This window comes from Rissa tridactyla, chromosome 2, assembly GCF_028500815.1.
Source record: "Rissa tridactyla isolate bRisTri1 chromosome 2, bRisTri1.patW.cur.20221130, whole genome shotgun sequence".
Lineage (NCBI taxonomy): Eukaryota > Metazoa > Chordata > Aves > Charadriiformes > Laridae > Rissa > Rissa tridactyla.
In genome coordinates, this window is record NC_071467.1 from 93,360,516 (window position 1) to 93,432,604 (window position 72,089).

Below are 72,089 nucleotides of genomic sequence, written 5' to 3' on the forward strand. Positions count from 1 at the left end.
TAGACCCCTGCCTTGGTACTCTATCCCAGCCTCCATTTTCTTTAATTGGTTCAGCAATAAGATACCTAATGAAGCTGGTGCCTGAATCATCATTTGACTCTGAGACAAAATGGCTTGGGTCTCCCTCTGCAGAACCAGTGCTCCAGGCTCTTTGCAGTCTCAAGCAGGCATTGACACCAGTATGTGTCCCCTGCACACTGTGCCTTGCTTCCACCAGGATGTTTTGCAGCAGGATAAATTGGTCTCACCACCTACTCCGATGCAAGTACTCATTCTTCCCAGCACTTAAGAGGGAGTCTCCAAGTCCAGCAGAGCCTCCCTCCTGGAGGTGTGGCACTGCGGGAAGGAAAGCCAGCCTGGGTATTGCTCTTAGAACGAATGGGAAGAGATGGCTGCTTTTGCTATTTCGTCGAAAGAGCCTGGTCCCCGAGCAGCACTGATTCCAGCGATATTTAAGTGGAATCAAGGTGACATAAAGAGAATTATTATATTAATACTTACGTATATTCCTTCCCCTTCCACCAACTTTACCTCCTCAATATCAGCAATTAGCACGTCTGACGAGAGATGCGGCAAGGAAACAATTTCAGGTTGAGCGCATCACGTACTGACTCACTGCCATGAAGCTCTACACTTCAACAGAATTCCTGGTGAACGACAATGAAATATTCATCAGCTCATATTTGTAAATGGCCCAGCAACATACCGAGTAAATGACCTCCGACGAAGCGCCTCGCATTAAAATGGAACAGCAGCCAGCTGAAGCAAGGGAGCTACAAACTACGCATGTTTTGTCAGCACAGACAAGCAGCAAACACAAACAGAAAGGAGTCTAGTTGGACTCATCATCCTGACAGTGAGAAACAAATGAGGAGCCAGCCTGTTCACTTCAGAGGGACCCACTGGTGGTGCTGCCCGTGGCAGGAGCGAGTGGGGCAACCTGGGCTAAATTTTACTCCCTGCCCTCTGTCACAATCAGAAAATGAACCAGTCGAGGCAGGAGGGTGAGCTGGTTTGTTCTCCCCACATGTTGTCCCTGGTTATTCACACCAGTCACCACCCAGCCCCTGCACCCACACTGCAAAGCACCGCACCACTAGTCCTTGGCCGAGGGGCTTGGTTCCTAAAATGGCAAACACAAGCCTGCACCCTCCAGAGCAGATGGGGAGCCCAGCCCTCCCAATAGGCACCCGGTGCTGGCCGGGAGCATCCCCGCAGTTTGCATTTCTTGCCTTGCCTGCATGTTTTGACGTGAGCCCCTGCAGAGAGCGAGCCAGGTTTGTGAGGGGGGCAGGCTGTGGGAATGGGGGGTGTCATCAAGTGCTCCTCTTTGTCTGGAGTGGTGTTACCCAGTGCTTATTTAGGGAGCAGAAGGGTGGATTTTCTGTCCTGCTTTCAGCTCTCATCATTATTCAGGATATGTGATTTCCAGGGAGGTTGCCAGCACTGCACTGCACCGCTTGTGATAGTTAATCCTCGTACGGGAAAGCTCCACAATGGAAATTGTGAGGTGAATGCAAAATAAATTAGGAAAACCTAGCAAGGCATCGTCAGCCTCCACAAAATGCAGAGGCACCCACAGGCCTGGCCTCCCCCAGACCTTTTCCAAGGAGCTTTCTTGAAATCCAGCTTAAAAAAACCCCATCTGTTGTTGCCCCGGGGCCTCACAGAAAGGTGAGCTCCTACTGCCAGAGCCAGGTGGGCGATGCAGACCTTTTTTTAATCATTTATTTATTAATTAAACGCCCTGTGATAAGGCAGATCTAGATGCAGGTCCACAGCTCTGCAGGCGAGGAGCATCCACCGCAGCCAGGAACTTGAACAAACAGCACCATCAGGTGGCTCGCCTGGAAAATAGATGCGCGGAGTCACCCGGGCCATCTCCAGCCGGACCTGGCCATCCCTCTGCTCTCTTCTTCCACCCTTGCAAGCAAACAGAAGGGCCCACAGCCCCTCCCCGGGAAAATCCGAGTCCAAAATTGGAAGGAAAAGTTTCAGTGGCAGCAAGGCACAGCCAAGCAAAGCCTTAAGGAAAAACTTCCGACGCGCATATCTTTATCCCTGGTGTGCACATCTTCTAGGTCTCATCCTTTCCATTGCTGACAGCTATTTGTATCTCAGCTTTAAGTACATAGTTTAACTGCCCCGTTAACAGGCTACCTGCTCTGGCGTCCAGAGTGCTGGTCTGAGCAGAGTACAAGACTTGATTCCTCCCCCAGCCTCCAAATTTTCGGGACACTGGCAAATTGTTGGCACCTTGAAAACTATCCCCAGTGTACAAACCTGCTTTGAGCCATTGCTGGCATCCACCTCCCCCTGCCTGCATAGGGAAGAAGGAGGTTGCCTCGTTCAGCCTCAAGCAGGTGCTCTTTCACCAAAGACTGCCTTTGAAATAGCTTGGCTCCTTCAGCATCTTTTTTGCCTTCTCTCGCCGTTCACATACTTGGTTAGTACAAATTGAGAGCAGAAGCATTTACCACTAATGACCCAGAGCCTCTTCCATCCCCCGAGAGGATACAGTCCCAACACATGCAGTGTTTAGAAGCTAGATGAGCATAAAGATAACGGATGGGAATTCAGCTCCCAGACTGCAGACCTCGGGCATGTCACAGCCTCTGCCCTCAGTCTCATGCCTGTCATCCTCACCTATCCTCCTAAAGACAGGAGAGCACTGGATGAGACAGCCTGAAGGAAAACAAAATACTGTTTCACCCACAGTGCTGCAGTGACTGCAGCCATACCCGCACTATTTGCATGTCTACTAAGGGAGGGACCTATCCCATCAGTCTCAGTTGCTTTTCTCATACCTAGATTTTAAATGATTTTTCTTCATGGTCTCCACTCCAGTGAATAATTAAGTATTTCTAATAGTCTCCTAGCGGAACTTCGGTCATTTAACTAGAAATGCATATAAATAAGTCTTTTTATATATATATTTAGTTGTTTGCGTTTTTACTTGTTTCTACATATTTATTTATAGAAGATAAATATTATATGTCTTACATTATATAAGATATAGAAATAAATATGCAAATAAACACACATGCAGTCATGTTCACAAATTTAAAGGACAGCTATTCAAACTTGTGGTTACTCGGTTCCTTCAAGAAACACCACAGCTCAGATTTTCAGCCTTGAGTGCCCACAGTTACATCTTACAGCAGCAACCCTGAAAAATCAGGGCCTTCCATAGTTACTTTTGTGCTTATGCATATGGAAGAGTCGATTTACATATCTAATTTCTGTCCTCTAATTTTCAAAAATTTGTGGCCTGAACAGGAAATCCTGTGTTTCCAGCTATACTGCCCCAAGGGGCACTTCTGTACGAAGCGCATCATCCAGTCACCTTGAAGGGATGTTAAAGCACTGCAGGTTGTTGACAGCCCATCTCAAAAACCTCTGCCTTCTGTAATAAAGAGACCTTCCAATTCCCAGATATGCTCAATGCAATAAAATTTCTGAACATCCCACATAAAGGCGATAACAGAGCACCTAACACAAAAGATGAAAAAAAAAAAAGGCGGAAATGAGATTATATTTCCCATCATGGCATCTGCATTAAGCTTGATAGCTGCTTATTTCTACTACAATTGTGACAGAGTCATTTTGAATTTCGTTTTCTTTCTGCACCTTGCTCTGAAGCTGAGATATTTTGGGAAAAACAATGCACAAAACGGCACTTAAATGCACATGGCAATGTCTCACCAGTTGCTACTAATGATGTCAGAGGAGGTCAGGTGGGCACAGAAGTATGAATTCTCCCTACATTTGTACATTTTTCGAGTGACTAAACAGCACCCAGGAGAACCGAAGTTTTCCTAGGACAGCAGGAACACAGAAAACTAAGAAGGAGGAATGTCTTTTTTCCTGCCACCTTAATTCTCTTTGCTTTCAAGCCTTTCCTCAGCCCTTGCCTGTTATTTTTCTGTAACAGGAGAACGCAGTGCTAAGGAAAGTCAGCTTACAGCAGCGTTGGTTCATGGGAAAGCCTGCAGAAGCCACCTCCAGGCACTTCTGTAAGTACATTTTTTTTTTCTATGCTGGGCTGTCAGTTGTGCTGCTCTATTCTAAGCGTAGAGCCATGGAGCAAGATGCTTGGGGTGGATTTGTTGGCAGATCAGTAGGGACTCATAATATTCCTGCCAAATTCATTTTCTCATGTGACCTGAGCTTGACTTGGAACATGGATTTCCTACAGAGACAAGTCTGAGCAGTGCCAGGAATTTGAAGGCCAGGTGGTCTGCAAAGCTTCTCCCCAGGCTCTGTGATCCTATTTCCTCACGTCATTCTTTCCAGCCAGCCCAGAGCTCAGGCTGGGGTGCTCGCAGCAAACCGAGTCCTCAAAACCAATGCAATTGCTCGTTCCCACCATTGCCAATCCTCTGGAAGAGATTGTGACAGAAGTGGGAGGAAAAATGAGCACGTTTCTGCTAGGAAACAGATTCAGACAGTCTTTGACCAAGACTGCTAGTGAAACTTTTCTCTGCCAGAGGAAACTCTAAAAAAATCTCACTTTTTCATCTCAGCAACATCCAAATTGGGCTTAGCTAGTCCAAACTGTCATGTCCTTGCTAACTCAGAAAGCCTGTATTTGCCTACCTGGAAGGGAAAGCTATCACACAAAGGCAGATAGGCTTTTCTGAAGAAAGCTATCCATAGCCACACTGGTCTCGTGGGACAAGAAGGTCCATAGATTAATTTTAGATCTCTGACAATCTGCATACTAGAAATACCTTGTGGCTCAGATCCATACTGACTTCTATTAAGGAAACAGAAGCTAGAGTCAGCTGGAAACTCTCCCAGATGATGCTCTGTGAATATCCATTGAGAAAAAGCAGCCTACCCTAATATATTACTTGCCCCATCCCTAAGAAACTCTAATTAAGGAATGAAAGTTTGGCTTGTGAAGAGGCACAACGGCATTGTAATGTGATAACAGGCCAGGACCTGGACCAAAGGTGATGCTTTTCTCACTGTTTTGTCTCAGCAGCAACCAGGAGTATTGCACAGATTCCAGTTGTCTGCCCCTGGACTTCTTAGTCTTCTCATACCACTAAGGAAGGACCCCTGTTGTCCCACCCCTGACACAGAGCAGGGAGTAGCAGTCTCATCCTAAAACGGCTCCTGTCGTTCTCTCTAGAAACGTTAGAGAAGTGGCAATGGTCCTTCACACATATAATCCCATATCTATAATTGCTGCCTTGTTGGCAAATCCCCATCACAGATTGCACTCAGCTCTATCCCACCCTCACATCAGATGCAATCCACACCAACCTGTGCCTGCTGGAGCGCCTGGCTGAGGTAGCAGGGTGGAGAAGAGCTCACTGCACTAGCACCCTTGGGAGACTGAGCAGAGAACTCAGATTCCACCAAGTCTGAACCCCCCGCCACAGCTGAAGCCACCCCTCTACCAGCTTTGTCCCCTGAGGAAGGAATGGATGCAGTACATCCTTCCCCTCTCACCTAGGAAGGAGAAGCCTGTACCAGGCTCCGCTCCCTCCTGTCAGACTTAGATTCGGTTGCAGCAACCGAGCTCTCCCTGCACAATTACAGTAACACTCGACACAGTGGAAGCAATGTCTTCCATCAAAGCAGCATTTGAAACAACAACACAAGCCACTGAGAAAGCAATCTCCCTGCGTTCTCCTCGTTGGCTTTGTGCTGATGGCAAGTGGACACTCAGGAACCCTGTGTTTCTACAGTCTAAGAATAGCGGGATAAACTCAGGAATAGCTTCACCGGGAGCAACTGCGAACTCCCTTAGCAGACCCGCTTCTGCTGGAAGAACATAGCTGGGAGAACGTCAGCAGCAGCTACGAAATTCATTTGCATCAGACTCAGAACTTTTTGGCAGTAGGCTGACCAGTCTGAAATTCACTCCTAAAAATCCATCAGAATCCAGTTTAAACTTAGACTTCCTTCAGCTGTAGGTTCTTTTGCCTCTTTTTTTTCCATGCATCCAAACAAACCCAATCTCACCACCCGTCAGTCAGAAAGCAGAGGAGAAATATAGGCTAGGGGACACTCAGGTACCAAGAGGGAGCAAATGGCAAAGTACGTCAATGAAACTCAAAATTCTTGCCTAATTTAAGCCCTGCTTTCTTGCCTAGAAGGGCTGAGGTGCTTGTTCACAATGTCTGTTGCTGGTAAGAGGCCTCCACTTTCAATTGCTCTTCCTTTTACAGTGCTTTCAGCAAACAGACACTTTAAAAATGTTCTCATAATCACATGCTGGCAGGTACATAAAGATTTCATGTCAGGCCTGTGTGGAAGTCAACTGGATCATTTTAGGTGAGAAAGACTATCAGTGCTAGGTGATCCAGAAGCACAAGGGCAGCTATTTTGGACATTCATCCTTGCTTCTGGATGATTATTCAATCCAAAACCCTGCTGAGTTGCCAAGTTCCCCAACAATACTTGCGCAACTATGAAATTTCACACCATTCCACTGTGTGCATTTGGCTATAGATAGTTGATATCTACAGATATCACTTCCTGCCCTGTTGAGTCACCTGTAAACAGAATTTGCCTGTAGGGCCAGAAACTCTGTTCCTTACATGAAACATTAACTAGTCCTTTGCTGAGTCTGCTCAGTCACAAGGTCCCAGGGTGTATTATGAAAGGCGCGCCTGGACACCCCCCAGTGTTTCCCAGGCAGCAAACTGAGCTTTTTTCTACAGAGAGAGTCACTTCCCCATGAACAGAGGAAACTCCATTAGCCAGGATGGAGAAACACCCATTTCCACCAGAGTTACAAAAGCCAACAGCACGCCTCAGTTCAACAGTCCTGGTGTGCAGTCCCTGACTGCCTAACCAGCACCAACCTGCATCAATCCAAAGTTGCACAACGCCGCAATGTTGGCAAAAAAAATTCAGTCCATCCAGGAGGGCTACAAGGTTTTAACAGAGGTCACTGATCCAACTGTGATCCCGATTCAACACCCATTTAAACATATCGCCTGGCCGAAGAGCTGCTCACAAGCGTAGCCATGAAGTAACACAGGAGAGATTGACTCCTGGCATAATGAGACCTGCCATGTTCATGCTAAGCTAGAGCCTGTCTCCTTAGCTAATGAAAGGTTGCTCAACAAAGCAGTTCCTCACCATATTGCTGCCACTGCCATGCACTAAGAGGCAGTCCACTGAAGGGACAGCACAGCAGCATGAAACACCCTTTCTCACCCCTTTGAAGCTTGAGGTTTCAAAGCTTCTCCCATTCTGAGCTTCGTCTGAACAAAAATAGGCCACTCCCACAGCAGCTCAGGGTCTGTTAGCCTAGGAGAAGTTCCCGTACAAAGTCCCCACTTTGAACTCCAGCCTCGCAAGAAGTAAAAATGCTCCTCAACCTATACAGGCTATTCTAGAAGGGGAGCTAACTGCAGCACTTTCTTCCTGGTGCTGAGAACACTGCCCTGCTGGTATGCGCATTCCCACCATATATTAGCAGTGTTTCCATAAGAAGCTTTGGACTCAGTAAAGTGGTATTTTCTGAGAAGAACAACATTCACTAGAAAATTCCCACCCACCTCAAAACCCGACTGCCACAGTAATAACTCCACACAGCTACTGAGACTGGTTGGTGGAACCGAGGAGGAGAGATCCAGAAGCAGATGAATGCTTTTCTCTGCACCAAAGCTGGTTTTCTCACTTCCAACCCTACTATGGTTTGAAAGACCACATGACTCCAAGGCCAGAATTTCTTTTCAGCCTTACACTCTTGCATATTTACATCATGACCACGCAACGCAAGCCACAAATAAATGTACGCATGTATCATTGCCTCTGCTCTAAGTGGTGCTAAAACTACTTTCCTCCTTCCCATTCCCTTATTCAAAAGTGCACACTGTGGATGAGTTGACAAATGCAGCAACACTTGTCCAAAAATAACACCCCAAACTCTCAGTCATTCCCTCCGTACATGGATACGTCACCTTAGTCACATCACAAGTATGGCTATCCTTTTCAGAGAGCACCAGAAAAAAAATTCATCCCACATTTTCTTCCTGCATGCAAACAAATGGCAGAGGCATAGTATATAAAAATCACCTTCCTGCTCCAAACCTACCACAATCAAATGTTTTCGGTGTCTCTGATGCTTTTTTCCCCCCTATGGAAAGAAGGTGCCAAAGAGAAGAGGGCCGTAGAGGAGACAGCCTAGTTATTCCTTTGGGGCTGGGCACAGAGTTTGTGTCACTACAGAAGAATCCGTGGCACAGCAGTACAACTGAGGGCAATAAAAACATATAGTGATAAACAAAAGCTGGAAACCAGACAACTGATCTTGCCTGCGGTACCAATTGTCAAACACCATACTTATGTTTCACATGCTTCTTCTGCTACCAGTAGAAGTCAACAAGCACAAAACACAGAATCTTTCCATCTTGTCTTCTAGCACTTTATAAATTAGTTAAATGGAATTTTAACAAATAATATATGTTTTTATATGAAGATGCTATATAATCACAACACAGAAATTGCATACAAGTCTTTGAAATATTGGATGTTATGAATGAAAGGATTCAAATGTTAAATCTAGAAATATTTATAGAATGGTTTGGGGGACATTTAAAAGTCACCTAGTCCAACTCCCTTGCAATAAGCAGGGACATCTTCAACTAGATCAGGTTGCTCAGAGCCTCATTCAACCTGACCTTCAATGTTTCCAGGGATGGTGCACCTACCATCTCTCTGGGCAACCTGTTTCAGTGTTTCACCATGATAAAAAATTTCTTCCTTTTTATCTATCCTCCTTTAGTTTAAAACCGTTACCCCTTGTCCTATTGCAACAGGCCCTACTGAAAAGTCTGTCCCCATCTTTCTTATAAGCCCCCTTTAAGTATTGAAAGAAGGCCAAATAAAGTCTCCCTCGGAGCCTTCTCTTCTCCAGGCTGAACAACCCCAAGTCTCTCAGCCTGTCCTCATAGGAGAGGTGCTCCAGCCCTCTGATGATTTTTTGTGACCCTCCTCTAGACCCGAGGAGCATGCTTGCTTCATGACAGCAGCTTAATTTTGCCATTTCTCCATGACTGTCCACCATTTTCCCCCCAAGAAAAGACTAGTTTGTAACCAGAAGGAAGCTGTACAAGGCTTCACTTCCGCACAAATCTATTACAGCTGCATGGCCTAAGGTGTGTATGTTGGTGCAAATGCACACCCTCGCACTTGGTGAACCAGGAACCTTTAGTCTGTCCCACAGGCTGCAGACTCCAGTTGGAGTCCTGAAAAGTTGTAACAACATACAAAGTCAGACAGTTTTCTGAATGTTTAATATAAGTGATAAAAAGGAGAAAATCTTTCCTTTTCTCCATACCACTGACTACTCCCTTTTCCTGAAAGTTTTAATTTTTTTTTTAAAAAAAAAAGGCAATTAAAATTAGCAAGGTAGCTAACATAGCAGTCTGCTACTATTTAAGGTGTCAAAGTAATTAAAACCTGACCTGTATAAAACCATATAGGCATAGAAACAGCACCAGTGTTTCACGAGGAGCAGGTACTCCTGAGCAGCCCTCCAACCCCAGCCAGCCACAACCAGGGCTTGTGCTGAGAGCGTGCCAGGGCTCAGCAAAGGTCAGCTTTGTGGCGCTTGGAGAAAGCATGAAACAGCAGCCCCATCTGCAAGTCCTGCTCGCGTCAGATTTTGTCACTTTGCATCAGTCTCAGCCCCAGCTCTCGGTTTGGTCCCGGAGCACATGCGGGAGAAGGGGCGATTGCAGGAGCTGGGTGCCCACCAAGCAGGTGCTGCGTTGGCAGCCAGTGGGGCTGGTGGGTCCCAGAAACTTTTTCCCACCCCGTGGAAAGGAGAAGCCTTGGGAGCTCCAGGGCCTGGCTGGTCTCTGCTCCTGCAGGGCTTGCGCTGTGTGCCAGCCCCGTTAGGCACACCGCTGACAGAGCGGTGCTTCAAACACCCCCAGCACCACAGAAATCTCTGAAAACAAAATTCACCTTCTCTCAGGTGCAGCTGGAAAGGGGGAGGTGGTGGCACATTAGCTTGTATTGCATTTCTAGGCCTTGTTGGTTTTTAACCAAAATATTAAATATGCTATTACAAGCACAACTGGAAAAGCAGACCTTTATGAAGAGTGAAGGTATCTCCTGTGATAAGTCTTATCCATTTGCTGATAAATTTTCACTCACTGTCTTTCACTAGCAGGAGACCCTCACTGAGAAATACGAAGCAGAAAGCCTTTGTTCGGAGAGAATTGCAAGAAAAAGAAGATCAATCAGTGAAACTTTTAATGTGAAGCTTTCTCTGTGGAAATGTTTCACTGTATGATACAGGCATACACAAAGATGCCAAAGGCAAGAAAAAAGATTTTGGCTTGAAAGAAAGAACTTAAACTTTGGTTAGGACTCACCTTATGCTGGACTTGCACAGGAGGAGGCGGGGGGGGAAATCTTTAAATAAAAGAAACTCTTAAGAGGAAACCCTATTGCTGAGATCAGGTGAAGCATTATTCAGGTTTTCGTTTGAAAAAGTTTTGCAAACACAACTACTTGGCTAGGAGCACAGGAAAAACAACATACCCATAATGATTTTGGCAAAAGTCATAGAGTAGGTCCAGTCATACGAATGTGAGCAAGAGGCCCCGCTAGAGTGCTGGGCCTCATGACTAGCTAAGCCTCTGCAGGGAACCCAGAGAGTAATTAAAACAATTCAAGGGCAAGGATGCTGCGTGAGCACAAAACAGAGCATGAAAAACACGCAGCTTTGTTGCTCTGGTATGCAGGCTGCACCTCAGATATGAAACTACTTGCGTTAATTGGAGGTAGGTAGAAGAATCAAGGCTAAAGTAGAGTAATTTGCTTTAGCAAGTGCATGAGATTTAAAAAAAAAATGGAATTGCCAGTATGAACTAGATAATGTAGGGTAGTTTTGGGATGTAGTCTTAGGAAGCTGCCTGTGCCTCAGCGGCCGTATCAGCAATACCCGATAAGGCCAACACTATCTGAGTAAAGGTGTTGGAAACATCAAGTTTGAGTACAGATGTAGCAGTATTGAGAGCAATAAGGGGACGGGGGTGGGGGGAAGGTGAATCGCAAGGTTTGCAAAGAGTTGGGGTAAAAAGAAGGGAGGTGGTAAAGGCAGGGGAAAAGGGATGGGTCCTCCAACAGGAAAAAAAAAAAAAAAAAAAAAAAGAGGGAAACAAGACATAAAATCAGGTAAAGTAAAGAGAGGGTGGGATCTTCTGACAGTAGGTGTGCAGGCACCTACAAACAACACTGAAGCTACCTGACCACCCAACCCCACCAGGACACTAAAGGGAACCTCTACAGACAACCCATGCAACTCTCCATCAGGTCCATATCTGAAAGACTCAGTGGGGGCAAGTAAAGAGGGACAGGTTTGCAACTCCGGCACCAAGTAGTGTGGTTGGGAAGGATGACAGAATTATAAAGAAATAGCTGGGTGTGATTTAGAAGATTTGAGTATGAGAATTAGTTTTATATTTGGTTGAAACTGTGCAAAATAATACAACAGTAAATTAATTTACAGTTGTAAAATTGTAAAAAAAAAATAGTGTATCTATTAATAGTATAGCTATAATTAGGCTACTTAATAGTATGTTGTTTAATCAATAGAAGTTTCTGTCTATTAAATCAGTTGTGACTCAATATTGACTGCAATCTAAAAAGGGAGAATTGGACCCTGAAGTAGCAAGGATCAGCAGCAAAAAAACCCCAAACAAACAAACACATCTTTATTGCTATACTTTCTCCAAGAAGCTGGTACTGGCTATTGGTTATAGGTTTGAGAGGCTAGTGGTATAAGCTACTTGGGGGATGTGCGTGTGTGTGATTTGCTGATACAGCTATATCAGCAGTCTTATATCAGCCAACCCAAGAAGTTACAGACACTGATGTAAGATTAAACTGCTTACTAGTCTGATATCTTTGTATCTTTTACTCTTCCCAATTATATTACAGATATAATAATCTTCTTGATAAGGAACACGAGGCTTTTCCACTCTTTAATACTGCAGAAGCATCCAAAGAAGGTGAAGAGTGCTCTAGATATATGGAATCACTGCCCCTCTTTAAGTAACTAGCTTTCTTTACAGTCATTTTTGAGCTGCTTATCTCCGTGGTCAAAGCCTTCAATCAGACAGATAAAGAAACATACTTGTTGGCCAGCTAAGCAACCTGCCAAAACAGAATTCCCACTGCCAGTGCTGATACCGCTTCGTTTAGATGTAGTTTCTCATCCCACAGGCTTCGGCTGTTTGAAGGGAAAGCAGTTCTCAGAACAGATGGAGTTGGTAATAAAGCTCTTTCTAGGAGATACAAGGATTACACAGGGAATGAAATGGCGAAACAGTGTCTGAAGTACACGTTGTAAACTTGAACCACTCCAAGTAAAATTTGCTTCCCACTGAGAACATGGTGGGACAAAGTGAAAGTGACAGTGCAGCTTTCCAAAACATTAGCTATTGTGGCTGTTTCCCCTCAGAACATCACCTACCCAAAAACTACTCAAGATACACGTTCCAACCCCGTATCCACAAAAAAAGAAAAAAATAATTAAAAAAAATATCTTGTGACTTGTCATTTTGAGTCAGTGTCAGGAGCACTGCCAAATAAAAGGATGAAGTAGCTGTCTCAAAAGAGAGCCTATGCACCATCCGAGGAAATGATGCAGCACTTGCCTGTGCATAGGAGAGCTCCTGAGCTCATCTACAAAGTCTTATTTGGTTTCTGCTAGATCTACCCCAGCCATCCTGCTTTCAGAGAAGCAGGAAGACTTGTATCCCAAAAGCCCAGTGTTGTTCCATCTTCCTGGGCTGTCTGCTTGTGCTTAAACAAATCTCAGCAAGGCAAGGCCCAGACTCCTGGATATCTGCAGAGCAGCTACCACAAGGCTTCTGCAAGGACAAAAGACTGATTTGAGTCAGCACTTTGAAGGCCATGAGCACCAGCAACGCTGTTCCAACAGTACGAGGTGGACAGAGGGAAGGGAAGGTAAAGAACAAGCCCATTGTCCAGGTAAACCATTCTAGTCCAAACCAAGGCTCCATTTAATTCAGTTACCTGTTCCCAGCAGTATGAACAAGCAGGCACGCAGGGAAGAGTAAGAGCAGGGCAAGCATGTATGGTGTTTCCCACATATTTTCCCAGTTTCCAATGATTTCCCTCTCAGGAGGGGTCCTGAGCCTGATTTGGTTTGCTTAGTGATCCCCAGTGGGTGTCTCTTTGAAGCATTTGCCCTATCATTTGGTTTGCTTTGTTCGTCGCTATTGAGCATTAAGCTGACATTTTAAATGAAGGACCATGATGATGTCACCCCTAAAAAAAACACTAAATCTGGAGGTTATATTCTCACAGTCCTGATCTGAAGTACTTTGCATTTTGTAATAAATTGCTATATCAAATTTTCACTGTCTTTGTAGACCTTATTGGGAAGGGACTTTCACCTTATGTGATTCTAGTTTAAATGTGTTACAGTCATCCTAGACATTGTCTCTCCTTACTATTCCCTTTGCAATTGTGCTTGCTTTCATCAACTATCAGCTGGGTACAACCAAAGTCCAGGCAAACCAAACAGATCTGTAACCCAAATCTCTTTACGTGACCCATACGTGCTCTGTGCCTAAGGACAGTTGCCTGGATTCTCACCCTAGCCCTGGACATATAATTTACCATTATCATAGTATCCAAAAACATGAAGCAGGCCTGAGCCTCATTATTCAAAGCAAGGTCTCTTGGCTTGCATTGAATTGGCTTTTACATTTAATACATCGTGGTTGAAATCATGGTCCCCTCTTTAATCTATGGGATTACTTGTATTACCTTCGTCCAGGCCAGGGTTTTGCCTGAGGAGCAGCTCTACTGTTTAGCATTATTTCATATTTATCGTGTTAGATGCTCTCCTGTTTGCTAAAGCACATAGGCTCTCCCCTCTTCAACTTTACTCAGTGACAGAGGAAGTGATACTCACAGCCCTCAAAGCAAGACAGACTGAGATGGCCAAAGTGGTCTTTTATCCAACTCTGTCACGCTATAGAGCCAGTTTTTCCTCATCTCCATCTCAAAGACTATTGCAGATGTTTGCCTTAGGGTTGAATTTAGCTTGTAACATTTTTCCAGTTGGTGCTTCGTCCAGGAAAGATCTTTTTGGCAACTGCAGTTTGAAATTTTATTCCAGTCCTGGATCTTAAACTGGAGAAGTTTACTGGAGATGCAGCAACCCTCCCTCCTTTCCTTACTGATCATTCCCCGCCATCTGCAAGAGCCACTAATTTTCGCATAAAGCACAGCTTTAAAAAAAACTGGTATGAATAACAAGTGCAGTGCCACTAATGGGTAGTTAAATAAACTGGAAGACGAAAGAAAAAAAAAATTAAGTCTAGGTTTACCCAGTTGGGTATACTGTTAAATAGTACATTCCTAAGAACCATTGAAGAAAATGAACATAAACGCAGGATAGTCAAGCAGAAAGGATTCGTGCCTAAAAGTTTCGAGGCTTGCTTATTTGGTGCCAGCTTCATCAGACACACCTCCCTTCCCTCTAGCAGGCAGACTTGTTACTAAGAAGAACACAGAAACCAAACTGTCCACCTTGCAAAATTTGTTCTGACTTTGCGTGATTAAGATGGGGCGATTTGGATTCCAATGTTTTGCAGCCAGAAGGGCTAAATATGCCTGTCTGAAGTCTTAACCCAAATGCTTCGACTTCAAGGGAAGAAACGGGCAGCGAGAGGAAAACTAAACAGTTCGCTGCATTGTTCCAGCCGTCACCGAGGCAGGGCTACACCGTGCAGTGAGTAGGTGTGATTAGCTCATTTGTCATTAGTTTAAACTGAAGCAGAAAGCAGAAGTCTAAGCACACGGAAATAGCACCCTCCAATTCTGATTAGCCTCTTGTTTATACCACGCTGTGGTAAGCTAAGGCTGCATTGGCTCACTTAACCCTTCTGCAGGCACGAAGGGTCTCCTGTCTCCCTTGGAGAAAGGCAAGAACACCTCCCTCCACAGAGGGTTAGCAAGAGACAGAGAAGTAATCCCGCAAACTACCACCACCACAATGAAGATATCAAACGTTCTTGTTCTCATCTTAGTCCTGCTTTACATGGATGCCAGCACAGAATGGCCCACGCACACGGTCTGCAAAGAGGACAACTTGGAAATACATTACAAAAGCTGTGGTGAGATTTTTAAAATTTCCATTTTCCTTTTAGCTGGGCGACAAAGTTGTTCTTATGCAGTGAGAGGGGCTTATAATGGCCTTATATTGTATATAATGTAACCCTAGATATAGGGTTACAATCCCAAGCCAGCACTGGATTTTGCAGCTAGAATATTTTTAGTCTTTCAAATATAGCTAGTTTGGTTGACACACACACGAATCGAACTGTATTTAGATAGAAGATAATAAAGAGGAAATAATGTAACCTAATTCAGAATAATGAACAACTGTCAAAAATAGAGTTCATCGTGAAAGAGATTACTAGGATTTTTATCTTGACGTTAGGTTAAAAAAGAGGAATACCCGAGATCTTTATCTTTTTTACCCCTGGGATGACACAGACTCTTCAATACGCTGATCTGCCGTTCTCCTAATGTGCGGCAAGGCTGTGGTGAAATGCTTTCTGTCCTCCCACTTGGAGTGACAAGGGACCCAGCGTGACAGTGGGAAGGATTCGTGCTCTCTGCTATTGCCACCGTGCTTAGCAAGACTTCAGCAGCAGCACTTAACAGAGGCATTTCCCAGGGACCGTAGGGTTTGTTTTTTCTTTAAATCTGTAGAGGAGGAGAGGAGCAAGTGGCATTGGAATGACTGAAAATGAATTCACTGAATGGTGCCTGCTTTCCACGTCTTGCTTTGCTGGCCTTGTGCCTCTCCTATTGTGCTGATCCACTTTACAACTGGGACAAAGGGAATTAGATTCACAGACGCCTCATTCATTTTCCGCACGTGATGTGAAAAGCGATTCACAGCAAATGAGCACCCTAGAGTTTGTTTTTCCAATTCATCCTGATACAAAGGTTTTCCCGGGGGGCTTTTCCTTCCCTGTAGCTTTCATGCGGTTTTGCACACCCATTAAAATAAAGCCAGAAAGGGACAAGAGACGTAAATAAATATTTGTAATGCTATTCTTTACTGGCCTGCTCCTAGGAGACTAAAGCCAGGCTTCACATACTATAAATGGCTATACTGCATTCGGAAAATATTTAATTAGATATCGAATACTAAAACAAAGGTAACACCAAAGCTTGTAAGAATTCATTGTATAAGTTAATTCTGTTCCCTCAACAGGTCTCAAATAGCATGAGATGCCTTGTCACAGAGGCATAGGCTACAGTTTGAGTCAATTCAAATGATGATGAAATTTATCTGCTGTGCACTTGTCAGTCAGGTACTGCCTCTTACTATGTACACCACTGGCCTAGCTAAAAAAAAAAAAAATGTATTTTTTTGAGCTTGTGTGTCACTTATTTTGTTTTGCCACACGCAAAAAGGTAAGAGGTACATTCATTCAGGAGAAATTCACAGCTTGAGAAGCACAAGCCAGAGATCACACAGGTCAGGTCCCACCACTGAGAGTAGTTTTCTGTTCTCCCAGACACAGTTATGGGAGATGAGAAGATTACACAGATGTGGAAACACTGCAAGAATTAAATCAGATTCCTTGTTTGAAGTCCAGTTCCTTGCTCCCTCACAGCTCTGGCAGATTCAGTTGTGGCAACACTCACAGCTGCTGCCACAATGTTCTGCCCTGCCTTTTTCCAGAGGCTACTACGCCTGTAGCATCAGACCAGGTTGCACCAGCTGCATCTCTGCTGACCCAGCTCATAGTCTGGTAGCTCACATAAAGCAGAAAAACATAAGGTGTTTGGGGCCGAATCCAAAAATCTACAGGTGGGGAGGATAAATCTGAATACACTAGTCTGCGTTCCCTCCAGAGAAGGCACTGCTCCTACTGAGCTCACCGTGGCAAGCTGACAACCGTGCCAAAGGTGCTGATCGTCTTTTCAGAAGAGGGGAAGCTTTCTTCCCACTTCATTTCACTGTAAACCACAAGTAGATGGGCAGTTCTTTAGCTGCGTCCCACCAACTGTTCTCACCTGGGAGGGAACAGACATGCTAGTGCCTAGGTTTGACAAGAGCCTTTCCCAACAAACCTTCTTGTGACAACTTTGTAATGTCAGCAAGCACGGAGTCAATGCTAAGCAACTGCCCATACTCTTTAGTTATTTCAGGGGAAGACTGCCCCACATTTTCCTCTAGTCTGAGAGATCCCCATGGTACCTCTTGCTCCACTGAAGATGCCAGAGGATGACACATTTTAGGGGATAAAGTGGCCACAGTGAGGTATCTAGAGTGAAATCTGGAGTGCAGGATTCCTTGTTGGCTTCAAGAAGGTCAGGACTTCACCTCTACTGTTGTTACTATAAACTCTAGGATGTTATTGTTGAATCAGGGTTAAATCAAGTAAAATTTAAGGAAGCTGAGAGAATTTTAGAGAGGAACTTCACAATTTTATTTCTGGAACTGAATGCCCTCTGTCAACAGATTAATAGAGTTCAGTCTGAACGTTTAAAAAGGAGCTAAGTGTTCATTTTTACGTTGCAGTTTATCAGATCCTCTCCTATAATGCAGTAAAAATTTGACTAAAGCCAAAAATATAAGCTAATATAACCATGAAAAATGCAGCGGAGAAGCTTAGGTGGATAAGTGAAGACAGACAAGGTGTAGCAATCTTCTGTACCCAGGAGCAAGTCCCAATTTCCTGTTGCAGACACTTACCCTAGCTGCATCCTATATCTATTATGGGTAAGAAACAGGCACGCAATGAAGTCCCCAGCCTCACTCCATGTTCTGGATCCTATAGAAAGGATCCCCATCCCCACTCAACCACATCAGACTAAACATTCAGTAACCAGGACCCCAAGGCATGCATCAAAAGAAAGGGCTAGGACAAGACCCTAGTGATCAATATAATGCACTTGGGGAAAAAAAAAAGTCATCTAAAAGAAATCAGACAAAAATTTTCAGCAGCAAGTCCATGGTGAGAAACTCGGGCTGAGAGACGGGTGGTCTAAAAGTAAAGCAAATAGACAGTATGCTGCCTCCTCTATATAACCACAGGAGACACAACACCGAGACAGTCTATAAATAGCAAGACATTTCCCATCAGTGCCACTCTTCCTCCCAGGAACAAGTGACAAAAACTAAGGAAGATCTCAAGTGACCACAAATCACTTTAGAAACCTGGGCAGGGATCCCGAGATAAAAGCAGCACAGGTTAACCTCTCCGACTGAGAAAAGAGAACCCTAATTGGCAAGTCTATGCAGAGACATGAAAAGAACCTGCTACACAAACGGCTGATTCCTATCCCTTTTAATTTCACAGTGATTTTTACAGTAATAACACTTTTGATCTTTCCAGCTACATTTTAAAAGGCAATTGTCTGGGAAGGGAAAGGCAGGAAGGCAACGGTAGCAAAGTGCCCCAAGCAGATTCCAGTGTCAGGTATCCACCCGAAAGCACAATAGAGTTGGAAACTACAAAATATAACTCCTCAACACATCTACCAGCACCTGTTTCTAGACCATTCACGTAAGCCTAATTGTCTTAATTACCTATGAAAACATTCTTACAATGTAGTGTTCAAATGGGGCCCTCTTCATAGGGTAAAGCAGGTGATTGCTGCTGCAGACAAATAAAAAAAATATTTCCCAACTACTTTTACAGCTCTTTCTTGAAATATTAGTTGAGCCTACATCAACAAATCAGTGGTTCAGAATGCCCGTGTTACCCAGACCAGTGTGCTCAGTGATTAATAAAGCTCTATGTTTAGATTAGGACCTGGGAGATTTCTGAGCTGCCTGGTGCTTGAAACTGTAGATTTCTTGACAGTGCAGAAAAGGTTACAGATAAGGCATGTTTTTAGAAAGGGTCTGGAGAGCATCAACCATTTTTTTTTTATTTTTTTTTATTTTCTGTGCATGGGAGTAAATAACAGGGAGTTCCGGGGAGATCTTCAGGAGAGTCAAATAATAGCATCTGAAGATGAACTCTTGAAAAATATTCCCTAGACCTTATAAAACACTGTTCAGACCACATGGGGTTTTTTGTTTTCTTGTTTTGTTTTTTTTTTTTAAACTATCACAGCCAAACACATTTCCCAATTCATGCCTGACTTCCTTTCCTTTTTCTTCTTTTTTTCCCCACTTGAAGCAAGGTTAGTGGCCATCAGCTGAAGTTTCAGGAGAAGGAGCAATCAATCAGTATTCATTTCAACCTCCAGAACCTAAATATGAAACCAGTTGCACCCTCTACAAGTTTCACATCTGCATATCTACAGATTTAAAAATAATAAAACATCTTAAGGGATATTGGTAACAATTTGCTTTAATTAATGTCTTCTGCTAGGCAAAGAAGCATGGCCCTCTGGTCATCTAGAGCATTATTTTTACATGCCAATGCCTCCTCCTAAACAGAGTAAAGTCAAACTGAACTTAGGTTCACTGAGCTCCATGACAGCTTGCACAGCTCTATGTCACACTTCAAGCAGGGTCATTTCTATAAAGTTTTTCCTGCTCTACATTGGTACAGTAGGAGAGAGCAGCACTGCCCACTTCAGTATGAGCTTGCAGTGGATTGCATTTACAGATAGAGAAACTCTCATTTGTATGGCTTTTCTTTAAATTTGTGGGTTCAGATTTGTATCTCTGTTAAAGGGGCTCCTTGAAGTCAACAGGGTTATTCTAGTTATTCAGAGTTATGCTCTGGTCAGGTAGTGCAGTATAAACATTCTCCTGTCAAACTCTGCTTTGAGAGAACTTTTCAGTACTTAAAAGAAAAAAAAAAGAAAAAGTAAAGACAGAGCGACTAGTTAGATTACAGTTTTCTGATGGTTTGTGTGTCCATGCTGAACAGTTTCAGTCTTACTATGGTCCTCCTTACACACTCAGTCCATCATACTCTTCCTCCTGCATATTAGGAGATCAAATATACTATTTCTCATTTTCCTTTTTAAAATAGGTCTGTAACATCCATCTTTGCTCAATCAGCAATACCAACTTGTAAACAATCATCATCGCAGCACTAATTTTACACCACATCACTTTCTGTTTTCTCTGTTAACCAATGTTACTAGTCCTTTTTCCTCCCTGGCCACACACTCATATCCAATAGCTTCAGCTGGCAAAGAAAAGCCTGCAAAAAATTCTCACCTCATGCATCTTCAGGGCAAATGTTCTTCTAGACACTTGGTAAAAGAAGGTTCTTTTTCCATTATTCTTTGGGTTTTTGGCAGACAGATTGAGCCAGATGCTTCTCTTGGACTTAATTATTTATTTATTTCCCTCAAGCAGTCTCCAGCAATTGCTTCTGCTTCTAAATTATTTAAAGCCACACGACACCAACTCCCCTCTGATCTTTTGTTGCATAGATGGCTAATGGGCAAACAGTCAAAGAACTTAAGAATTTCACTTGAAACATTCTTTTTGTTCATTTGCTTCGTCCAAGCCATCTTAGTGTCATAGCCTTGCTGCTATACCCATCTGGTATAGCTTACTTATTCCAGGGGGAAGGCCAGATGTTGACATGCATATTTCTGGCACCAGCTCCTAACAAACTGAAGCTATCATCAGAATCAAGTCAGCACAGATATGACTGCACATGCAGATCTCCTTTTAAAATTTTGGTCCCTCCATGAATTATTAAAACTACCTCATCTATTTCATTCTCCGCTTCATTAGAGAGGATTAGAATTTTCTTTTCCTAGGTGACCTCTTAAGGTGGTTCTGATTTCATTTTACCTCTTCTTTCAGAGAGGGAAGAGTATTTAGTAAGTTTTAAAATGTAAATGCTAAGGAGGAGCAGGAGACAATTTCATACCTCCAAGGTACTCTGGCAAAGACATTAGGTTCAGCATCTAGACTTTGAACCATTTAGCAAAATCAATATTAATGTTTTCACTGAGACTAGTAGCGGAGAAAATTAACCTCAGCTGAACTTTTCCCACCACACTTTAAATTTTCCCATCTAATTTAGTTCTCAGAAGTTTCGTCACAGTGCCCATTTCTTCACCAAATCAATGAAGGTCCTGCATCATGGACTGCAAAAGAGGGTTGTTTATATGTGAGAGCCCCTCCTGCTTATCTGTGGCTGCTAAATCTAAACTAGTAGACACGTTCTCCACCTATTGACTTTTGCCATGTCTTTCGTTGTTGTAGCCGCTGAGTCACTAAGGTATCTCGAGCAGAAGGGGTAACAGCACACAAGGCAAGACATAGGAAAACGTATTCTCCACTTTGGAAACAAATAGGACAGACATACCTAGAAAACCGTTTATCGCATTACAGTCAATAAGTACCGTGGGCAAGGCAGAACTGTCATTCGCTGCTGCATGCTGAATTTGAGTCTTTATGAAGGGAGCAGGCTAATATACTAAACAGGTGAGTCACAGCTATATTAACTGTTTGATAAAAATTTGAGATTAGCTCCTGTATTACATAAAGTAGAAATTATCAAAAGACACATTCACTGCATAAAGTCAGGAGCAAGAGCAAACCACAGTTGCTCGTAAGTGCTCCAGTGTAAGCACATGAAGCATCGCTAGACTTTCTTTACATTGCCACATCATCTCATCTCGAGCTGTCATCAAGGCCTCAAAATAGCTCCGGGCCCTACAATGCTTACAGTTTACCAAAGAAAGAAGAGGCAGGAGATCATGTTCTTGCAGCAATTTAACATCAGTCCGCAAAAATAACCAGAATAATCTAAGAAAAATTAACACACCTCAGAAAAATGCAAAAAGGACTTAAGCATCATTGTGTATTGGTGTCACTGCACCAGCTTCAAGGAAGCTTATAGCAACCTAAAACTAGGGAAGAACAGTGGCCAGAGACGAGGTGTCCAAATGCCCCATCCAGAATGAACCACCACGTACTGAATGCAAAACCTTTGATCTGTACCAGATGCTGCTTTTAGACTCGGGAGAGCTTCCAGTTGCCAAAAGCTAGCAGCTTGAAAGCTACCACAAATTAATTCAATGCACCAGTTTCCTCTTCACCTGAAGATGGATGGTTCCTGTCAAATGATCCAGCAGTGATCAGGCAGGCAGGAACCCAGCTAGTTTCCTCAGCAGAGGGAGCATGCCATTCCAATTATAGCTTACTGCCACATTCCTGCAGCGGATTTCAACCCATCCTGGGAAAATGGGAACATTTAGCCCATTTATATGCCGCTGATTACTGTTCTGTATAACCAGCAGTAAACCCTGCTATCCCAGAGCATGGCATGTGTCTAGCAGCAGGGCAGTTTATAGTAATGTTTGGTTCTATTTCTGACACAAGTCCACAAAGTCTGTTGTGAATCTTCAGTCATACTGGCAAGCACTGATGTCCAGAGATCTCTGTCTCAAGTAGAGCAGTAAAAAGAATGATATAAAAAAAAACCCAACGCACACGAAGAGACAGACCCAATTAGGAAATACAGGCAGTTACTGTATGCATCTTACTCATGCAGTGCGTGGTGTTTTCTCACCAACAGAACAGAAGAACAAAGACTTTCTCTCTCTAATACATTCCCTGCTGGGCCCAAATTAATGCAGTATTTTCTTGTTACACTGCTGTAGCTGAAGCCTGCCTCCCTTTTTCTCTCAAGGTAACTAGGACAATCAGTATTATCAAATACAGATCTGTATGTGCCATCTCTCAAAGCTGGCATCTTTCAGTTTTGTCTTCTCAAACAGGCTTAGACAAAGCTTTGTCATATCACACAAAGCACAGAAACCCCCCTTTCCAAATACCACTGCTGGCAAAAGCAAGGAAAGTCTCCATGAACTTTCAGGCACTGGACCTCCCCTCAAGGCCCAGCAAACAGCTCCAACAAGCCTGCGGTCAAGAAAGGTGGTTCAGGCAGGAAAAGGCAGGGAGGCTCAGGTCAAGTCTTTGGCAAGGCTGCTTTATGCATGTTGGTGACACCCTCGTCCCCAAACACAGCCCTCCAGCTGCAGAGAGCCCCTGACACCTGCTGGCTTCCACACAGCTTCTCACCCAGGCCACCAGCAGCTCCATGGCCGCAGGCGGCAGCTGCATGATCTCAGCCTGGTGCCAGGCAAATCTCTTCCTCTCTTCTCCATCTGCCACACTTTAACCCCTTGGCTCACGGGCTGAGCCCTCCTTCCATCCCACATCCGTGCCTCACAGCCCAAACACTGCTACTATTGCAGCCAGTGTCCCAGCAACACATTTGGAGAAGCTACTGGCCTTCTGAGTTACTGTTTCTGAATATTTGCAAATTTGGATGTCAGTTATACTCAATGAGTTTTATTTGAGACAGAGAGAAAAAAGCCTTCATCTTTTATTTAAGCTAATTTCATAAGACACTGGAATCGCCTTGTTCCAAAACTATCTCCAAACATTGGCCAGTAATGCCCATACCTTAATCTAACCAAGTAGTATATAATTGCTCTTTGCATTACCAGTGTTCAGCATTCTTGAGTGAAAAGTAGAAATTATTTAAATATTGCATAACCACATTTTTTTTTTAAGCCGTGTTTTAAGTTTCTCTTGGCAGTGTTCTGGGTTTTTTTTAGTTTGTAGTTTATACTGAGATCAAATCTTCAGGCTTCCCTCTACAGCCACGTAAGTTTTATCAGAAAGGAAGCAGAGTTATTCACTCCATTAGGCATCTTCAAGAGCTTCAGGTTTACGCAAACCTCAGAGACCACAGGTTGCTATCGCTGTTTGCGAAGGGGAATTCCCACAGTCTGTACCCCCCAGGACATTAAGGAAACATGAACTGTAAACTTACCTATTCCTTCAACCTCCATGTTGCCTAAGCAACCCAGAAAGGTACGGGGGATAAAACGCATCATGACTTCTGCAAAGGAGGCCAGAGTGCCTCTCAGAGCTAGGCAGAAGCCCAGAGGTGGTCACATCTAAGGTGAGCTTTTTGGGATGAAGCATCCTCACGACAAACTAGACACAGCCAACATGAGTCTCACAATTTATTCTGCTCCCCTCTGAACAGAGGGTCGATCTGCTCCTCCCAGCCATGTCTGGATGTGGCAGTGACATATAGCGAAGGCAGGTCCAAAGGGAAGTTCATTAAACTGAAGGTGCTCAAGGAAATCTAGATGCGCAACTGGAGAGCTGCTAATTCACCTGATGCTCCTTCCTCAGTACCTTATTATAAGTAGATTCCAGTGTCAAATATAACCTTGAGCATTCAGGTTAATTTATTTAAATAGACATTAAAGGGAAAATGTTGAGTGAATACATAAAGTCTGAGATCCCAAACAGTTCCTCATTCTTTCCCTCTCCTTTCATCACCTTGAATGTTGTAAGGACTAATGATTTAATTTTATTAAGAGCTTTGAAGGTGAGGAGTGTTGGGTAATTACTAAATATGTTTCTTCCTTGTGCTAATTTCCAGCTCCTCTGGCACTAGTCTGTCCTTGTATGACCCTAGCCAAGTGCAGCTATGTCATTCCATTCAATTCTGTGGCTTATGTGCTCCTAAAAGCGTTATTTTGAAACACCCAAAGTTTACCAATGTAGAGAGTCTTCTCACCACTGCAAGACTTACAGATGTGGACTCTCACAAGCAAAGCTTGCCTGCTTGCTGCTCCTGTTCACTCATGCCACTAATTTTTATGCTTCTATGGAAACAATATGATTTTAGACCGGATTCAGGTGGGAGTAAAGCCAGTAGAGGATAGTTAACAAGATGGGGCCGGGGGGGGCGCAGGCAAGGGGAGAGAGAAGAATAAAAGACAGAGGCTGTTGCACACCAGCCCAGCAAAATTCTCGTAACAGGTGCATCCCATCTGGCCATGCAGTTTCTGTAATGCCCAGTTGGTCACGTAGCAGCTCAAGCTTTGAGGGACATAGCCATAGTGGGTTAACACATTATCATTGCCAGCTGTCTGCTTCATCTTCCTGATGAAGATCACCTCCCAGAGCACAGGAGGCTGTGGGGTGTAAGGACAGCCTAGCTCACAGCCCCGTGGCTTGGTGCAAGCCCATGTTCAGCAGGCGCATGAGCTGGTGGTCCCACAACTACAGTAACCGAGGTATGAGAGTGTGTTCCCGTCTATTACTGGGGAATTCTATTCTATTCTAATAATCTCCATCAAAGGTACAAGGCTTGCAGCCAGAAGGGTCACATAGAAACACCACTGTAAATATGGCTGGGCTAATTCACCTACGAACCTTCTTCTGACAAGAACAAGAGCAGGACAAGAAACTCTAGGAAGAAAAGTTCAATAACTTATCTGAGCTTCTAGGCTGTACTATGCATGTCTGTGCAGTCTTCTAGAAAAACCCAGCCAAAGCCATTGCTGTGAGCACCTTGCTATAGTAAGCCAGGCTGAAATCTTGCACTATGGTGCCACTACAGGTCATATGCAAGGAAAACCACATGCCAAGCCAACAGAGCAACAAACCTCCACTCGGCCAAGTTGGATAAGGTTGAAATGGAAGGTGGGATGCATGGGCTCAGCTGGCACTATGCCACGTAAGGGGTGATCTGTGGCAAGATGCCAGGTACACCCCAAATTTACCTCTCAAAGTAGGATTGTACTGCAGAAGCCAGTCTTCAGCAAGAGCTGTGGATTCACCGCTAGATACAGTTGAGAGAGCTCAGCATTAGCCACAGCATCAAGTTCAAATAACAAGCCTAAGAGATCTTACAGCGCATTGATTGTTTACAAAAGCCAAAGACTTGCCTCTTTCTCAGAGCTGCTGCCTGAAATATTCAGAACTGTCTAGAGAGAAACGTCAGTCAAAATCCTGCTCCCAGGCACCTTCATGCTAGGTCTAACTATGTTGCAGCCCAAGCCCTTCTCACTAGATAGACACACACAAAAAATGCCCTTTTTCTCCCCCAATAAGCAGATTTTAACTTCTAAAACTCAACATGTTTGCAAAATTTCCAGCAACATTCTAAGTGTTGGTAATATATCAAGGCTGAACTGGAAAAGCAAAACTCTGCAACCAGTTGAAGAGTTTCTAGCTTTAATTATGGAAGAGGGAGCAGATTGAAGGGAGTGGGTGGAGGGAAGTCTGGGAACATACAGTACTGTGCACTATGAAATGTTGCAGGGAAGTAGAAGTCTGAAGGGCAGCCCCACGTATTTTAGAGATTTAACGGTAAATGTTATTGCTCTGCACATGTGAAAGACATAACATGTATATTTTTTTTTTCAGTCTAACCAGCTCACTTCAGATTGAGCCAAACAAGGGAGAATAAGTATTAAACCTCCATAAGAGACACACAGTGACTCACAGTTGTGCATCTGAGATGAAACACAAAAATGGCAATTGCCTCGAGTTGCCTTTGCCACACGAGGGACTCCTCAATGTTTGAAGATAGAGGGGTATGGCACACTACCTTAGTTCATAGTGCACAGCTGAATCTACAGACATCTTCACTTATCAAACGGCTAAAAAAGACTGGTTTTCTTTAGTTTCCTTTTAGCAGCAACCTTTCTGCCTACATGTTTTGGAATCCAGACTCCCTGGCACCATAGCTTAAGCAACACAGCCATCCTTTCAATTGATTCCAGCAGGAGGCCCCCACGAACACCACAATACCTAAGATGTCAGATTGCAAAGTCATAGCCTGAATTTCCACAGGGAGATGGTCAGAAAATTAATTGGGGTTTCGTTTGCCAGTGGAAAAGTTTGCATGTCTCACTAACAGAGTAACAACACAAAAGCCAAGCACTCTAATTCACAAATTTTGCTGGAATCACATGTGAGTGCTTCCATGCTCTCTTCATCTCTGGGGACCAGACAACATTTCTCTGGATAGACCAGAGTCCTATTGCTGCATCACTAGTGGCGCAGCAGGAGACACCCATGGCTACAATGCACCATGAAATACGCTATCTGGCAAAAGAGCTCAACCCACAGAAAAACAAAAAAGAAAAAAAAAAAAACAAAACAGGCATGAGACATCCAAACTAAAACAAGCCTGAGGTCAGGTTCATTGTAAGAAGCCCATGCTTTCCAGGGAAGCTTGGTTTCATGAACATCCCCTTTCCATCCAGACAGTTATTGATGAGAAATTTTGACCTAAAAATTCAACTTCTAGCCCTAATACCATGATTTATTATGTTGACTAAAGCAAAGCCTAGCCTCTTTGAAAAGAGAAGAGCATCATACGTGTTGCAGTGCCATTTTTAACCATAGCTCCCTCTGGAAATTACAGAGCCGACAATTTCAGTCATTTGACAACCAGCACTGTTTGTAGGCATCAGCGCCCAAGTTGCTCTGAATCTGAGCAGCTGCTTCCTGAACCTTATCATTGCACCGCACACAAAACAGAAACGAGAGGGGCTCTTGCAGGAGTCCAGAGGAAAGAGGAAACCAAGCCCTGAGAGGCGGCAGAGCCCAGAGGGGAAGCAGGCATAACGGTCCCGGAGAAAAGAGAAGTTTGACACATTTTCCGGCTGGAGCAGGAAACTGCTCTCCTACCGGATTGCAACAGCTTCTGAAGCTGCAATAACAAAGTGAGAACTGACAGGAATATGGAAAGGGAGGAAAGACAGCCCTCTGACTCCTGTCACACTCGAGCTGATAAACAACTCCAGGTACTAACTTTTTGTCCCAAGCAGATCATGCAACTGCAGAGGCTGTTTTAGTGGTGTGGAAGACAAAATCCAGCAAGGGACACAAAGCTGTGGGAAATACTAGTGACTTATCTCCCTCCTTTAAACAGTTGTTTTAATTTACCAGAACTCAGGAGCTCCTTTTGGACCACGCTGACAATCCATGTGCTTGCAGACCCTGTCTTAGTTACAGACCCCAGCTTCTCCCAGCACTTTCACTCATTTCATGCTCCCCTCTAAGTAATTGCGCTTTGGTCACTCAGGCTTGCTCCCTGCCAGCTGCTACAGCTGTGGGGCAATGCTACAAAAATAGGGTCAGACTATGAAGATGCTAGCTCAGCCTCACAGAGGACACTTATGACTCCAGTTTCACCACAGCATCAAAGGAAAATTCTCCCAATCCACTATTTTCAATTCAGCGAGAAGATTACCTCAAGCAACAATAACTGAGAAACAGAATTCAGTTCCCATGTCTGTATTTTGTCACCACCAGCTCTCTAAACTGGAGAGCCTACGGCTGCTTCTGCACATACTGCAGTTGCTTCTGTTGTTTCCACAGAGGAGGAAGGTGGATGTGCAGGCTGGCTGGAAAGCCACCATGAGGGACAAACCTATGCCTAAAGCAAGTCTTGAGGCTCAAGGTGATATGCTTCCAAACTGGCCAAATCTTTCACCTCCAGCCACAGCTCTGGAAAACACTTGCACATGCTGTTGCTTGTGGCAGCTGAGCTGTCAGTTGTTGCTGCCGGCTGTCGCCGGAGTGACACATTGGCAAGCCTTCAGGCACAGCAGAGTCTCATGAAGGCTAGCAAGAAAGAAGGTGGAAGTAATTATGTTTGTACAAGAGTTTTGGAGCTTGATGCAGAGAAAGTGGTACTGTAGGAACTGGTAAGAGCCACAGTCATGTTAGTCATCAGCTGTAGGGCTCCCTTTGACCTCAGCTCTGCTACAGTCTCCCAGAAAGGGAGAAACATGGAATATTTCCTGGGTTAGAAACATATGATGGTGGACCCAGCATGAAATATTGCAGGATCTCAGTTACGGAATTTTGTTTTCATTTTTGGACTTTTCGTCCCACTTCAGGATTCAGGTTCCCAATCAGCCTTGCCAAGCCATCTTGCGATACAAATGAATTAAAAACGTCATCCTAACCAATCAGTGCTGAGGAAGGAATGGCAAGGCGCAGAGCCTGGGAAGAGCAGCTATGCTAAGACTTCACTGTTGAAAGAGTATTGACTATCCACCACCATGGGGAACTTGCTTTCCCTGAACTTGGCTCATTTTCCCAACACAGTAGGTTTTAGCCACATATGGGCATCATCTGAATGTGTTTCATACTGAAGTGTCAGAATGGACAGAAAAAAGTAACTATTAATCCAAAGGTACAAGAGCTTTGAGCACATCTTGAAGAAGTTTTAAGGAGTACAGAATCTGGTTTTTATAACACTTCTATATTTTATTATTCTCTTTATGCAGTGTCTCATTAAAACTACAACTTGTTACCCACTGCTTTCTATCTCCAAACAGATCCCAAGCAAGATTTTGCTTTCAGCATTGACCATTGTGCTGATGTCACAACCCACACCTTTAACATCAGAGCTGCGATGGTCCTAAGTAAGTGAATTGCTATTTTCTCACACCATAACAGGTAATTCATGTGCAAGTGCTGGTATTAAGTAGTAAGCAAGGGTGACAATCTACTATAAAAGATGAATGGGCTTTGTTTCTGAGAAGTTTCAAAACTTACACGGGGCTACAGAAATGTCAGTTCTGTCATCAGCTCAGCCTCAGACTATGCAGGTTGTATCAGCCCTCAGCCCCCATTCCTTTCCTATCCTTCTTTTGCACATACGGATAGCCAAGGTGAGGGCTGCTCTAGAGCTTGCCTTCACAGCCAAGTCTTCTGGGGCAAGTCTTGTTGAATGAGACAGCTACAGCACCCACACTCTTGTGTCAGCACCAGCAGTGCTCAGCAAATTGCCAAGGCTGACCCTTGCAGGTAGGAAACTGAAGGGACTCCCCACAGACCAAGGCGGGGGGCACCTCTTTGCCCCTCCTGCGCATGCAAGAGAAGCATGCTAGGGAAATTCTGGGGAAGTGCTAGCTTGAGGCAACAGCCATGCCATCAGCTCACCACCCGTGCTAGCTGAAATTCACAGAATCACAGAATCTTCATAGTTGGAAAAGGACCCTTAATATCATCGAGTCCAACCAAACAACCTACAATCTCTGCCACTAGAGCATGCCCTGAAGTGCCACATCTAGACGTTTCTTAAACACCTCTAGGGATGGTGACTCAACCACCTCCCTGGGCAGGCTGTTCCAGTGCCTGACCACTCTTTCAGTAAAGCAATTCTTCCTAATATCTAATCTAGACCTCCCCTGCCGCAACTTCAGACCATTTCCTCTGGTCCTGTCATTATTTACTTGGGAGAAGAGGCCAACACCCACCTCTCTACAACCTCCTTTCAGGTAGTTGTAGAGGGCAATGAGGTCTCCCCTCAGCCTCCTCTTCTCCAAGCTAAACATGCCCAGCTCCCTCAGCCTCTCCTCATATGACCTGGTCTCCAGACCCCTCACCAGCCTGGTAGCTCTCCTCTGGGCACGATCCAGCACTTCAATGTCCCTCTTGTACAGAGGGGCCCAAAACTGAACACAGTACTCGAGGTGAGGCCTCACCAGTGCCGAGTACAGAGGCACCATCACTTCCCTGCTCCTACTGGCCACGCTATTCCTGATACAAGCCAGAATGCTGTTGGCCTTCTTGGCCACCTGGGCACACTGCTGGCTCATGTTAAGCTGGCCGTCCACCCCCAGGTCCTTTTCTGTCGGACAGCTTTCCAGCCACTCTTCCCCAAGCCTGTAGCGTTGCTTGGGGTTGTTGTGACCGAAATGCAGGACCCGGCACTTGGCCTTATTAAACCTCATACAGTTGGCCTTGGCCCATCGATCCAGCCTGCCCAGGTCCCTCTGTAGAGCCTATTATACCCTTCAGCACTTGACTGATCATCAATACAAGGTTAAAAGCAGAACTACATTTGAGCTAATGGGCTGGGTGCACAAGTTAATATTAGCCATGGCTTGCTTTGTGATCCTTGCACAGGAAAGCCACCTTCTTGCAACCCTGTTAGCCCCAAGCTCACCTAGAACCTCTGCTACTAGAGCATAGATATGAGAGTGCTGCTGTATGCCCCTGGTGCTGAAAATAAGTTTGTGAGCCAAGTGTCTCTTAACACTTGGGAATGCTTCCTTGCATCCAGAAGTTCTCCCTCTTGTGAGACATGCTGCCCTTTTGCCTGGGGAGCATCAGTTTTCAGGTGGCTGTAAAGTTAAACAAGCCTGCAAAATCACATTACTTTTCCACCAACACAGAGTACAGGACCTCCCTCTACATCTGGTAGCCTCACTGGTGTATGGCAGTGGCAAGCAAGCCATGCACAAGCAGGCAACCTCCCAGTGCTGCCAAGCTGCTATGCTGGCCCTTGGCACAGGTTTGGCTCAGGCCAGCTACCATTTTCCCAGGCAGCAGGTACAGGCCACAGGCTGCTCCCAGGGACCCACTGGATACGGTCTCTATGCTAGACACAGTAGGGAAGAAAGAGTTTAAGTGTATGGACACAAGATTTACTATGCCAGTTGACTTTGGAGTTAGAGAATGGTCATGGACATAGTTTATTTACCAATAAAGATATATGCTAGAGACTTGTTCCTGAAACATGGATTTCTATGCATCAGGAGTTCTCAATGAAGAAAAAACATTCAATGGCCTTAGCAGCAGGGGAAAAAATGAAATCTTTTAAAAAATAAAGTAATAAATCTGTTTACCCTTGCACTTTCTCTGACGTCTCCTTCTGTTTTGTGTGTAGGACACAACATCAAGGAACTATACCTCAAGGTTGACCTGATCATAAATGGGAAGACCGTCTTAACCTACTCAGAGACGCTTTGCGAGCCAGGTCATTCTAAGCTTGTTTTCTGCGGAAAGAAGAAAGGAGGTAATTTAGGTAGCACTCTGAGTGTTTGATGGCTCCTGAATACTCCAAGCAGGATGCACCCACTGTGCTGTTGAATGCACCAATACATCGTAATGTTCTGTTTACTTCAACAGCATGTTAATGGATGACAGAAACACAGTAGGACAGGGACGTTTTAATTTCAGAGCCTGCTTTTTCCCCTAACCTGTTTGCTTGCTTTGCTTTTAATCACAGAATATTGCACACACATGGGATTTCAAGTCCATAAAAAATAACTGTGGTAATGTGACCCCATGCAACAGCAGAGAGGTTCATAAACCCTATTTATAGCCACATGGTTGTCATGTGAGCAAGAAGTATGACAAAAATAAAGGCCAGTTCTGTAAAAGAAATGGCTGAGCAAACAAACAGGCCGTTCAGAACATGTTCTTCACTGTTAAGCAAGTAGCACTTCCTGTCCTTAAAAGCAGTTCCTACCTCACTTTAAGAGGAATTAAAGAAGGATATTGGGACCAAGGTACTATTTGACACCATCTATGGTTTGCATCTTGTTTCTGCTCAACGCATGCCTGTGTAGCATGTCAGATGACTTCAGTTCATGTCAGTCAAACTGCCAACTGGTGTAAACTTGCACTAGTCGGTTTACAGTGGTGTTAGTTGTCCCCAGAAAGCAGGCATCTTTGGTCCCAGGTGAGCCTGGGCACCTCAAAGTCCCTTCTGCCACAACACAGGCCAGGTAGTGCAAAGCTAGCCATGGCACGTATCTGGAAGAGCTACGGTCATGCCTCTGGACTGTAATACCCATGTATCTTAAATGGTTATTTTAAAGTCCCTCTTACATCATGATCGTCTCTTTAGGCTGATTTTAAAATAAGCAGGTAGAGCTGCAGGGAAGTTTCAGAGTTGTCAGAGCACCCCAGTTAGTTTCAGAAGCTCTGCTTTCCTTCCATTCACTTGCATCTCCATCCTGATAACGCTGCAATAATTCATGTGCAAGGGCTATGAGTTTAAAGACCATGCACAGCAAGCACTACTGCTAAGACAGGTCCTGGAAAATTACTAAGACATTTCACACAGCATAGAAATATCACAAAGAGTAATAGAGAAATGCTGCATGAGCAACCAATTATGTAAATCCTGTAAGCCAGAGAAACAAAAAAAAATTAAATTCAGAGGTTTCTTCAATTGTGTATTGAATTACAAGGGGGTGGGGGGGGGGAACCACCCACAGACCTACTGAAAAACTGTCTTATTCCGATGAAGTACTAAATAACATCCTTTAGAGAATACATTAAGGAGAAGCAGAGCCAGTCCTGAGCTGAGCACAAACTGCTATTCACACATAAAGCTACAAAGCCAAAACCTCCTGGGGTTTACAAGTCCCTTAATCTTAAACTGACAGGTGATTGTTTCTACTAATTGAAATACATTATGATATAAAACCATAGTTAGTTGTTTAAATAATACTATATATCTTCATTTAGAAGCATCCCTAAGTTAGTGCAAGGACCTCTACCACACACTTTTTAATACACACACTCTCGTTCAGTAGCAGTTTTTTATTTAGCAATTAAGTCACAGTGGGATAGAAGCAAACTTTCTCAGACTAAGGTTCAAACTGAAAATATGGTATTTCTTAATTAGTTGACATTTGATTCTAACCCTTGTTTTAAGGCACAGAATTGAGCTGAAGACAAATTTGAGGCAGTTCGGCACAGCCATAGCTTACTGTATTAGCACAGCTTTAATTCTGACTGAATACCTATGCGGAAAGGACAACATTGTGAATGGCCAAGTACACACCCTAGCAAAGATGCAGAGGAGCAGGTAGCCCTTTCAATGGGAGCTTTTCATGCAGAGACTCTTTTCCCCTGTTGTACAGGCAATATTTCCAACAACTGGCCAGACCTGACCCAAGTTTAAATATAGTTCCACACAGAATTTGCTTACCTTCCACGAGGATGCCAAAAATTGCCTGTTTCTCCTCCTCCCAAAATGACACAGAATGTAGTTCTGCTACAGGCTTTGTTGGTCCACTCACTTATGTGGATAAACAGAGCAGAAGTTACAAGGAAAAGAGAATTATAGAAGTTGGATGTAGCTAAGTCGTGGGTGTTTGGGGTTATTTTATTTTTCTTTGCTCTCCTGTAACACTACAGTTTTGCCATGTCTGTAAATATTTTAGGAGACTTAATATAGCTGCAGGTTTCATGTTCATCATAATCATATAGTATTTACTATTTATGTCAAGCAAACGTCGCATCTGGCACTGCTCACTGGGACTCCTAAATAGAATTCCAAGATGTTTTTCTTCGAGCTATACGCCTGTTGTGAAGTTGTTAGCTCAAAGGTTACAAGGAAATGGGCCATTGTCCATTTAAGAACAATAACAACAAAATTGCTAAATTCTTTGTGGCATAACATGAACTCAGCTCTTCCTCTTTTTTTGATAGAAAGTGCTGGTTATTCTCCATTTCCTCAAAGAAAAAAAAAAGCACCAAAAAAAAGTTACATAAGAGATTGCCCAATGCAATCACTAAAATCAGAGAAGACAACCTACCAGGGTAATACTTAGCAATGTGCCAACCACAACTTGCAGGCTTAAACAAAGTTTACTGACAAAAGACAGTTGCATCCTCTGCAAGTTTTCTTTCTGATAAAGGCACCATCAGAGCACTTGCGTGATTCCTTGTGCACGCTCCCAAACCATAGAGGAAAACCCTGCCTTACTTCAGACCTCCATTCTTTACATTATTGCCTCTCTCAGCAGGTGTTACAGTGAGCAAGTTTCTAAAATAGTATTTGTGACTAAAAGTAGAGAACATAACATGAATTACAGAACTGGGTATCACACTGAGATTTTAGGTACATGTTTCTGAGAAAGCAGCTACACCACAAAGCTAGGTCTTTGGGCTGATATACAATGTCACCTCGCTTAGCCCCTTCATCTCGCTTTTTCCTCCCCACTAAAGAAAGTGTAGGTTTCTCAACTAGCTATGTATTTATGTACATTTTTCTGACTCAACTATACATCTATAGCTGGCAGTTATTTGGATCATCCCTGCATCCCTGAAACTCACGGAAGTTGTTTGTCAGTTGCACGGATGCAAGATCGTGTCCTAGAAGAACTCCAACACAGAGCATTTCAGTTCTAAAAAGATTTAAAACAGAAAAAGGAAGAGGTGGGTGCAGATGTACAGGGCCTTTATATAGTATAGGAGTGTGAGAACGCTTAAAGATTTTCAGTGCAAGGAAGATTTGAGAAAGATGAGTGAGAATTTCATTATAGGTGTTTTGTCAGGAATGAGAGGCATCTTCACGATAAATGATAACTAGTAACTTGAAGTAATCCTCCGGAAGTTCTTACACATTGGAAAGCTCTGCTTCAGGCTGGAAGCTACTAGAGGCCTGCTTGTCAGCAGGGGAAAGGACTAAGTTACTTTTGGTAGAAACAACAGGGGAAAGCTGCTACAACAAATACAATGATGTTACCTTGAATCAGTGGTACATTAGAAATGTTTTCCAGGGTGCTCTACAGAAATCACCTTCAGTTAAGTTTTTAAGGAAATGGGCTGAAAACAGAAGGTGGACTGAAAGCCAATCACTGGTGATGGCATGCTTGACATATACTGTAACTTACCAGCAGACAAATAAAAACACAGGGGAATTTTTAACTGGAAAAATACGCTCATGATTTATGCTGTTCCCAATGTTCATACATTTTTTGCAACTACATCTGGGCTTGCTCTAAAAAGACCACAGAATTCTTTCAATGAGCTAGGCTCAGTGTTTGTGACAGTTACACTTACTGCAGCAGATGTGTTCATCCTCTTTCAACGGAGGAATGTAAAAATGTATGAATATATGGAGAAAAATGTATGGGTATATGAAGAATGCTGTGATAAACTACAGCTCTTAAAGCCTTGGAGGATGCTTACACTTCTGGAATTACAGCAGATCCTCATGTGAGAGGAACATTGAATGGGCTTTGAAAAGCCTGATATAGCCAGCATAGGCACAGAAGAGGTTGCCATGGTCCAAAGTGAATACATACGGTAAAATTCAGCAGATCTACGTATCCACATTATTTCCTGGCAGGTCTCAACTAGCTGAAAATAAAAGCTGCCCTTGCTTTCCTATCAGGACATACTTTCAAAGCGGCATAGTCCTTCCATTCCCCCCATCACTGAAGCAAGGAAGGTCACAAGAGTTTTGTAGAGGCCTGGTTACAGAACCACAGGATGGTTGAGATTGGAAAGGACCTCTGAAGGTCAGTTAGTCCAACTCCCACCTAGTCAAGCAGGGACACCTATAGCTGGTTGCCCAGGACCATGTCCAGGCATGGTTTTTGAATATATCTAAGGATAGAGACTCCACCACCTCTGAGTAACCTCTGCCAGTGCTCAGTCCCCTTCACAGAAAAAAAAAGTCTTTCCTGATGTTCAGGAGAAACCTCCTGTATTTCAGTTTGTGTCCACTGCCTCTTGTCCTGTCACCAGGCACCACTGGAAAGAGTCTGGCTCCTTGTTCTTTACACCCTCCTTTCAGGTATTTGTGACTATTGATGAGCTCTCACCCAATCTTTCTGTTCTCTAGGGTAAACTGTCCCAGCTCCCCCAGCCTCTCCATCATTGGAGAAGTGTTTCAGTCCCTTAATCATATCACTTGCCCTTCACTGGACTCTCTCCTGTAGCTCCATATAATCAATAATTGTGAACCACTGCAAGACCCCTAATTAGAAAAAGCTAAATAAGGGCAGTGTTGAAGCATAGAGCAGTAAATGTGGACCTCAAACTAGACAAACAGCACCTAGCTCCACGGTTGGAGGCTCCCTAAAAGATAGCACAGCCCATAAGAGTGGCTCCATTGATTACCAAGCAAAGGCATAGCTACCACACATCAGAGCAATCATGCAAAACTTCTCAGAGAGGGCTGAGACAGAACCCTAACACTGCATTCATCTAGCTCCAATGTAATCATTGCTTTGTCACAGCAAAGTGTGTGTGTGGGGGGGGAATAACTTCTACCTACACTGAAGGATAGATTAGCATTGCCATCATTTCAGAAGCAAATTTATGGCCTGATGACTCCCACTTCATTTTAAAATATAGGCTTTGCAGAGCTTGAATGCTGCATATGTATATTTAGATTCTGTGTGGCTTTCCAACAGCCTAGGTGAGACCCTCATGAGCCACATGATCCAAGAGGAGTTTCCACGTCCCTGTGGAGAAGGACTTCAGGGATGGGTGATTGTTCACAACCCAGTTTCCTCTCCACTCTGCTCTGCTGCCATGCAAGATTTGCTAGGCTCAGAGATGACAGAAGGAGAGACAGTCAAACAAGGCTCTCTACTGAACAAAAGGACACACAAACCACAAGCCACGCCATTGCATGGTCCACACCACCCTGAGGGGGCAGCTCACAATATGGCTTAGCACACATCAACACACACATCTCAAGTCCCAAGGGAGTCACTCATCACCTAAGCCATGCAGCCTGCAGTGCCTTTAACTCCCATTTAGACTCTAGTGAAGTTGTGAACTGAGAAGTGGGCTGTACTGTATTTTTAAAGTTCTTGAGTCACCACTCTCTGCAGCAGAGATGTGTCAGACTTCAGAGCTCTTGCTTCATGCACAGAAGCAAGCAGTGATGGTGACTGCTCTTTGAAAAGGAAAAGACTTCTTGGTCTCCAGATGAAGTAATCAGGGACGCAGAGGGGAATAAGTAGAGCATGAGTGCTGCAGCATAGTTGATTGTGACAAGCCAAAACATACTTATTCTATTCTCTGTCTTGGTATTAGGTTTTTTTCAGGGCAACACTGAGAAGCTCTGCATCTTCTCCACCTCCCAGGATCATCAGGGCATTATGTTTAACAAACTCTTTATTAATGCAAAGGTTTTGAAAATTGGTGGTGTCTCAGGTTTCTTCTACTCTTTTCCTAGTTTCCCTTATAGTCATGATTCTTTCATATAAGCTTGTTACAAGGCATTGACTAACATTTCACAGAATGTCTGGGGAAGACTTTCTGTGGACTCTTTTCCAAGTCAGATACCTACTGCATGGTGAGATGGACCATACGACATAAACGTGTTACAAACCTTTTGCCCAACCTTTCACAATAAACAGTTTAAAACAGCACAGGGAGACTGGGCTAAAACAACTCTTTAGAAGTGACAAGCATCAAGATACCAGCACAGACTCATATAAATATGATGAAACACTTACTCCTCTGTCACTGTCAAAGTAAAGAATATTTCATGACACCTACAAAAGAGAATCTTTAAACAGTTCTTAGACTTTTCCACAACTTGTGGAGGGCAAGTTGTGAAAGAAATTCTGAAATACCAAAACATCCACAAGTTTTATTTTCAGTCAAGTCTGCACAGTTTGGCCCAGTAAGCTATAAAAAAGTAGGAGGAACTGCAGAACAGCTTGCTAATTCTGTCCATTAATGCCAAAGTTGCCCTTTCTTCAGCAGCAAAAAGTAAGCATGCCTTGCAATTAGGGAGATCAGAACTGGAAGGTGGAACTCCTCAGCTCTATTCCAGTCACCAATACAACTTGTGATGGCTTCAGCACATCGTGAACTTCTTGGTGAATGCTCCCTCAGTGGCGAGAGAGACACGCTCTTATTACCTTAAGGTCATGTTCAGCAAGCAGTCAGAAGTACTCAACTCAGGTTGGTTTTTCCTCAGTCACCAAAACAGTACAGCTCAACTATTGCAGGTGTTTAATAAATCATGCTAAAGGGCTTGTGTCTGGCAATCCCCCTTCCATTTCCCCATTTGCAGGATGCATGCTGACATAGAACACCCTGCTGGTTGTGCAAAGCAACGCTCCCACACCTCCACTCTGACAGGGACTGCAGGTCCACCTTGAGCCCCGGCTCTGCCCTGCTTTCCCCATAAGGCAGTACACATCCTGACATTTCTCTCAGGAGGGCTGTTGCACGACTGTGTATGGAGCACTTTGCAGTTCCATAACACTTGTCACTGAAGCACTTTGAAGTGTTATTACAAAAAAGCATCTACGAGCGGCTGCTTGTTTCCTTCGTGTGCTGCATGTCTAACCACCCGTCACCATTTTTCCTTTTCAGAACACCTCTACTATGAGGGACCAGTCACACTGGGAATCAAAGAAATCCCACAGGTAAGTTGGCCACAGTTGTGCTCCCAAGCAGAAGGGCTTTCTGGATGAGGTATGGTCAGCAGACTACCAGCAATCACATCAGCATATTCCAAGCTTCCCTCAGCTGGTACACTGGATGTGACAGTGTTTACATATACTTTTCAATATGAAATTAAGTCTTTCCTTAAAGCATTAGAAAGCCACTATTATCTAGAGATAGACAGGTTTTCTTAGGATAGCAGATAGGTTTTCACACAGGGAGCTAGGCCCCCTTATGCAGGCTGTTATCCCACCCTTACCAGCCTGCTTCCCTAAAGGCTATGCCTAGAGATGCTGTGTTGAGCGACACCTTTTGTTCTCTCGCAGTGGAGTGCCCAAGCTCATATCAGTGAGCATCCTGCTCCAGAAGCAGCTTTACTAACATACTGAGGACACTTCTGTAGCAAAGGCTCTAGACAAACTGAATAATAGGTCTTTAGACCAAGAAGAAGCCCCAGGAACATCCACACAGACCAGTAAAACTCCAGTTCTGGGCAAATTAGCTGAATTTGGACTCAGAAATTCTAAGACTGTTCACAATCCTCTTAAGAGTTTTTACCCGTGAGCAAAACAATTATTGTGGAGGAGGGGAAAAAAAAAATCTAATCACCAACGAGCAATGGAAACAAGTTATTATAAACGCCCTTCTATGAATGAAACTATAAGCTTTTGAAGAATTAATATGCTTGTGAGAAAGGGAATAGGAAGCTTTCTTTGTTAATTAATCAATCAGGCAAATAGCTCCTTATTGCTGGCATGGAAGGATGGCATTATTCCATGCAGCAATCATCATCATCTCATTACAAAGAACAGACTCATCTGAGCAGCCTGAAGGACATTTGCGCAGTCTGCACAGCAGTTACAACAAGGCTGTATTCTCATGAGCATGTTGCCATTGGGCCTCTCTATATTTGGATGTTACACTTAACTTGAACCTCTCTGTGAGGACACAGGCCAGTTACTGCTGTAGAAATCCCATGGTAAAAACACAAATGCCAAGAAGCCTGACTCATTCTAGCTGCGCCTCCTTCTATTCCACTACCATTAGAGTTATGAGCAGGGCAGGATCTTTCTATGGTTCAAAGCCAGGAGGCCACTGCTGCCAAGCTCTCCTACCCTAGGTTTTGCTCCCCGCCACACTCCAGAAAAACCCAGAAGTAAATACCACAGTGCCACCAACCTAGAGTGAACGATATCTAGTGCACCTCTTCCTCCAAATCTGTTAAATGAGCCTTGTCACCTCCCCTGCCCAGTGCTTCTCCCTCCAAGTGTCTGGAGAGAACAGTTTTCACCAATAGAAAGGAGCCATGGTTTCTTTAAGGTTGAGATTTTTTGCACTGCAACAATACAAGTTCTCCCCAAAGCCTGAATTATTAGTAGTTTTAACTACACAATTTGAAATTAAACTACCCCTTGTTTTACTATATAGGTATTCATCACAGATTGAGTCACACACATCCCTCAAGGTGCTCTCTTAGAGTTTTCATCAATAACAGTGTACACACTGAACAACAAGATCCAAGGAAGACAAGTGCCAGACAACTGAGCACCTCTTCCCCTTCCAGTTACTAAACAGCACAGGCCATACTGTGCTTGCTCATAAGAAACATGAGAAGTTATATATATTTGAAAGGAATTTTTATCCACCAAAACATTTTGTTCCCCTTGCACTGTTTTAATTTTGAACTTGTGCTGTCAGCATTGATATCCCTGATGAGAGTGTTTTGGCAGAAGATACAGGCAAGTCCTTTACCAGTTCTGAATCGCATTTGGACAGGAAAGGTTTTGCAGGAACTTGACGGGAAAAGCGTTATTCTATTTCTAGGAGGACTCTCTCATAGAAACAGAAGCAGTTATACGCTACTGATGGGCTAATCTCTTGCTTTGTGTTTGTCTCATACAGGGAGATTACACTATTGCAGCAAGGTTGACTAATGAAGACCACGTCACCGTTGCTTGTGCTGATTTTACCGTGAAAAATTATTTAGAATATTATTAGCAACAAAACAGTTTCCTAAAAGCTACATACTACCAAAGCTATTCAAGCCAAGTGAGCTGCTTGCATGCTACAATGATTCTGAAGGAAATAATCCCCACATGGTGGTTCTGATGCTATTCCTCTTTATAATCCACTATTTTCAAGAAGTCACTAGACCCTCTAGTGGTAATTTTATCTCTAAATGCACACTGTAGCCCACTTTTTACTTCTAATATATACAGCTGCAAGTAGAAAGCATCTGATACCAACGTTCTCATTTTAGGATGAAAATAGCATGAGGCAGAACAGGCGAGAGCCTAAACATTTCTTTGCAGTAAATTATGGAGGTATCCACTTCTAACACAGCCTAAAGATGACTTTCATATGTATCATATATTATGCAGTTACAGCACTCAAAATTTTCAGTCTTCCCTGGGGCTTATCTGGAGCCTCCACTAGCATAGATTTTGTTATAACCACGGAACTAAGACCAAATAGAATGAACGTGCCTTTTTTTAGTGATCCATGCCCTGTCACTGGATTCAGATCACTCAGGTCTTCTGGAGTCTACCTGGAATTTACTGTTCCTTAATGTCTTTGAAGTGATATGTGAATCGTTCTGTAACTAAGCTATAGGCTCTTCTTGCTTCTCAATAAATTCATAATGAAAGGATTTTTGATTTTTTTTTTCCTTCTCATTTTTCCTCACAATTCTAGCATCTTTCCAAAGCTTAAAGTGAGGGGGAAAGGGAGGGGAAAGAAGACTAAGGGAAGCAAGTTAAATGAGCACTTTTGTTTAATATGAAATATCAGTCATGTTGACACACATTTTATGTTAGCAGAGGACAAACTGTTCCTTGCTTTGAGCACAAAGCCCCAGGAGAAGTAAACACAAATTACACTTCCAGGTGCGGCACATCCCCAAACCCTCTCATTCCAGGAGCCTTTGCACCTGGCATAGCTGATGGGTGGGTAGATAAGCAAGCGTAGGGCAGCACATGGGATTAGGATGTTGGGTTGGAGAGTGTGGAGACCTGTTTGGGGGATTGGAAGTGTGGGGAAAAAGGTTGAGTTCTGATTTGGAAAGGTATGAACAGGAATCAGAGCCACAGGAGGGTCCTGGAACTGAGTGCAACCTTACAAAGGATGGTGGTGAGCATTGGGCTGCAAGCCCAATGCTGCCCAATCTTGGAGAGGTTCAGTATGTACGGCTAGGGCAGCTGTGGCTCACACCTGGCCACACAGGAGCTCCGACACATGGCCTCCATCCTACACACCCACATACTGCGGCTCAAACAAATTCCTGAGCAGCAAGAACATCCCTGCTGCACAGATGACCAACACCGCAGAGCAGCCAACAGCTACCAGCAAGGGATAGTCCCTTGTTTCCCTCCCGTGCAGCAAAATTCTCACCTGCCATCCCAGCAAAGCTGAGCAAGTCTTTGAGGCCTGACTTGCAGCAGGGAGGCTTACCACTGTTGAACATGAACCAGCAAGCACTAAAAAAAATGGGATAGAGCACATTTAACACACTGCAGTTTTGGCTCACTTCTACTACACCCCAGTTTAGAAAAAAAAAAAAAAAAAAAGAAGAGGTCACAGGGGTTCATCACAGCTTTGGCCACCACTTCCCAAGTCAGGATTCAACTTGAAAGTGCTGATGCTGTTTTGGAATCAGTTCATCCAAGCCATCACCATTGCTGTGTTTTAAGTCTTCCTAATAGAAAGAGTGTCATGGTACAGACACAAGCTCAGGTTTTTTTTTCACCTCACATCAGTAGCTCTTTAGAGTCACCTCTCAGAAAAGCCAGACCTTGAGGAGAAGCTAAGAAAAAACCGCATTCAGAGGCAGCGCTCGCACAAGAGTCCACTTGTGTGGCTGTGGTGGAACAGAGCTGAGCAACAGAAGAATGACTAAAACCCAAATTCTTTCCACCAAGCTTCTTGGTCTGTTATCAGATGAAAAACAAACCCAGTGCTAGTTTAAGCACTTCTACTTGAAATCAATCCCATAATAGCAGAGATCCTCTTAGCTAAATTCACAAGGCTCCTTACTCCCTGGGCCACACCTGAAGGCCTGCCCCAGGCCTACCACAGCAAAGAAGCCAGCCTTTGCCTCTGCATGGTTTGGGCATTCCCCCAGAGCATCTGTAGCAGAAGCTGCTGCAGGAGGTCCCAGCTGCCAAAAAAGTGGGAATTTAACCTCTAAAGCATCAGACTTCTGTCCCCTCGAGATCCTCCATCACTGACCTTTCACTGCCCAGCTCACACACAGACATTGCAGAGCCTTGCTCCCAGCACCAGCTGAACAACATTTGGCTTCTTATCACAAAAATTGCCTGTCCTTTTTCTCTTCAAATTAAGCCAAAGAACCAAGACTAATCTACACTCCAAGACTTAAACTGGAGCTTTCTCCATAGCAGGAGAAAGGTATGTTTGCCATACCACAGAGCCATGGAGTTTCCTTGTCTAAAAATCATTCAGAGCTTAGCAGCTCAAGGTCTCAGCTACGATCTAAATTAAAAAGGGGTCTGCCCCTTCAGCCTACGAAACGCCCCTGTTTCTTTCCTTGAATTCCTATTTCTAATCAGACACCATTGTGCATGGTCAAGCAACAAAAACAGGGCTTATCTTCATTGATTCCAGCACAGCTAATGAATCCCTTGCTGTCCCAGATAGTCTGTGATGTATTCACACTGTCACATCAGACTTCAGGTACATTTGGCAGCTACTGCAGTTGTCTTTCTGAAATAGCCTCAGAAAGCTTAGTAAGGGCAACTGTAGCAACAAGGGTGAGAGCAATACGCACCAGGGATCTGCAGCCTGAGCCTGCAGTTGGGCTTTGCAGAGACAAGGATCCACACCTTTCCAGACAGGTCTCCTTGAAGTCAGGGGGGATGAGGCACAAGTGAACCCCCCCCCCCACAGCCAGATTCTGGGCTCTCAGCCCTTCCTGGCAAGACTGCCTGAATTGGAAGTGTCTTTATGCCGTTACTTCTGTTATGTTGAAAGATGCTACTCTTATCATAAAGATCCATTGTTTAAGTTTCTCATATACCATCTCTTACACTCTCCAATGTAGCCCTAAAACAATCCCAGAACAGCTTCATTTTATTCTTCTCATAGTGCTCTGCAGCATGAGAAAGGGCAGTGAGGGGAACAGGACATCTAAAGGGTGTTATTCCAACAAAAACCAAGTTTTTGTCCCAGACAGCACTGGGAAGGTAAAGTATGAAGCTATCTTTACCCTCAGCTCTCATGCAATGGACTATGAAGAAGGATCTGCCTGGAACATAGACCCCAATATCTTTAGTGGATTATTCTGAACTAACTTTCCCAGGACTGACAAATGCCTCAGCGAGACAGACGGGATGGGAGTCTGGTCCCCAGGAGCTCCCACAGGGCTCAGGCAAACACAGTGATCATTCAATAATGAGTTAAAACTGAGATAAAACAGCTACTACAGTGTTTCTACCAAGTCATGCACAGCCTAGGCATAGAGACTTCCGTACGTCAGCAGGCAAAGCCCAAGACTGCCAGACACAGAGCTCCCACCACACCTTTACACCAGCACATCCCTGGATCAGCATGAAGGTCCACCCACAAGTCTAGCTCTCGCCCACCCAGCCTCATTACATGGTTGTACACTGCAGGGACCGCCTATTCCGTGCAGCAGTAGGATGGTGCTCCCCTGGAGGGCAGCTCTCAGGCTAATGTGGCACATGCCACAGCGTTCAGCCAATCTAGAAGAGGAAAGCCTTCCTGGACCTCACATGATGGATGCGAAGGACACCTTCCTCACACAGCACAAGAGAGCTGGCTGTGGCAGATACGAGGACAGAAAGTCACATACGGTCCCCTGGGACAGGAGAAGGAAAGACTCGTTTATTGCTCTGCTGGACTTACAAATTGCTCCAGTTTCCCCTCAATACCAACACCTCCAGAGAGGCCCCCAAAACCAAGTACCCTGGCCTAGCTCTGGCTAGGTAATGTGGAGCCATTTAGAAATAAGAATTGTAAAAAAAAAAAAAATGTATCATGAAGCAATTCTTTGCAGACTAACACCTGTAGGGTTAACTTCCCGCGGTTTGCTCTCTTCCCTGGGCGCTCAGCCTGACCTCTCCTTTGAGGCAGGGGTGCTCTGTGGTTCTTCAGCACTGCCCTGACCCAGCAAGGAGAGTCCCTGCATTAGCAGGTACGTTCAAGCCCAGCTCCCTGTTTGTCTCTCAGGCCTCTCTAGTGTAAATATATTAGGAGCTGGCCTTAAACTAGATCTGAGCTCAAGCACGTTGGCATCTACAACAATTTCCCCAGAGTACAACAAAAACAAAAAGAAGAAAGATAGATACAGAAGGGACAAAAAGCATGAGAGAAGAAACCCTGGAAAGAAAGTCAGAAATAAAGCTGCCTTTGTTCTGCTCTCAACATATAAAGTGAGATGCAAGACATTTGCACAGAAAGATCCTGCTCGTGAGGTCTTGAAGCTTTCTCCTCCCTCTGCCCCTCCATGACATGACTGTGCTCCTTGCCCATGTTACCTTTAAGTAAGCTCTTTAAGTATTACCCCCACAAGTGAAACTGAGTGAGAACACCACATTCACCAGGTGAGCACCCTGCCAGACGTCAACCATGGAGCCTGAAAGGATCAGAGAGGAGCAATTCGTTTCAGCCAGGAGACTAATTGCCAAGAGGGATTCAAGCATCTATAGATTAGGGAGAAGGGGGGAACCCTGAACAAAGAGATGATACAGAGAAGAGGCTCCCAAAGGGCCCAGCCTGAGGCTCGAGGGGATTTCTGCCAGCAGGGTATTTTGTTGATAAGGGTTGCAGAGCTACTCAGTCTGCCAGGCATGAACATGCGAGATGGTAAAGCATTCCCTGTTGGCCCCGTGATAATGCCTGTACTATCTAGTTATACAATAAGCCTTAGGTTGTTTTCCTAAACCAGGCAGCGGCTGGCAAAGCTAAAATAAGCTACTGTTGTCTCACACTGCAGTAAAGCAGCCTCACACGTACTTTCCTTCTCCCTGCTGGTACTTTCCTTCTTCCACTCAGCTGCACAGAGGATACTGATGCCATCCACACAAGAGCAGGGCACTCCCAGGCTGAGCAGGGAACAACTTAAAAGAGGTTCAAACTCCAACCGCTTTGATCAGGAGAGTGGCTCCACCAGAGCCAAAATAAATGTTTGCCGATAATCCCGTGCCCTCTGTTTGCTTGTGTGGCTCCCATTTTATTAGCTTTACTATGGTAAATTTTACAGCTGGGGTTAGCAGAGTGATAAAATGCACAGATTATTCTTCACTATTGCTGATTTGCTTCTCCCCAGTTTAATGCAGCTTTACCTTGAGAAGCCAAATACTTTGATCCAGGATGCTCTCTTGCCCCTTGCAAAACTTCACCTCCTTCTACAACCTGACAAACATCAGTTCGGAAAACAACAGGCTGCTCCAGGGCAAGAGTAGAGCAAGTCATAATCAGGTTTCCCTACTGAATGCTTGAGATGCTCTTTACTAGAGCACCCACATCAAAGATCCTCCTCAACCTTTGCACCACTGTGCTGACAGCGATTTACCCCCTCCTCCCTGCCTCCCTCCCAGCCTGGGCTCCCACAGGACCCCTCAGGTGCTGAAACACAAATAACTACAGGATCAGGACCACAGAAAGTTATTGGCATCCTATGATTTGATTTCTCACCCCATCATCACCAAAGCAGAAGCTTCAGCATCTGCGCAATAGGTTTTAATTCGGCCCAAAAGACAATGCCATAGCTTTCCTCTGTTCTTTCTACTTGATTTATTCAAGTTATGCCCCAGCTATTTCCCATTCTGACAACCAAGAGAGAAGCCAACGGAAGGAAGGGGCTTTGTTTTGCCTTTATTTTTCCAAATTCAAACTGCTCAGATTGGAAACTACACTAATCTGCATCACCCAGCTGGAGACACCTTTGTTGTATCCAGATAAAAATCAAAGCTTAACCAATTTATTAACTGTGGCACAGCAAAAGCTGAAGAAGCTGTCAGAAGCTTTCTAGTTCCAACGTCGAGTTCCTATTGCTTTGCAGCAGGGTGAGAAATTACTACTCAGTCTTTACTGTTTAATTTTATGAATGGAAAATAGATTTGCCCCAGAGCTTGTATTTATTATTCATAGCTTGGTTTGTTCCCTAAGAAACAGGAAAGTAGCATCAAATTCAAGGTCTCCCTGGGTGTTAGGGAACTGCAGATCCAGATCAGAAATACACAGTACCGTTCCATTCCTAATTCTTTCATCAACATCTCCAAGGGTAAACACGTGACAAGAGAGATGAGAGTTCAAAAAATACATCAGTACCTTGTAGATGGTGAGTACAAATAAACAAACAGGCCTAGAGCCACTACTACAATGAGCTTTGGTACTGCAATTGCAGAAGGTGGCAAGCAGACAACGCTGCAGGTTTGTTTTTTTTTTTTACATCTCCTAGTTACTGCTGCTTGCTCACACAGTTCTCTCGTGTAGTAGTGTCTACAATAGCAAACTGCTCCCACTGTCCAGCAAAAAAAAAAAAAAGAGAGAGCAATGCGGACACAAACCCTAAGTACAACCAAGTTATGAAACTTAGACTCAAGCAGACTCTTGGGTATTTGTGGGTTTAAGCACACCAGAGTATTCCGTGGCAAAAAAAAAAAATAATAATCCTAGTCCACCTGTGACAATGATTCAGGGAAACTTTTCTATGTTGGCTTGACTGAAGTAACCTCTCTGTGGAGACCTTCACACAACTGATATCGTCATCAGGATTGAGAAGTGTTTTCTCTGCAAGTTTTCTGTGCTTCGCTTCACTTAGGATGAAGCCCCCAAATGCAGGTGAGACAGAGCTAACAGAGAAATATTAAAGTTTGAAGATCATCTTCTGCACGTCAGAGGATGCAGCCAGACCAAGAATAGTACTTTGTCTGGAAAGGGTGGTGGCTAAAGGATGGATTAAATGGAGGAGCCTTCCAGACACAGACTGGGGTCACAGCAGGAAGGACTGCTAGGAAGAAGACTTATCATGAGCTATTTGGAAGAAACTCCGAAACTATTAAGTTGTATCTTGATGATATGGGGGCTTCAGCAGCAGCAAAATTGGCTGAAGGAATTCCTGGTTGTGTCAACACACTGGACTTGCGCTGTAGCTTTATTTACTAATTTTAGGCTCAGCCAGTTCTCTGGCCTGGCTCATACCACAAAACCTTCAGCCCAGCTGAAGGGTCGAGGTCCCAGGATGCAGCATTCCTCACATCAAAAGCATTGCTGACATTTCTCCATTGCCCCACCACAGCCTGAAGTGCTGCTCAGGAGGCACTACCACACTACCAGGTTTTTCCCATCACAGCCATTTCAAGACATTCCTGCCACTCCTGCTTCCTCAGTAGTAACTACACCCACAGGAAACACCGTAGGATGAGATGAAAGTGAGGAGGATGGGGAACACCGTGAAACACAGATATAAATCCAAAGAACTTGCCAAATTGGTACAACAGAGGGAAGATTAGAAAGCTGTTCTACTGTATTGCATAAGTGATTTTTTTTTCTCTAGATGGCACAAAATATAAAACCACACTGCTACTGGAACCTCTGCAAAGATAAATTGTTTCCTTAGAAAGGGGAAAATGCTACCTACAAGGTCCTGAGCATCTCTAAGTGCTCTTGAGAGTACGCTGCTGATTGATGTCCCTCTGTAAGTGCACCCTGCTGCAGAAGGCCCACCGCAGCTGCTCTGGGGGCCATCACAAACACAGCATCCAGGGCAAAGCAAAGCAGAGAGGCCACTGGAGCTATGCCCATGCCACCTCAGCTACGCGTTCCCATCCCCTTCCTCGCACCCACATTAGGTTCACCCTGCTCTGCTCCATGCCTGCTCACAAAACCACACCAGCAGAAAGATGCTCACCTCTGCCTTGGTGCTTTCTGCTGGTTTAACTTCTTGAACTGTCTCTACAGGAGTGCCGTAGCCAGGAGCGGGGAAACAAGGTGGGAGGTTAAGAGCTGCCTAAACTGCTGTGGGACTGCTACCCACGTGCAAGACTGTCCTAGATCCTGCTCAGCTTCATGGAAACTCAAATGCAGCAGTAACAATAAGGCCGTGAACCCAATCCTTTGGGGAAACCTAGGTTTCCTCCAAAGCTGAACCCCTAAGCATTTGTAGACAGGTTGGAGGGGCTTTAAGCAACCTAGTCTAGTGGAAGGTGTCCCTGCCCATGGCAGTGGGGTTTGAACTAGATGATCTTTAAGGTCCCTTCCATCTCTATGCATTATATGATTCTATTCCACTGGCTGCCCTAGGTACAGCCTTTCCACAGCACACCGAGCTCCTGCTCCTCAGTCCCAGGTAAATCCTTGCTCTCCAGCTGACACCCCATCTTGAGGAGGAGCCCAGCCACCACACTGACATGCTCCTGGCTCAGGAGGCATTCACAGCAGCACCCAATGCAGCCCCAGCAGGGCTGCCTGGCTACATCCACACTGCCTTGTGCAGCAGCCCATGTCCTGTGCAAACTGGTGTTAACAGATCAGGGGCCTAGAGGATGACACCCCCCTCACACCAGGAAATCCCAGCCTGTTCCTAAGGCGAAGGCTTTACACCAGTGCTATAGGAAGGGGCTTTTCATTGCAAAATACCTTTCCAACTCTTGCCTTTAATTAACATTTTATGAAATTTAAATATCAGCATTTGGACAATTGATCTGACCTTACCAAAGAGGATCTGTCCTGTCCCCCTGTGAATCAAAACATTTTGTTTTCTGAGCCCTGGAAGAGGAGGCGAGGAGATCAGGACTTCTTTTCATCCCATGCGGATGAGAAAAAAAAAAAAATAAAAAATATTGAAGACTTGTGGTTTTTGCATGAAGTGGAAAAATCCCGCCGGGGCCAGCCTTTGCACAGCAAAGACCGTTCCTGGCTGCTGCACTGACTAGGTAGAAGCTGCAGCTGATTTTCCCCTTTGCAGCCCCACACCGCCCGGCGCTTGGCGAGAAGCCCCTGTGCGGGACCCCGCGGCTGCTGCCAGCAGCTAATAAGTGTGGGACACGTCAGTGCAAAGCTGGGGGGACATCCCCGCCTCGCACGGCCGTCCAGGAGGTGGCACTGTTAAACTACGGAGCTCTGCCGTAGTTTAATTTTAGTTTACTAGGCTTTTTCCCCTCCTACCTCGCCCCAGTACTCTTTTTCTCCTGCCTTGAGGATGGCGATACATCAGCGAAAAAAAAAAAAACTGGCAAAAAAAGCGCTCCTTAAACAGACGATGGCTTTATAATTGCACGAGTGTTCCTCTCTTGCATCAAGGTTTTAAAGGGCTGGCTAGCTAAGATGGAGATGTTTACTCATGTAAGGTGATGATATACAACTTTCTCCCTCCAGTGATTGCCGGAACTGTTCCGTTTTAACCCTCTGACACCTGGACCCAGCCCATTCAAAGTCCCTTTTTTAATTTCTTTTAGAACAGCCTACACCCTTAACGCACAGCAACGCAGAACACCTACCTAGCTCTGACCCAGCAGGCAAACAACAAAAGCGCTTTATCATGAGGGACACGTTATCACCCCGACTCCCGCTCCCTGAGCAAACAGCGGCGGTGGCCGGGGACACCAGCGCTCCTCTGCCCGGTGTGTCCCAGGCTACGGTCAGTGAAACGGCACAGACCTGCCCTCCTCAGCAGTTCGCACCAAAGGTTTGCAAAGCCCAGGGGACACACTCTTTCCTGCTGGGACTCGACGGGTCCCTAATCCCCAGGGAGGAGGCAGCGATGCTGCGAGGTTTGCCAGGACTCATCCGTCGGCACTTTCATGTTCCAGCAAGGCCCCACGGGAGAATGGCTTGTTCACTGAAGGGAGGTGGCCGAACAAGCTGCTGCAGTTCACAGCAATGCTTTGACTCTCTGTGAATCTGTAATCAAACTCCAAGTGGGAAAAACATTGCCGGATCACCCTGAAATTATCTTCACTCACACTTTGATAATGCAGACACCAGCTTTCCTCACAGACACTCCCCACCCTCCATTTGCAACACTCAAAGCCCCCATCATCAAGGAATTAGTGATATTCCTGGAACTATTTCATTGTTTGTTTGCAGGAGAAAGATGGCAACGAGAATGTATTTGCTGGATTTTTACTTCTCAAACTTGTTTAGCAGCAGTGGAAACAACAGGTGGGAAGAAAGCAGCCAGCCATGACCTGTTAGCTCTCCCTAAGCTGCATCTGGCCATGGTTGGAGGGAAATCAGTGGTCGCAGGCTCAGCATGGGAACCGCTCACCTACACCAATTCTGCTTTCAGGGCTTCAGCAAGTTCACAAATGAGTGCTGCTCCCTTGAGCAAGGAGGTCCACAACTTCTCAGCCCGCTGTTTTCAAACAACAGCCCAGATGAGTCATAGCAAAGATTGCAGTGTCTGTGTCTTTTTTTAGTGATTTAAAAGTTCTCATGGCCACTTTTTTCCTCCCTGAAACTTGGCCCTTCTCTACCACAATTACAGAAACTACCAGCAAATGAAGCTGTACAAGCTACATGCTCTGGGACAGCAATGCTCAAGTTTCTAGCTAGAGACAGGCCACAAGTTCTTCTCACCACGTGACTGCTACACACCTGGATCTTCCCTGAACATCACATATGACACACAGGTGTAAGAGCTGACCAGTGTACATGCAGTCAGCTCAACACCTCTCAGAAGCGCTGCCTTTTCTGCAGGCATTCACATAAGCCTGTACCCACTCTGCTTCCCACCAAGGCCATCAGGAAGATGGTCCTGGACTGGTGGTACGAGAACAAACCATTTTCCAACAGCTTCTGGGATTCATTAGAGGACCTACCCACAAGCACCAATTGGTCTGGAAACCAACCCAATTACCAGCTTTCCTGAGGACCTGGCAGCCCCTCCTCTCCCACAGAGAGCACTCACACCTGGCCTCCTGATACAGGAAACACCATCATGAAACACAGATGGGGCCACAGTGCCTCAGCTGCTACCTCTGCCATCACCAGCAGCATAAGAGTGGCCCACTGCCTTGCTTTGAAGGATCCTCCAAACAGGTGACAAGGACCAGGCCACAAGCCTTATTAATTGCCCCACTGGGCCCTTACTTGTTGGAGCAAGTCTAGTGTCATGCACCAACACAGTGCAAGTGCCTTGAAAATAGAAAGTCTCCAGTTATGCAATCATCTTGATTTCTATCAAAGCCACCTTCCTAGGACTTCACCATGTGAGGAGATATTTATCACTGAAGTGTTAATGACTTAAATATCATCTGCATCCACAGTAAGAGACGATTTCAGCTTATGTTGACAAGACAGAGCTCCCTCCTCTTAACTAGGAGAAACACTAACCCCAGCACAGTGCTACTGTTATCCCATCTGACCTCAGCAGCCAGCCAAAAATGCAGGGAGCGGCAAGCTTCCGTTACAAGCGGATTTAGTAACCAAATGAGGTGCTCCCTCTATCTCTTGCAAAGAATGCACAAATTCCTTTTTTCTCCTGCCCCATGAACACAGCGGAGATCAAACAATGCGAAGTGATGTATTTGCTCGCATTCTCGTATCGTCTTTTGAAATTCATACTCTGTTTAAAAGCCCCTTCAAACCTTGACAGCGGCTCTGGCTATTCCCGCTGCAGGACTCGAGGGCAGTCGTGGGCCACCGACCCCTTCTCTGCCAGAGATGGCTGCCCTGCAGAGGGGAGAGCACAGCACAGCATGTACCTGCTCTCAAGCCACCTCCAGTGACAGGCTGGTGAACTAGCAAACCTGGCAATACCAGGCATTAATACAGCTCCTCATCCTCTGCAAGCAGATCCACAGGCAGTTCATGAACAGCTTCAGCTGCCAGCACAAGACTCAGCAGATTCTTTTTTCCCCCCAGAATCACTCTCAGATCACTGCCTATTACCTCCTCACAACCCCCAGCTGCAGCTGTGCTTCTCCCTCAGGCCAGCACAACCATCCCTGCTATCCTACAGCAAGCTGATCCTACTGAAAAAAAGATTAAAATCAGCGTTGGGAGGGTGAGGGGTGCTGCGTTTGTGTCTCCCCCAAGTAGCTTGCGTCAGAGGGGGAACAGAGGAAAGGGGAGAGCTAGATGGCATGTTCAGCAGCAGTTCGGCATTAGGACAGCCTTCCTCTGTCATTAAAAGGACACCATCATTTTTCCTCTGCTCTCCTCAATCCCTTCATATTGGACAAGTCAATAGCCAGCTGAAGCCTCTGCCACCTGTCATGAGTGTGCATTTGGGGCAGAGGGTCCAGTGCTTCCACCTTTCAAGTTCCATTAGGGACCTTATCTGTTTCCCAGTCCTGCCATCAACAGGGGGCACAGATTCTCCCTCCACCACCAGTTTCAGCAAGATTTAGTCTATTTGCAATTTCACCCCAGTCTATTAGCGTCTGCAGCAGCTCTTACTGAAATCAATAGGAGAGCGCCCACTTCACTGATTAAGGTGGGAATTAGATTCCTTCTCTTTCCAAGCAGCCTTGAAGTATTCCTTTCTGCTCTTCAACACTGCTACATCCTGCAAGCAGGGGCTGAAATCACCCCTTCTACTTCTGCTCACTTGCACCGAAGTGAAAACGGGGGAGGACAGGTCTGATCTGAAAACCCCTACTCCAACATGCATTGCCCCAGATAAGGTCAAGGTGATGTTTTCAAGAGGTTTAATTCTGTCTTCTTTTGTTGAGATTAAGGCTGCTTGCAAAAACATCATTATTAAATTGGGTTTCCACTCTTTTTCAGGGGAGTTTCTTGGGGCTTGAGAAATACTTGATCTTTTCCCATGATGTGATGGCATGGGCGGGGGGGGAGCGGTGGGTGGGGATGGGCAGTGGGTGGTGGAATTAAGTGTGCTTCCTTTCAGGTCTGGAGTGGAATTTCTTTCCCACTCTCCTCCAGCTTTAGGTCCCCCCCTCCTCCAGCTTTAGGGATACCAAGAAAGCTAAACACGGCCTTCTCTGGTTTTGCAGAGATCAAGAGGTTTTTAGGGCTGAGTACAGAGTGCTCTCATGACTTTTGTGAAAGAAAGGAATGCTGAATGCTTAGGGGAAAGGATCTCTCCTAAACACTTGGGCATCAAACACTGCATTAGTTTCCTCATTGCCAGGATGTCTTTCAGGCTGGTCAAAAACCTCTGTGTTGAGATTTAATCAGGACCTGTTTAGTGCATCCTTAAAAAAAAAAGAACAACCTCTTCTTTTTTCCTGCAACTTCTGTATGAAAACCTTAAAAAATAAATTCTTAATGACACTTATCCTCACACTGCACTAACAGCTGACACAGAAGACCCTGAACTACTTTGTCAATTGACTTGAGCTCAGTAAGAGAACAGATAGGCAAGAAAGCTACACAATGAAGAGCCTGTTAGATGCCCAGATTATCCCCATTTTAAGAAGTGCCAGCGTTGCTAATAAAAACACAAAACAAGTGTTAGTCCCATGAATAGTCCCTTAAGTAACATTCAATATGCCAGAGCTTGAACTTCATGATAGCATAGTTGTTATCCCTATTTTGTTTCTAGGGGAAGCTGAGGCCAGTAGCACAGCTGGGAATCTGCTACACTTCCAGCGTGGCAGCCCAGTATCCCCACCAGAAACTAGCTGTCCTTTTCCTGTTTCTAACATACCTCTGGATCCTCAAGCAAGAGGTTGCCCCCAGAGTAAGCGAGGAGCCAGCCCTCACTGACTCAGCTGCCTCCAGCCTGGTTTCATCCGCCTCCCTCCTGCAGCAGGGAAGGAGAGGGGCTGTGCCAGCTCCCCACCCGCGCAGGCTGGGGCAACACCAGACCTCGAAGCTGTGGGAGCTCGCAGGCCTGCTCACGGCTGAAGCCCAGGTGAGCCACGGGCACGCTTGTCGGGAGGTGGGGAGGGGGGGAGAGCTATGCCAGCAAACGCCAATGTCTTTCCCAGCTGCTGCCAGAGCAGACAGCACCAGGTGCGCTGCTTAACCAGCCCGGGTGCGGCTCTTATCCATTCCAGCCAGTCCCCAAGATACTTTGCCTTGAGTCAGCCGCTGGCAGGGCTCCCGGGGAGGCAGCCTGCTTTGCATCTTCCATCGCAGGGCAGCCCTGGCAGCAGGGAGAGAGGATGGGCACGCAGTGGTACACCTCTGTTCTGAGACTGCGTCACACCTCCTTTTTGCTAACATCCAATTTTATAAGAGGGAACAAAGAGGGTCTAGAAGCAGCTGAATCAAAACAGGGTTTGAACTGTTTGGCTAAACATGCACAAGCCCATATGAATGCACTTATGCGAGCTGACAACCGGTTTTTATCTGGTTAGCGCTCATCAATTAATTAGAGACCAGCACGTCCACACCATGGTTTCTCTGTGATTTAGCCAAGTCGATTTTCCAAAACAGTTTTAACTAACCCAGTCACAACTGAATATGTAGAAATATATTTCATGATCTGGGACAGCGGAGTACAGCAGGACTCTCAGGCACACAGTGCACATAAAATGCAGCCCTTCCAAACCCATTACAGAAACTTGCTGGGGCTGCTTACAATATCCATTCCCACCCCAGCCCTCTTGCAGGGACTGCTGCGCTTCCCAGCAGTGCTAGGGGAAAAGGGTACATGCCTGGGTCTTACTTGCTTCAGGTTAGAAGCTGGTATATTAAGCCTAAGCTGCTGGGGAAGGTTTGTGCTCAGACCCCAGCCTGCAAAGGGGAGGTAACCAACAGCTGAGGAGCAGTAGCATCTTAAACAGCTGCAGCTGTTTCCCCAGTGAACGTGATTCAGAGCTGCAGCGTTCAAGAGCTGAAGCTCAGAACATAGCAACAATTCTTGCAAAATATTTTGCTTCTTGTCTTTTTTTCCCCCCCCTCTTCTCCCCCACACAGCTTTTTAACCTCTTGGTGCCTATGCTGAGTTCCTCCCTAAAATAGGTTTCAGGGTGGAACATACTTGCCACTTGATCCGTGACTTGCTAAATTTAGCCAAACACAGACTGCCTGTATAAGATGGTTCTCTTGAAATGTCAGTAGCCACACGCAAAGTTGCCAATGTCATCCAGGAAGTGGGACACCATGGCAGTTATTTTTTTTACTTAAAATAATAATAAAGAGAAACTTTCATACTCTGTGGAGAGGCAACCATAAATTTGATTCCAAAAAAAATAGAGAGAGAAAAGAAAGGACAGACTTCAGCAAAGCTGCACTTGAGCCAGAAGAGAACCTTTGTACTTAACATATGTAGAAGAAATTAACTCTTTGAATTTGACTAGAGTCACTGAAAGCTGAAAAAGAGAACAACCTGTTACAAACAGCTTCTGGCATTACAGAGTTAAAGCAGAAAACAGACTGGCTGTCTAGAGGAAGGGAGACGACGAAGAATACACCAACATAACATACAATTCCACCTTCTTAAGTTACCAAGTGTTTGATATCAGGATCTGACTTTGTAAATATATGACTTCTGAAGAGGTATCAAATACCCAACTGCTCCTCCTTCCAACAAGGCACTGTGACCTATGGAAACAGTTTTCCCAGGGTCTCTGCAGCAGTAACACCATTGGCTGCTAAAGAGCCTTTCATTTGCAGTCCATAGGCAGCTGTTTCTCCCTGTGCTCCTTACAGCATCACAAGAGAGACAAGTTCTGATACTGAGCAGCAGCCTAGGTCTAAGCATTCCCAAAATAGCTTGCCTTTTTTTTTAAAAAAAAAAAAAGGGACAATTATCTATGAGTTTAAGCCCATATTTAGAGAATTAAAAATAAACAATACACTTCTTCAAAAAAGTCACCTGGCAACAGTACCTTCAGAGTCAGAGAAGCTCCTGTAGATAGAGGGAATATCAGGTCAGCTCATCTCTCCATGAAGGAGAGGGCAGGAACCTGCACTAGGAGCACTGTTTCTGGATACCTCATCTTCCACTTCCATCATTCCTGAAGCACAAATAAGAGCCCCTAGTGAGGCAAAGTCCAAACTCTCTTTCCTGAATGCTGGAGGGCCAAATATAAAGGTGATGAAAATGGTGGGTTGCACCAGCTGCTGCTTCATCACTTGACTACAAGCAGGTGAGCAACTTGGGACAGCCCTAAAGGCAAGTGAGTGCTGAATTAACCCCATTAGCTCCACTTTGCAAATTCCACCCCCCTGCCTCCACAGACAAACCTCCTGTCCTGGCCCTGTTGGGCCTTATAGCTTGGAAATGATCCCAGCTGCAAATAAGCTCCTCTCTATCAGCATGAAAGACTGGTCGCCTGCTATACATTCAGGCACATGATGAACCACACGCTGTGAGCTCAGCTCAGCTAAGGGGAGAAGCATCTAAATACAGGTGCAATTAAGAGCTCGTTAGCATGCAAAATCAACATGGTTCCCACCCAAAGCCTATAGCAAAGCTAAGCAGAAGCAGAGCTAGGCTGGTTCAGGGCTGCTGAGGTTCTCATCCCAGGATGTACACAAAAATGAGGAACGTAAAACCTGGGTTCTAGGTTAAGAAACATTTCTGGATGGAGGGCTCTGAGAGGAAGCTAGGATATAGGTACACCTGGGTTGGAGAAATGGCTCGCTGGGTCAGCGGAGACAGTGTCTTGGATCTGACTGATGCTGCAGTCAATCAAATGGGATACTGTGCCCTCCTGGTAAACATAGTCCCCAGCTTTAACGATGCCACCATGGGATAACCTGTTGCATCTTAAATTTAGCTGTCTAGCTATTTTCAAGGCTGAGATGCCTGAACTTTTCCTCTCAGAGACTGAGGCAAAGGCATGAGAGATTAACTGTGAAAACTGTATGTATATGGAGAAACAGAACTGTTATTCAATATCATGTAACGTCTTCCCATTTGAAGAGCTGCCTGACTCTTCAGATAGGTAAGTTTTTGGCTGTGATGGGATGGCTGTGGGAAGGGATAATGCAGGGTTTTGGACAGCAGTGGGACAAGAAAGTGTTCACTATGCAACCAGCGGTACAGATGCTGCAGTGTTTTGTCATCAGCATTTTGCAGAACTCCCCATAAAGTAAACTGTTGACCTACTTGCCCACAGTCATGGGTAATTATCTTCATATCCAATATAAATTAGCAAGATGTGGGTGTCACTGATACTGGGACAGTGTGACTTGCATCATTTCTGGCATTCAGTAATCTGTAAAATAATTCTAACTACGCGTGGAGAATGATTACAGCAGGAAAAAGGGGAAGATGCATGATTAAAACAGGTGGGTGGAGCCACCAGCATCAAAATTGTGCTGACTCATCTTCCCCATATTTTACATTTTACATTTTAAACCTAAGCTCTTTTCCTTGCCCCACTAAATACCCCTAGGGTCAACTGAAGATCCAGAAGTTATATAGTTTCATAGTCCCCAAGGCAGCAACATAAAAACATTCACTTTCTTTTTCCAGCTTACTTAAAACTTTTGGAGTCCTGATGACTGTGGTGCAAATCAGAAAACTCAACTGAATCCTGTGGAGATGTTCACCAGAGTAAAAGTTGCAAGCTAAAAGGGAAGCAGGGCCTTTATTCTTAATTAATTCTTATTTAACTCAAATATCTAGCAATCAGTTGGATGAAAATCTCTCTCTGTTTAACATTAAACAGCTGCTGTTCCATTAATGCCTGCGTAAGCTACTAATCTGGGTTCCCCAAGGAAGACCTCCAGCAAGAAAAATATGAAAGAAATATCAGATCTTAAAAACTGTGCCTCTTTTTCCTTTAAGAGGTAGGAGGGAGGGAGCAGGGGGTTCAGAATGAATCACTTTCTTTTCCAAAGCTTTTAGGGGCTTTGCACAGTCACACGCTCTCTTTAAATTCAGAGTTCCTGGCTGGGGGCTTCCACTTTTCACAGCCAACTGCAGCACAAGCAGCAAGCATGATCCCCCCAACCAGCGTGATGAGGGTAAGCCCAGCAGGGGAACGTAGGGCGTAGTCTCAGCAGATACTTTCAGATTTGTAGTCCTGCAGGCTTCCAATTACAAGAAACGGACCCAAAGCATCATCCTGGAGCAGAGCTCCCCCCAGGTGCTAATGGTTTCAAAACCTGAGGCAGGGCCTTTGACTGCAAGGCTCCTCCTGTTCGTGCCGTAAATCTCACTGTCTTGTTAAGAAGAGAGAGAACTGCCCAAGCCATGGCAGCATTAGTCAGGTTACACTACTGTCTTGGCCGACAGTGGGGTAAAACAACTACCGTTTAGTCCAGTGCAAATGTTATCCGCATTAAGCCTGTGCCAAGAGATTTGCTAGTTCAGCTAATCTGAATTGGCTGTGGGTATCTGAATGCAAAATAAGCACTTTCCCCTCTTTAATTATAGTCTTTATGTTTCATGATTTAGGTTGCTTCTGTCATTGTTTGCAAGAGAGGATGGGGTTGCATAACAGTGTGTAACACGATACAGCTGCAGACAGGGCTGCTCAACCAGCGCAAGCCCAAATAGAAAACAGCTTCTTCTGTTAACCAACAGCTGAACAACAGCAGGGAAATCTCACCTATCCCCTTTCCACTGGTAGGGGCGATGGCAGGCTGGTGGGCTGTCCCTTTGCCCTGTTTATATCCAGCTTGTTACGGCCACCAGCACCTCAGCAAGATTCGACAATGTTCCCTCTGGTGGGTCCTGCCTAGGAGAGGAAGCCAAACTGATTCTGTTCGGAGTGTTGCTTTTGATGGGAGCATCGGCTTGTTTATTTGAAGGAAGCGGGAAAGTCACCCCAACAATTTCACTTTTCATTCACCGCGTGTCAAAGCTGGTAGGTCTCCCTCAGGCGAAAATCCAACCTGTGTCAGCAGAAATGTTGGGTTTGTCTTTTTTGTTTTCTTTTGTTTTGTTTTCAACAAGGATCCAGTCCAGCAACTCTTCAGCCATCACGTTTGGGTCCAGGATTAGTCTGTACTTGACCAGATCCTCATTCTTCTGAGGCAAATTCTGTGGCAAGAAGGGACAGTGTTGCACCGGACAAGCATCACCATTTGCTTTACACGCTTCTGGGGCCTACAGGAGGTTCTGAGATCAGAGCCTGGGACAAATTTTCTTTTTGCCTTCTTCAATATAGTTCCTCTGAAGTCACTGCTACCAGATAAGCTATGGAGCATAGCACAACCTTATGTGGGCACTTGGACTGAGTGACTTATTTTTAGCTCAAAGCTCTACCTTAAGAGTTGCCTGTTCTAACAATCCAGCACAGCCCTTGGTGGTACCCAACGTGAAACCTTCCCTACACAAGGTGCTATGCTTGGGTGGTAAGATATTAAACTAAACGAGTTTAAAATCATACAGCTGTTTTAAAATCTTGCCGACATGTGGATGTTCCAGTTAGTTTGTCTGGCACCTTGCATCCCAGTGGTTTAGTGGACAAAGCTGCACAGATGTAGCCATTTTTAAAATCAGTGCAGCTTCTGGGGTAAAAACTGCACTGCAACTTATTGGTTTCGCTGTTCTACCCAAAATAGAAATTTTTAGTATGTTGACTGTTATTGTGGAATATGAGGTGCAGGATTTGTCAAATGAAATGAACAGCTGCATGTGCTCTTTGCTGGACAGACACGGACTGGGGAATTTAGAAGCTGATGAGTGCTACTAGATATAGAAAGACCACCTGAAAACCCCGCGGGTGCAAATTCACAGTCACAAGGATGTGACCTAGAAACTCTTTTCACACGTGGCCCCTAGTTCAGTGTGTTGCTTACAAAAAGCAACCCATCTAACAGAGCAGTCTTTTCACCTGGTGCATGCCCAAACCTGATCCAAGCACATCCCATAGCGCCTTGGCTACCAAATGCGGATTGCTATTAAACCGACTGCTGCCTACATTAGTCAGGAACATTGCTTACTAAGTATGTTCAGACTTCTGGTTGTCTTGCACCCGCCTATTATCTGATCTTAAAATGCTACCCGTCATTCCCCTGCCGGTGAAGGCATTGCAGATGGCTGCGTGTCAGGATTGCAGCTCTCTGCAGATCAAGTTGGTCTGTAGCACATCATTTTCCATTCAGGCAGCGAGAGAGGAGATGGGGAGCACAAAAAAAAGCATCTAAAACGCGGCCAGCTAAACACACAACTTCTATGCCAGTTCAATTTCCTTGGGACTTTCCCAGCATCGTTACCCCAACTGTTTGCAGCGCTGAAAAAAAATGTTGAGATTCGAGATTTCTTTTTTTGGCCCAGGCATCCTAAGAGTTCTTCAGCCTGGCTGCAAAACTACATAAACAAGGATGAAAACCTGGCCCGTGCAAATCATGGCAAAACTCCCATTGATCTGAATGAAGCCAGGCTTTCACCCCCCCACCTTCCAAAATGTACAAACCCAGATTTAAAATGCATTTTATAAATAGAGCACTAAAACTATTCTTCCCAGGCTGGATAGAAGAGGGAACATCAAAGATTGCAGCCTTGCTGTTTTCATTAAACTTTCACCGGGGCTGGCTAACTGTGATGAAACAACAGTCGTGATCCTGCGTTCTCATTGAGATTGTTATCAAAATTAGCAAAAGTAGTTAAGTCAAAGAGGGAGAAAGCTGTGAATGAGGTTAGACTCCAGCCTCTGAAACTTTCCTTCAAGAGCTCTCAGAGTGCTTGTTGGTCTGCTTAACTGCAATTCATCTTTCCTTTTCCCCTGTCGCTTACGGCCTCCAGTCCTCAGTAGGATGTTAGATTCCTTGGCAAAGAGATGCAGGCTGTGTCGGTACCATTCTTCATACTCCACTGATCATTAACTCATCTGCAAAATTCCTTCCAGATACTGCTTCCCTTGTGCTGCTCCAATACAGCAGTGTACCTCCAGACAGCCTTAAGGATTTTGGTTTGGGGGAGAAAACCAGAACTCCACAACAGTCGATAAGCCCCAGCCTTTCCAGGGAGCCCGTGCCAGTTCAGGAAATGCTCCTGAGGGAGCAACAGGCTGTACCTTGCCCGCAGATAAGCAGCAGCAAGTCATTCAGCAGGGAACTCCATGGTCCCAGCTTGGTAAGAAACGTAATCCCTCTAAGTCAACACGGCAGGCAGGGGACCGATAGCTTTCTCAAAACAGAGGAGACATTATTACACGTCTGGTAGTGAACTAGCAGAAGTTGACACTGTGTGTCTCCGTTACCACAGTAAAGGGTTTCACAAATAGAGCCGTCTGAACTCTCTCCAAGTGTTTGGCAAGTTCACAGCAGCGTCTCTCCGACCATGTTCTGCAGGTCTCCTGTGGTCTGCAGAAAGCTGATGGAGTTCAAGGGCTGCGCTGTTGTTTTTCTTCTTTGTCCACCCTCTAAACCGCATATAAAGCTGTTAGGAAAGGCAAGTACCTCCCTAACAGGAATCAAAGCAGGATGGGATGTGGCAGAAGCAAGGAGCAAAAGATGGGGGTTGCACTGAGTGTGGGGAAAAGGAAGAGGCACGTTATACCATGAAGAGTAATGAAGGGATCTCTCCATACTCTCTCTCCGGACATTTGTCCCATGCTAGGAAATCGCTGGGAAAAGCCCTGAGCTAAGCAGATTTCTTTCACTGAATGCACAGAACCTGGGCTGTCCCAGGGCTCGCAGGGAAAGGCAGCCATTAGAGGGCAGCAGGTATCTAACGCATGCACTGACGGGTCCCTTTCTGATACAGGATGTCCCCACCAGCAGAACTCACTTGGTAAAGCAAGAGAAGAGGTGTTTTAAAATAAATAAATAAATACATTCAAATCTCCCTTTAAAGAAGCACTGTCAGCCAAGCAGCTGAACACCTACCCAGAGGCGATACAGCCACATGCCATCCTATGCCAGGAATAAAAGTGTTGTAATGTCTCGTCCTGAATGAGCCATCCGCCATCCTGCCCGGCTATTATCCTGGAGATATAAGAAAGAATTAAATTTCTGGCATACATCCTGACTTAACAGCTGAATGGAAGTTCGGAGTGAGATATTCATCCCATGGGCTGCCCTCAGCTTTAAGCGATGAAAATAGAAAAGATGGGGGGAAAGCCCCAAAACACATGAACTGGGATGCTTGTGACTGTGACATTTTTTGTTTTGCAAAGAGCAATAAAAGCCGACCCTGCAGGTACAGTATCCATCGCTGTTTGTCATCCGGTCCTCAGGTGTGTGACCTGGCCACCCAAAGTGGAGTGTGCTCGGAGCGCTGTACTAGCCGGGCATCCCGAGAGCAAGGAGCAGCATCGTCCTGGGGAGGGAAGGCAGGGCTCCTGCCCTGGACGAGCACCCTTCGGCAGGAGGCACACTTTCACTGGCAGCTCCTCTATCCCGCTGATCTGAAGTTGAAGTCTCTCAGCGAGCACGTGGCACGAGGTGGAAATAAAGCCGGACTGGCAGCTGGCAGCCACTCGGCTCCCATCACCGAGAGCAACTCACTCCTCTGTTCGTGTTGCCAACGTTTTTAACCAGCGAGATCTAAAGCCCGAGTCAGAGAATTGAAGCACAACACGATGCGAGTGATTTCAAGTGACAGACATGCCCAGAGAGAGCTTCTTGGCCATGGGCTAACTCCAGTGGCCAATCCTGTTCTGTGCCAGGAACAAAATGTCCACAGCCTCCTGGGGACGCTCCGCACTGCTGCCACATCAGCCCTGGGGAGCCGGCTGTGCTCCTGGGCCCCGGCCCCACGGCCAGCAGCAGGCCAGGACAGCCACCTCCTTCCATACCCCAAAATCCCCCATCAAATCCACTACAGGGGAACCTCTCCTCCCCCGGCACCAGTGCGCCCCATCTCAGTTGCGCCTTCTCCCTCTCCAGGCCGGCAAACTGAGACTACTATGGTCGTTGTAGCCCAGGGGCTGGTGAAAGCCCTGCATGAAGATCAGCATGACTCCATTGCTGCTCACCCCCAGCAGAGGGGCTAACGTGGTGAGAGGGTGCCTGTCCACGGCAGGGCAGGTCTGTGGTGAGCTGGAGACCGGCCCTGCTGCAGCCTCACTGGGGCGGGGGCTGACGGCCCTGGGAGCTGACATGGGATCCCGGGCTGTGGGGGAGCCCCAGGGGACTGGGCAAGGACATCGGGGCTGTCGATGCCCTCAGGGTCCAGGCAGAGTGAGAGCTGAAGATCTGCTGTGCCATCTCCCCAGCACTCCACCAAACAGGCTCAGGCAGATGTCTCCTGACAGGGTCCTGTGAGCCCACGGCTGCTGTGACCAGCCCGTGGCACAGGTAGCCACAACAACGCAGTGTCCCCGCCAGCCGCCCAAGCCCCCTGCCATCACCCTGCCAGCAGCAATGCCTGACATCTTCCTAACTTGCCTCCTCGGTTTCTGCTTGCTGGGTTTATGATGCCCGTTTGCTTTTGTGTCAGCATTGTCCTTTAACTGAAATAGCTCCTCTTCCTCCTTAGCACTAACCTCCAGGATGTATTTATAGAGAGCGATCATATCCCTCTCCCAGCCTTCGTGGTGCTGGACTAAATAAGCCAAGCTCTTTTAGTCTACTTTTATAACCTCAGCTCTCCAATGCCCTAATCCTCTCGCTGCCTTTCTTTGCACCTGTTCCAGCGTGAATCAATCTTTTTTGAACGTGAATGACCAGAACTGCCCTGCATTGTGCAGATGGCATGTCACATCGCTTTCTACAACAGAATTAGTATTTCCCTCTCTCAAACACCAGCGCTTCGCATCAGGCGGCCGGAGACCTCGCCTGTCTCTTTCCTCGCAGACTCATAATCAAACTTAGTTCCTGAGAGGACCACGACATGCTGGGGCAAAACACCACTCGGTAACAGTGCTATGAAGAAGCACACAATCTAAACCCAGAGGCACCATATTTTAACAACTGAAAAAAAAATTATTTGGGAACAATGCTGTGGACAAGATTTTTTAGATGTTCAAAAGCCAGAAAAAAAAATCAAAATTCTTTTTCTGCGACAATCTTACACTTAAAAAGCTGTCAAGTTTAATATGGAAAAAACATTGTGAAAGGGCTGTGTGGAAAAGGAGTGTCATGAAAACTGTTCACAGATGGTAAAATTATTCTTACAACAGAAGAGCTAACCAAGTAAGATGTGTGCTATAAAGAGCAAATGATGGCCACTGTCCCACATGCCTTTTGCAGCATCTCTGAGTGACCACATTACTGTTCCCATGTGGCTGCTGTCATCTTTATCTTCCAGCATCCCTTTCGACACCCACCACGATCAATCACGGTATTTCCATCTTTGATCATTCCACACTCTGACTGGTGAAAGGAGCCAGTTTTCTCTCCGTACGTGCAGGATCCTGAACATCCATTACTTAGAGCAAGTCCAGGGCTTCTCTGCAGTCTAGTTTTCTGTGGTGACCAGCTAGGGATCCCAGCCACAGCCCAGACATACTGCACTGGAGCTCATATCACATCTGACCAGAGAGCTCCGTTCCTTTCTGAGCCCTGCAAACACCAGATGCCTGCACTGATAAAGGAGGATGACCGTTCCACGTGCTTTCAGCTACCGCCTGTATGCTACCCATTAGGATGTTTCAAAAGGCTGGAAAAGTCATGTAACACGTGGCCTCTGTTTTCCAGCAGAGCTGGGGAGGAGATGGGGCGAGGGAACTTCTGCCCAGCCTCCTTGAGACCTCCTTGCCTGAGGAAATAGTCTTAGTGCCACCAAAAAAGTTTAAGGGTAATAGTGCAAAGCCACAAATCTTCAGGCCCCTCAATTGCATCATCAACCCAAGCGTTCTTCTTCTGCCATTTGTTTTCTGTACTAGATGGGTCTTGTTTGTTTACAAAAGGTGACCCCGGGGGAGTTTGCGCTGACCTCCCGAGGGGACACCAGTGCCCTCCGTCCTGCCATGCGGCCGGTCCGCAGCCCGCTCTGCTGCTGGTCACTAGGGGCCACTCTCAGAGCTGCTAAGAGCAGCCAGCAGCTGTATCTTGTCACTGTCCTCCCCTCCCGCCCCTGCCTGCTGCCCTGCTCGCTGGAGCTTAGCTGGGAACCGGAGGGGAGAGCTGGGAGGGAGGCAGAGGCAACTGGCAGGGATGAGGAGCAGGGCTGGTACTGGCCGGGAGCGGTGGGAGGGGGGAAAGGAGAGGGAGCTGAGGCTGGGAGAGGAAGAAGAAAAACATGCTGCTGCAAGTCCTTCCCCCATGGAGTCTGAAGAGAAGAAAGCTGATTGCTGACAAGGAAGATTAGGAGGCCCTCCCTCACCTGTGCCAGCCCATCCCTGCAGAAGACTGCCGCTTGGGTCCTGCCCTGGGACCTGTGGCAGAACAGAGAGCTGGACCGGGGCGTGGGAACAGAGGGGCCTCCCGCTTGCTTGAACACAGATGGGGCAGAGGCTTCATACACCCAGGTTTCACCTTCCCCCAAATTCCAGCTGGAGGTAGCACCCCTTGGGCCGCGCATCACCCCACGGCTTCCTCAGCGAGGGGGGGTCTGTAGGGGAGAAAAGGGGCAGAAGAGGAGGAGGCGCTGGGGGAGGCAGAGAGCAAGTGAGGCCAAGACGGGCCCTTGCCCCCGGAGAATCCCAGCAGACAATTCTGAGACGCTCTCCTTAATATAGCACCATCTGCCCAGCTATTTTCTCCTCTGGCTCACTCACAGTGATCTCCACATTACAATCGGCGTGGCTGGCATACTTGAGCTAGCAGCAGCCGAGCGAGGTCAGGCAGGGAGCAGCCGCGGCAGAGGCACAGCAGTGAGGACTTCAGCCCCAGCTCACAGCGGCAGCCAGTTCTCCAGGTCCCTGAACTGGGTTGGTTGTTGTTGTTTTTTTTTTTTCGCTGAAGGCCATGCTGCTCTCTCTTCCCTGCTTTGACCTGTACTGACTCGATCAGCCAGCACGTGCTGCCTTACACCCATTTCAGAGCAGCCTGGTCCCCAGGGAAGACGGCTTCATGTGGCGGGGGCAGGTATGTTGGGTAGAGAAGGAGGTACACTTGGGCGCTGGACCGAGAAACAGTTTGGCAGGTCATGCTTTTGTCACAAGTCACGTTATTGCGTATTTTGTCATCACATCTCAGAGACAAGAGCTTCATTCTTCTGCATAAATGGCACCTTGCAAAAGAAGCCAGTAGGAAGAATACCACGTTTGTGGTTTGCTGTTTATTTATTTCTCTGAGCCTTGCAGTTTTGAAGGTAAAATCATTTTTCTCTGATTCAGGATGGTGGTAGAAGGAATATTAAAAGACGGCACATGACTGTTCTCGGAAGGTGTGCTTGCCTACATTTTTTTGTCTTTTGGGGTTTTTTTATCTACACAGACTTTGTGCTCTCTGATGCAGAACTAGGACTTCACCTGTTTCTGTGTTTACCCTGCATCTCACAAAGTCTGAGCTGCCATGCAGCTGAGCAAAAGCCTTATTTTTCTTTTCCCTAAAATGGGTGTGACACAGGGACAGACTGGGCAAAGTTTGCAAAACATTTTGTACTGTGTGCCGATTGCTCCATCTTTCAGACAGAGTTAGGGCTACCGAGAAGAGAGAAAATTTGCCAGGGAAGTTCCAGCAAGGACCAGTGACTCGCCTGGCACAGCGCAGGCCTGTGCTTTCCGTGCAAAGATAGCATGATGTCCATCTACCTACACTGAAACCAAACCCCATGATAAATTTCCTCTTGTATGAAGTAATCCTATAGCACAAATCAAGATTAATTGACATCCTCGTGCCTACCACAGCTGCACAAATGGTCGGTACAGCACAAGAGGGGCCTGTTCGCTAATCGTGAAGTAGCTAAGAGCAGACCTTGGATTACTGCGGTCTATAGTAATATATCACTTTCCATAAAAAGAAAAGAACATTGTGCTCTCTTTCCCAACACTGTTTTGCCCCAGCTCATCAGTTACCCAGCAATCACTCTCCTCTCCCAGCACTTGCATGGCAGAAGGAGCAGCTTTTAATCCCAGAGTTCTGCTGCACCGAACTAAAGCAAAAGGAGCAGGGAGAAGCAGCGCGGTGCAAGGGGAAGAGTTTTTTGAAAACAGCAAAAAACCACCATGGTACTAGGGGAGTTTCCAGGTTAACAGAAGTCTAAAGGCCATTCTGTCCTTTCTAATGGCTTCAAAATGCTCAGCTGCAACAGGGACAAGGAGAATATCTGACAGCAGGAGCAGAATCCTCTCTCCTCCGACAAATTTAATCTCTCACCGAACACTCAAAGATGCTGTTGAGTTACTGCTCCGTTTCAGTTACAGTGGCCTTTTAAGTTGCGTATGTTACGTTCTCATATTGTGAAACCAGTCATTTCACCAACTGGCTGAAGTTTTCAGTCATTTTGCAAAATGCCAGGAGATAACAGGTATGCGCATGAAATCGTCACCCTCTGGCTATTACTAACTCCCTAACTCAAAGAGAGATGCAAAACTATTCTTATGTTTATTTCAGCCAGGCAATCCTTTGTAATTACTTCTAAAGCCAGCCAGCAACACCCTTCCCTTGACAGAGCTAACTCGTATTTTCACAACGGAGCGTTGTAACATCAGCCATTACATTTCAGTCTTGCTCGTAACATCTGCCAGCCTCCTGGTGCCTGACCTGCCACAACTCCATCACCCAAGCCAGCCTTCCCCAAATGAACATTGATTAACTGTCTGAATCAATCACAAAAGTTTCTTTCCGTTAACCACAGGAAAACTGAAGAAATGGTCATAGAGGAAGAGGGTGCATTTCAAGTAGCCCAAGCACAAGGAACTATAAGCCGGGAGAAATAACATCAGTTCCCAGATCCAGGATGGAGATGCTGCCATCTCGGTACAGGTTCTGCAGGAGAGGATTGGGTCATACACCAAATGTCAGTCAACAGTGCAACACCGTTAGGAAAAAGGCAAACAACATACTGGATGTATAAACAGGAGAAAAGCCCTCAGGACAAATGAAGTAATCCCTCCACCTAGGACTAGCCAGGCTGGAGCTGGACTGCTGTCCAGTTTAGGACACGACACTTCAACACCAACCAACTGGAAAGGGTCCAGACGAGAGGCATGAGATAGACTAGAGGTCAAGAAAACAGGAGCAGTGATGAAGGACCAGAAGAACTGCATCTGTCTGAGAACATCCCAGTCAACACAAAGTTGGTGGAAGCACAGTCGCCCACAGAATAATCTATTTTTGATAGCTGCAGTGCACCAGGATGCCCAGGGTGCCAGCGTTTGCACAACGACAATGCCAGGCAACTTGTAAATGTCCCCAACATTCCATCACTTGGAGTGGCGATGGAGAAGAAAAATCAAGCAGTGAGGTAAAACATCTGCAATTCCTTTCACAAAGAGACTAAACTTTTAGTTACTTTGTGAGTAAAACATCTTGCAAAGTCAAAGGAAACTGCAGTCATTCCATTGAAGTCTTTTACAGGATAACTAATCCCTGTATGAAAATACTTTTAAAAATTATTCTAACCAATTGGGCCACCCTGTCATAATACCTGAGCGACGTGCAATCTCAGGGCCCAGCAGAGGCTACCAAGGGCAGCTCGCTTCTCTTGCAAAAGGCCAGAAGGATCCAAAAGCCTGTTTACGTGATTTCACTACAGAAACCACAGGAGTCTTTAGCCAAATCGAGACCCAAAATGAAATCTTCTGAGTTCCAGCCCACTGCCCTCTCCATGCACTCACCACCTTTCATCATGTTCTTGTTCCTGTTCACCTATTAGTGCTGTAACTATACTTTGCCCAGCACAGCAAACTACCTGAATCCTATGGGAAGTAACACAGCTTATCCCCCCAAAATAGGACTAATCCTAGTCACTTTGGACCTTGCAGGGCAATTCAGATTGAGAATCTGGGCTGGCGGCTGAAGTCACCTCCCACTCCAGCCCCTGCAAGGCAGATGCACCCCCATGCAGTCTGCATCAGATTAGGGAAAGCCTTTCCTTGCTGCTGACATGAAGGCAGAAACTGAGCATGGAAATATCAAGAAATACCAAGAAAAAGATATCTGGTTATCACAGTCCTTGTTGTACAGGGCGGAAAAGGCCTAGCTGCTTTCTGTCTGAATCCTTGTTTGTCTTGAGACACAGGTGTACACAACGTTTATTCCCTCTCCTCCATCCCCACGTTCACCCAAGCACACATTTCCCTGGAAAGGGGCTGCCTGGCACTCCTCACGGTTCTTTTCTGACTACAACAAGCAGCCTCTCTGATATAAAAAAAAAAAAAAGAAAAGATATGACTGGAGTCAGACTTCTCCTAGCAGCTCTCCTCTGGTGCCAGCCGGACCCTCTGACCAGAACTGCTTCGACACGGCTGCCGGCAGTACCCAGGCTGGGTGCCTGAGGTGCAGCAAGGGTGGCAAAAACCCCACCGTGAAACTTGAGGTGAAAGATTCGTCGGCGAGTCCTCACCCCCGGCCCCGTGCCGCCCTGGCTGTGCTGACAGGCAAGCCCGGGCTGGGGAGGATAAAGTTAACTCATCTCCATCGGCACAGCCTGCGGGGTAGACTGATTGCAGTGCCGGCACATCCCGAATTTCTAAGCCTGCCGGTCAGCCATCAGGACTCAGCACTGATGCATCCCCAGAGAAATCTGAAAAAAATAACTGATTCCATAAAAGTAGCCTATCGGTGTTGACTTCCAGAAGGCATTTTTCCTCCAGTTTGAGTTGACAAATGCAAAGGCCCTTCCGCCCCCCCAGCTGTGGCAACTGTCTCACCCCGTCAGGGCCCGTGGCTGCCGAGGTAGAGGTGCGGATTTACGGCGCTGGCTTTTGCAGAGTCTAACGCTGAGCCTCAGGGATCAAGGGTTATGACATTTTTATGGCCTCTCTTCTCTCCCCCCCATACGAATATGAAGCAACCGTAAGGAAAAACATCTGGTTTCACTTTTCTTTTCTCCACCACTGTTCCCATCTGACAAAACCTTAAAAACTTGCCAGTGCTCTAGCGAGCCGTGTGTGCCAGCAGCCCTGCAAGGAACCAAGGCTTTTTTGGTGTCATCGCAGCGAGAGTACACTGCCCTGGAAGGATCGGCTCCATCGTCGCAAGGCTGCCCGGGCCTCGTCCCACTGACGGGTGCGCTGGCAGCCCTCCTCCATTGCTCGAGCAGGCCGAAGGGCTGCTAAAGGGCTGCCCCTCCATCTTGATCTCATTACAGGCTGCATCTCCAGAGGGAAATGCGGGCCACTGTGGGGAATGCCGCGAGAGGAGGCAACCCCTGCTGCAGGCAGGGAAAGCGAGCTGCGAGGAGAAGTCCTGCCTCACCTCAGAGGGGTTCTGCAGGGCAGCAAAAGGAGCTTGATTTATTTCTGAACGGTGGCATGCTGAGGAAGGCTTGTGCCTGCCTCCGTGCTCAGGGCTAGTGTGCACCAGAAAAGGGAGACTGGCCCAAAAATCGAGGTGGAGGCCCCTGACTGGCAGGAGCTACCTGCACCGCTCCTGGTGGGTGCAGCGGGACCCACACTGCCAGTCAGGAGAAGAAGCATAAAAGACTACAAACTCCAAGGCCAGACTGGCAAAGGTGCCCGAGTGCCTGTTTCCACAGCTAGACACCAAGAAACACAGCATAATCAGTTACCTCAGGTTATCCTATTTATCCGAGGAAAGACAAAACTAGATTATTTCAAGGAATCTGAAAGCATTTCTCCTTTATCTATAGGAGAGGAAGGCATCTGTGCAACAGGCAGTGTAGCGTCTCTGGAAAACCTCCAGAAATAATCTTCCTCTCAGTCTCCCATCTCAGGATCTCCCGTCTTCAAACCCCCAGAGGAAGCGAGGAGAACTATTCAGACACAACTCACAAAAGAGGGACAACTGCCGAGTGCTGGCCCCAGGGATGTGCTGCTGAGTACCACCGGCTGCCACGGAGGTCATGAGACGTGAGGGTGCTTCGCAGGGATGAGGTCCCAGGCGTGCGTGGCAATGAAGATCACATGTTAGGCATTAGAAACAAATCTTAACAGTGGGACACCCAAATAACGAAACCGGCCTCCAAGGGAGGTCTCTGAGGGACAGGAACCAAAAGTGCTCATGGAGAAGAGTATTGAACATCAAGGCACACGAAGAAAATGTCTGTTCTCTGCTGTGGGCTGCAAGAGAAGACCCAGGGTATTGTTTTCCAGTTTCTTCTTCTCTTTTTGACTGCCCTTCTTGACTATGCCAGTAAAAAAACACCACTCCCTCCTCTTATTCTTTTTCTTTGTTTACTTAACTTTTTTTCCTCATAGCAACTGCATAAAGCTGAAGCCATCTGATATTTCCAAGTAACCAAGACCATTATTCACTGAAGGCACTGGCCTGGATCCTAATTGCTGCTGGTCTCATGCTCAACACAACCGTTGCAAACAGCTGTAAATATCTCTGTACAGTACTCCACTCATGTCAAGCCGACCCTAATTCTTACAAGTCCCCTGGGATACAAATAAAAGTTCATCAACACATTGCCAGCGAAAATAGGTGTGCTAGGTATGCGTTGGAAGGACAAACAGCAGCAAGAGAGGAGACAGGATAGAAATACAGCTTTACACCCTTTTCCAAGGCATGCAAAGGGGAAGCAGGTGAAAGGAGTCAGTGGTCACCAGTATCTGCAGGCCACGTGACGGGACGAAGAGACCTTACAGCTGAGTGACACTAGGACAGTGTGGAC

The 72,089-nt window shown here is 45.7% G+C and overlaps 1 protein-coding gene across 1 annotated transcript; it reads left to right on the forward strand.

The window, feature by feature from the left end:
* Positions 1–14,823: 14,823 nt before the first annotated feature.
* LY86 (lymphocyte antigen 86) lies at positions 14,824–41,357 on the forward strand. Its single transcript, XM_054190465.1, has 5 exons — positions 14,824–15,140; positions 29,098–29,184; positions 31,437–31,565; positions 38,642–38,694; positions 40,616–41,357. Exons 1-5 carry the CDS (start codon positions 15,020–15,022, stop codon positions 40,709–40,711), a joined length of 486 nt encoding a protein of 161 aa, XP_054046440.1. The 5' UTR covers positions 14,824–15,019; the 3' UTR covers positions 40,712–41,357.
* The last annotated feature ends 30,732 nt before the right edge of the window (positions 41,358–72,089 follow it).

Bases quoted from the DNA above. Each gene is read 5' to 3' on its own strand.
- LY86 (XM_054190465.1), top strand. From the start codon at position 15,020: ATGAAGATATCAAACGTTCTTGTTCTCATCTTAGTCCTGCTTTACATG. The intron at 29,185-31,436 runs GTAAGTGAATTG...TTTTGTGTGTAG, and splicing joins CAGAGCTGCGATGGTCCTAA to GACACAACATCAAGGAACTA. The intron at 31,566-38,641 runs GTAATTTAGGTA...TTTCCTTTTCAG, and splicing joins CTGCGGAAAGAAGAAAGGAG to AACACCTCTACTATGAGGGA.